Source organism: Eumetopias jubatus, unplaced genomic scaffold (assembly GCF_037043125.1).
Source record: "Eumetopias jubatus isolate StellerSeaLion01/CBP00866 unplaced genomic scaffold, mEumJub1_p1.0 scaffold_8, whole genome shotgun sequence".
Taxonomy (NCBI): domain Eukaryota; kingdom Metazoa; phylum Chordata; class Mammalia; order Carnivora; family Otariidae; genus Eumetopias; species Eumetopias jubatus.
In genome coordinates this window covers 81,253,286-81,322,083 of record NW_028274814.1, presented here as the reverse complement: position 1 = coordinate 81,322,083, position 68,798 = coordinate 81,253,286, and the positions used below count along the sequence as shown (strand labels likewise).

Sequence of the window (68,798 nt, the reverse complement as noted above, 5' to 3'; positions counted from 1 at the left end):
CCTCTGGTGGCATCTTGGAGGAAAAGGATGCCCACACACCATGTTTGAAATACCTTCTCTCCAAACCAGTTAGTGGGAGCCAGTGACGCCCTCTGAGCCCTAGGGAAGACTCTGCGTTGCTTGGCCTTGTACATCCAGCCGTGCCCCCTTTCCTGGCCCCTCCTTGCATTGCCCATTTGGTGGTCCTTCTCCTGATGACTGTTCTGTTGAGGGCCCCATTTCAAAGCCTGCACCTTTCTCGTGGCCCTGTCCCCAGGGAAACATGTTTCTGTGTATATAGCCCACCTTGCTGGCTCTGCATCTAAAGTGCTGTGGTCTTGGTGTCTGCACAATAAACTTCATTTGCAATTTATAACATGCGGTGTGTGTTTAATGTCAAGCTTTGGCAGAAGTGGGTAGCCAGGAGCTATTACTCATTGCCTGTCTGGTTTAAGATACCAGAAAAGGGAGAGATTGGGAAATGATAAAAAAGAAGCTTCCTGGAGCAGGGACATGTTGCCCTGAGGCAGTGTGGCTGTGAGAAGCCAAGGATATATATATATACATATTTTTTTCTGGAAGTCTTTAAGAACAGAAACAGGAGGGGCTAGCCCTGGAGTCAGGATGTGGGCGTGATGTTCTCAGAAAATATTTGCCAGATCTGGGGACTATGATATTGCCAGGAGGGTGACAGTGGGATTTGTGGAAAATTCTCTTTCCCAGAAAAAGCCACTCTTTTTTTTACTTTTTTAATTTTTTATTGTTATGTTAATCACCATACATTACATCATTAGTTCTTGATGTAGTGTTCCATGATTCATTGTTTGTGCATAACACCCAGTGCTCCACACAGAACGTGCCTTCCTTAATACCCATCACCAGGCTAACCCATCCCCCCACCCCCCTCCCCTCTAGAACCCTCAGTTTGTTTTTCAGAGTCCATCGTCTCTCATGGTTCGTCTCCCCCTCCGACTTACTCCCCTTCATTCTTCCCCTCCTGCTATCTTCTTCTGAAAAAGCCACTCTTAACAAGCTTTACCCACAGCTACCGGCCCCCACCCCCTAACCCTCTTCTGACAAGAGCTCTGATCTGAGGTCCCTTCTCCTCAGGGCAAATCAGCTTGAGCCCCTTGAGTTCCATCCAGGCTGTCTGCAGCTCTGAGCTTCCAAGGCCGAATTCCCTTAGCTCAACCTAGGTCATGGACACTCTGTATCCCTGAAGCCCTAAGTCCCCAGCAGGAGTTCTCAATGAAGGCTGAAGAAGAGGATCTGGGGAAGTCTCTGGAGGACTATAAAGTGATCTCCAAAATAAACAACCACTATTTTCACAGAACATTTCTCCACTTCCATCAGAGAAATTCCCCAACACATTCAGCAGATACTGAGGCCCCACATCCAACAGCCCTCTGAGACGCCCTAGCCCTGGACATCCCAATCAGGGCAGCCTTCCCCTGTGGTTGGGATGATTTCAGCCTCTTCCCCACAAAGGCCTGTCACCTCACTGGAGCTTCGTGGAGCTGAGGAAGGACTGGGCTCTTGGGGTTGGGATTAGACTGGCCAGAGTTGCCCAAATGGGAGTTGGTAGCTTTGGTTGGGTCAGGTCAAGCTATATGTATGTGGTATTCGATGCAGCAGACGTGGCTTAAAACAACTCAGAAAAAAAAAAATCCTGGGAGATTCTTTTCTCTTTCATTTTACTTTAGCTTCAAAGCCTTGGTGAGGCCTTAGTTGAGGCTATTGAGGTGACTTTGAGCAATGCAGGGGAGGCATTAATAAGGAATAGATGGTTTCACCTGATCCCAGACCAGCTGGCCCCAGGTCTGAGGCTGTGGGAAGAGAGAGCTCTGAAGGCTGCAGGCCACAGGGTGACAGACAGTAGCTGAGGCTGACCAGTCAAGGGTGCTGTGGCCGACGCAGCCTTGGCTAGGTGGGAGAGTCTGCGGAGGTGAGGGTGCCAGCCAGGAAGGGGAAGAGCAAGGGGCTTGGCTGTTTTAGGGTGTATTTACTATGCAGGCATGAACATAGCCTTAAACAGGGCCTAGTCTCCCAGACATTTAGGGCTGGAACGGAGCCTTAATATCAGTGATTTTGAGCCCCCAATATAGGTAAGGAAACAGATAAGGTCCAGGGTGGGCATAGAAAACGGGCCTCCGCTCCCCAATTCATGTACTGTGTAAAGGCTTCAGGAACAGTGAGCTATTCTGATAATTTTCTGAGGGGAAAGAAGGTGAGGCAGGAAAGGTGGCAGCTTTTATTCCCAACTACCTTAATTGCTGAGACTACTGGTGGTATGAGTCTCTCACTCCACCTATGGTTCACACTCCTCACTTCTACTCTATCTAGGACGAAGCCCTTCTCTTCCGATTTACTCAGACACATGTTACTTTCCTGTTGGGCTCCAATAGCAAAATGAGGCTGCTCAGAGGGACATGGGCCTGAGGCCTGAAAGAAATCTGGCTGTAAACAACTAATGGAGTGAGGGGCCAGCTTTGGAGGATGGAGTCTCCTTTCCTCCTAAGTGTCACAGGAGACTAGTCCAGAATCTGGGACACACCTCTCCTACCTCTGCTCATCTTCCACCTAATCTGGTAACTGACTTGTCAGGTCTTGGGCTTCAAAAGGGAGATGGGCACAGACAGTAGGGTTTTATGAGCTCTATTTCCACTGGGAACTGGGCTAAGTATTTACATCCTGATGATGTGGCAGAGTATTTGGGACACCCTCCCTCCGGTGGTTCCCTCCCTTTTTCTACCTGTGAGTCGTGGTCTGAATTCAAATGAGCTTCTTTCCCCCTTTCCCCCCTTTACCACACTCTTTCTTCACTCTCAACTCAAATGAGAGTCCTTGGACAGCTCACCCCCTCCAGAAAGCCTGCTTGAGTGGGACACTCAAGCTCCTCTTTGCTGTGAGGAAGGGGAGGCCTTTCACCAGGAGTTGGGAGACTTAAATGCTGACCTTCACCTTGGGGGCAATTGCTGTGCAACATCAGACTAGTCATTTCTCTCCCCAAGGAGATAGAATGAGGTTATCTTTACATATCTCTCCAGCTCAGGTGGAAAGAGCCCTGTCTGTGCTGTTGAGTTGGCAGGGCTGGAATGGGGATAGGATTTCAGTCAGGGAGGCCCAGAGGAGGGTGCCCCGAGGTGCACAGGGAGAGGCTAGAGCAGAAGAAGTTTTGGGGACCCACTGTGGCCGGCTCTTTCTTTGCCTTTTTTGACTAGAAACGCCTCGAGGGCCGGGAGAACACTTTCTCCAGCTCATGACCTTCCACAGAGATTGGTCCAGGGTTGAATGGCGTGCCTGGGGTGTGGCACTCAAGAAAATTTTTAAGAAAATGATTTTCAAAATAGTGATGACTTTCACTAGAATCCCAGCCTTACCTAAAAAGGAAGAAGACAATACAGAACGGACTGTACAATCACATTCTGCCTCTCCTTCCACCTCAGACCCCCTCTCTCCCAGTGGGCCTAGGCTGGTCTAGTGGCCAAAGTGCACCACCTCCCAGCAGGGCTCCCAATCCATGGCACCGCAGGTTTTATGCGTTCAATATCTGATTCAATTCGACACCTACGTATGGAGTTCTGGAAGCAGTCTGCCTTGGTCAAAGTCTGCCTCTACCTCTTCACTAGTTGCAGTATTTGGCAAAGCCCTTAATCTTTTGAACCTTAGTTTCTCCTTCTAAAAACTGAAGATAATGGTGATATCTACCTCATAGTGCTGCCGTGAGGATTAAATGAGATTATCTTTGTGAAGCGTGGCACACACCCTGGAACACGGTGATCAGGCAGTAGACGTTAGGGTGTGGGTGCTATTATTGCTGCTGGAGAAAGACATGGACTTAACATTTATCTTTATAAAATGCCAATGGTGAAAATGAGTAGTTTCTCCCATTCTTTTGAGGGGTTTATATAACGCCGTCGTTAAATAGCAAGGACAGATGTCATTATCACCCCATTTGACAGGTGACAAAACGGAGGCTGAAAAGCCCACGGTCACGAAACTGGGAAGTAATGGAGCTGGAATGAAGAATGAAAGGTATACATCTTACATCCCACATCATTTCCACTATACCCCCCCACTCTGTTTTCCTCCTTTGCCTGGATCGGATTAGGGGTGTTTGTACAATGGGTGGGGTCTGGTACTTAGGCCTGGTGGAGCAGGCAGGGTACAGGATTCTAGGGTGAGGGAAACAACTCAGCCTGGGTCTGGAGAAGGAGCCCAACTGGGAGAGATCGCTGAGCCTTGCCAGTGCACGTGTGAATGCTCGGGGGTACCAGGTGACTTCTGGCGGGGGGACAGGGGAGTATGAAGGGCCCGAGATGGGGCCACGGGTCAGTGTGGTAACCTGCATTTTCCTGGCCTGGGTCATAGATGGTGAGAGGAGCCTGAGTCCAGAATATTCCCTCGGGCAGCTGCCCTCATAATTATGGGGTGACCAAAAGAAGGGACCAGTGTCCTTGGCCTGCCTGAGCATTTTCTAAAGGAAGGGCTGTTTCATTTCCCTGCAGAGGGGTTTGGAGCATTACAGGGCTTGATTGCTTATATTATAAAAATAACACCTGCTCATTATTTCAAGCTTGGAAATATAGAAAGGTAAGAAAATTTTAAACCATTACATGAAATAACTATTGTTGACACTTTGATATAGATGCATAATACTTTGAACATATTTTTCTAAGGTATTTAGCTTTAGTCAGTTTTAAAAAATACATAGCTACATTCAGACTCGCTCTCCAATCTTATTCTAGGTCTTCTTTTGCTGTGCCTCAGACTTCATGGTCATACGGATTATTCAGTTTTGATTTCTCCTTTTCTCAGTTAACAAGAAAACGGAAAAAAATTTTGTTTGCATAAAACTTGTAACCATCATTTAAATTATCTTTATAATACTCCTTTTATGGATGCAGTTTATTTAACTATTTCCTATTCTTTTTTGGACATCTGTTTTGGGACACACACACTCACACACCTATTTGGCGGGGGGGTGGGGTGGTTAGAGAAGCAGAAGCAACTCCCACCAACTATAGAAGGCTCAATTGAATAGGTCTCACTGAGTCACCATTCTTTCCAGATCACTTTCTAATTCAACAGTGTCACTGTCTAAAGGCTCTAGAAGATGTCCCTGGAATTTCAATACCGCTCTGATAGAAACTAATAAGGTTGAAATACCAGTGGTTTCAGAAAATGCCTTATCTAAGAGCTTTTGGGATATAATCACACACACTTTGTATTGCCTAGGTCAGCAGATAGTTGATAGATAAATAATAAGAAGAAAACCTTGCTAACTAAGTGATGATTATTTGACATACTGTTCCCAAGTAGATGGTAGTGTTTTTTTTCTTGTCACTTTCAGCTTCAAGGGAGCCAAACCCAAGAACTTATCCTTGGCCAGCTGCCAACTCCAGGAGATATGAGGGGATCCTTCTGCATCCTGGCAGAGGAACATTGAGACAGCCTCTTTCCACCTCTTCAGTATCACTCATGCTCCTTGAGTCACCATGAGCAGGCAGATCTATGCCTTGAGGTGTCAGAACAGGAGCTTTGGAGTGGCTTGGCCATCTTGCCAGGAGGGGGCCAGAGAGGGGCAGAAAACTAACTGTTGGTCTGCAAGAGTGATGGTTGCTGCCAAAACCACACCAGGCCAGGAGGTTACAGTAGTGGGAGTCTTGTTAGTTTTGGTGGGAGCAGGAGCTTCTCCATCAGTAGAGCTGGGGGTCTGGGCCAAGGCAGCAGTCTGGGAGCTATGGGGGTGGGTGTTTTGGGGTGGGCAGCCTCAGTAGGGTGAGCTTTGGCCTTTGTGGTGGTTTTGGGGGGCTGGGGTTTGTATGTCCAGCAGTCTGCCTTGGGGGCACCTAAGAAGTTGTAATGAATCAAAGCTTTCTGGAGCCACTGGATGTGAGGATCAACCCTGAGGTCCAGGAGGTGAAGCAGCTGGAGCGACAGCAGATCAAGGAACCCAATGACAATTACACTTTCTTCACTGACAAGGTGAGTCTTCTTCCAGGTCTTTCTTCCATGATGGAAATAGGCTAGTGGTTACCATATTGGATAGTATAGGTCTAGATTATCTGAGGTCAACTAGCCCAGTCCCTGTCTTTTAAAATTGGCCCTGGTGAAAGGTACCCACTCTATTCTTCCTGTTCTCCAAGCCTCCCTAGGAGATTGGATCTGACCCTCAGCTACCTGTCACCACTGCGTCAAACTATGGCCTCATGTTCTCACCCTTAAATAAAGGCAATCTATTCTGCATGTATAGTAAATCAAAACAGGCTGACAGGTTCATTCTTAAATAAGTCAAAATGGCCAATAGGTATCTTGTAAGTGGACACATTGACTTTGGCAAATGGTTTCTTCCCCATAAGTTGCCACGTGATTCTGAGTCTTGGATTTTCTTTCCAGCAGCCCAGCATTTCCACTCTCAAAGCCAACGAGTGGAGACCACAAAAACCAGACGTCGTCTAGCTGATGGGCTCTGGAAAAAGGAGCATGGGGCCAAAGCAAATGATTTGACCGGGTGGTTTTTAAATTCTGTTGGCCAGGTTGAGAGTGGTGAACTATATTCATAGCCTGGAGAAATCCTGACCTTCAGATCTTATCCAGTCTTAGCACCAAAAGGAGGCCAGACTTCTTATGCTAGCTACACCAAACAGCAATCTTGGATTGAGGTTTACTCTGAGTAGCCCTGGGGAAGATGAGGCGTGCAGGAAGGTTGCATCTTGAGTTTGTGCCAATGGGACGCTCAGGGTTGTCTGGGAGGAATGCTGTAGTTTTGCCCAACCCCACCCTTCTCAAGGTGCTCTTTCTTAGGGAGGGGCAACTATGGGTCAGCACTATTGCATAGACCTGGAGCTGGGAAAAAAATAAGGAGAAGCCAGTAAGAAGTAAAGTAGAATTGGTGAATGTGCCCAGAGCTCTGGATTTAGGGCCATCTTAGCACTATAGATGGTGTACTAAGGAGCTATGTTCTTGGGGCGCCTGGGTGGCTCAGGCAGTTAGGCATCTGCCTTTGGCTCATGTCATGATCCCTGAGTCCTGGATTGAGCCCTACTTTGGGCTCCCTGCTCAGCAGGGAGCCTACTTCTCCCTCTCCCTCTGCCCCTCCTCCCACTTGTGCTTGCTCTCTCTCTCAAGTAGACAAATAAAATCTTTTTAAAAAAGGAAGTATTTTCTTTCCTGATGACTGTAGTTGATAACACTGTACTGTGTAATTGAAATGTGCTAAGAGAGTGGAACTTAAGTCTCTATCTTTCTCTCTATCACACACATACACATACACACACACACAAAAGATAACTTTGTGATGTGATGGATGTGTTCATTAACTCAACTGTGGGAGCCCATTCACAATATATACATAAATCAAATCATTATGTTGTATACTATCAATATGTTACCATTTATTATATCTCAATTATATCTCTATAAGACTGAAAAAAATGTGGGAGATTGTATGGGCCCCTGCTTGATTAAAGCTCCAGCTTGGGAAAAAAAATTAAACTGAACTATACTTTTCCTTCATGGCCTGACAAGGGTTGCTGGGCCAAAAGGTGGGAGCAGAAGTTGAGGGATGAGTAGGGGAGGAGGTTCACTATAGGAGGACAGTGTCTCATGAGCTTTACCAAAAAGGTGCTCAACACATTCAAGGTACCGATTGTCAGTTAATTCTTCTCTTTTGTACTTACTGTCGTTGTCACTTGCAATACCATGAAAACAGAGAAGTAGGGAAAAGGGAATATTTTTGTCCACATCAGGTAACTGGCTATTTGGTAAAAGAATATTCCCAAGAGTGAGTTTTTTGCTGGCTCACTGATAGGTCTCTTTCTGACCTCTTCCCAAATGATGCAGGCCAATAGTCCTCAAACTTTGATGGAACTAATAATCAAGGAGGGAACTTGGTAAACATTCAAAGGCCCAGACCCTATCCTACATTAGGAAACCTGGACCTCTGTATAAACATGCTTAAAATCTCTTCAAATAATAGGGCTAACTAACCTCTATCCATAGCATGTTGGGAATTAACACGAAACTGGAGTCACTTGTCACTCTCTCCAGGCTCAAGCCCACTGTGGTTGTCCCCTGGGCCTAGGCCCTTGGACTTACTAGTACCCGGTGTGGTTCCTGGGGCAGCAGAACCAGGTGCTGGAAACCAGGCGGGAGCTGCTGCAGCTGGGTGTCAGATCCCACACCACTAGCCTGGACCCCAACTTTGAGGGCTATGTCGGCAACCTCGGGAGGCAGATGGACAAGTTCATGGCAGAGAAGATGAGGCAGGCAGCAGAGCTGAAGATCACCCAGGATGCCATGGGGGAATATGAGACGAAGTGAGTGGCGGGGGAGGGTGGGACAGTTGGTGCTGGGCCAAAATATGTGCGGCTCCCAAGTCTGGTGTGAGAGTCATGCTAGGGCATAGAACTGGCCTCTCCAGGAAATGTGGGGTCTTTTTCTGTTTATTTTCTTCTTGTGAATCTGCTTGTGGGTGTACGTTCAGAGTGTAGGACAGCAGAGAAAAGGGAATGTGTCGAGACGTAACAGTCTCCTTATCCACAAACTGCCACCAGCTACAAAGTACAGGTCAAGAGTAGGAAGAGAGTGACTTTGTGGTGCTGAACAAGGGGGGAGGCAGCTGGCTTTGTCCCCCAGGGCTCAGTTCTGGTGCTCTCTCCAGCCTGCTCTGCACTGGGCTCAGTTTCCTCCACTGTGAAGCATCCCCAGCCCCAGCTAACTGCCAAGTTAGCACTGGGTTGTGGGCAAGACTGTGAGAAGTGGTAAGAATGAAGGCTACTCTGATTTCTGTCTCAAAAGTCCTGTTTTCAACTTCTTAAAGATATCAAATTCACCTGGTATTGTCCCCACTCTGTTAGTCTCCCCCAGTGCCCGCCCTATCGATGTCACTCTCCCCCTGGCATCTTGAGGCCACTGGGCCCACTGCCTCCTTTGTTTCAGGATGTGGACAGTGCCTACTTGGTCAGGGTGGACCTCGATGCCCAAGTGGACACTCTGCAGCAGGAAACTGAGTTCCTCTAAGTCTTCCCTGCTGCTGTAAGTTTGGGGTCTAAGCTCCCTGGGAGTCCCTGGGATGGTTGGAGAACTGAGAAAGAGAGAAGTTTCCCTGGGCTGCCCCCAAGCTTCTGCATGGCTGCTGGTGAGGTGGCTCTGGGAACCCCTAAATGTGGGTGCTGAGCATTTCTAGAAGACTGATCCCTGTTCTGCTGTGCAGGAGCTAGCCCAGATGCAGCAGCCAGTCAATGACACCAACATGGTACTTTCCAAGGACAACAACTGGCATCTGGACCGCATCCTCTTTGAGGTCAAGGCCCAGTATGAGGAGATTGCCCAGAGGAGCAAAGCTGAGGCTGAGGCCCTGTACCAGGCTAAGGGGCCCACCTGGAGAAACGTCTTGTGCTGGGGTTATGCCCAGAGGGCATATAGGATCCCCACTCCTGCCAATAGAGATTGATCTGCTCCTTTGGCTTATGGTTGGTAGGGCCATCTGACCTCATATGTCCTGTCCTGGAGATTAGTGAGGAAGCAACCTGTGAAAGTCTCTGGCTCAGCCACCACTGGAAGTGGGTCTTGCCATTCCTATGTTGGGGGAGCTGACCCAACTCTGCAGACCCAGATGCATTTAGAGACACCACAGTAACTTACAAACCTGCACACCCAGCTCTTCAATCCATGCATCATGGTAGCCGGTGTCTCACCCAGGCTAGCTTCCTTCTACCAGCACCTACGCCCACTGCCTTCCCTCCTGCACATCTGTGGGAGCACATCTTCAGGGAGTCTGATCTTCCCAGTACCCACCTGAGTGGAATATGGTTGGGCAGTTCCTTAACAGGAATAATGATTCCAGGTCCACACATGAAATAGTTGCTGCCTTCTTCCTACTGTGGGTTGCCTATTGGCTATCTCTCCTGTCAGGGTCTGGCTGGGAAGGATAGACCAAAGGTGCATTCCTGCCCAAGATTTGGTTCTGTGATCTTTGGTAGTTGCATACTTAGGCTGGGTAGGAATGTTTTCTTTTCTCAGCCAGACCCTGCTTTCCCAGCAGATAGGGATGTGTCTCCTCTATGGGTTGGTTTCAGCCACAATGGCTAGACTGTGCAGGGCACATGAGTCCTGGTTGAGTGAAGCTTAGAGGTCTGGGGTGAGTTGTTCTGGGTTTGGCTCTCTCTGTGCCACTTTTCCCTCCTGCCTTTTCCTGATTCTAGTGCCAGGGGCTCCAGGCCACTGCATGAAGAAGAGTGATGACCTTAAAGTGATTAAGATGGAGGTCAGTGAGCTGAACCCAGCCTTCCAGAGACTTTAAGTGGAAATCACCAATCTCAAGAAACAGGTAGGGCACCAACTTGGCAGTGGAAGCTTTTGAGGGGGTGGAGTTAAGAAAGATGATTTTATTTCTTTATTTTTCTATATTTGTACATCTTCCATAATAAATTATGAAGGTGGGCAAAAGAAAAGCACAGCAAGGGGGTTGGTATATGGTCTTCCATGCCCCACTTACTGTCTGCTGACGGCTTTTGGCAGAGCACTGCCCCCTGCAAGGCACCATCCTGGAGGCAGAGCAGAAGGGTTAGGTGAGCCTCAAAGATGTCCAGGATAAGCTGGCTGAGGTGGAGGCCACCCTGCAGCAGGCCAAGGAGGACAGGGCCTGGCTGCTGTGTGACTACTGGGAGCTGCTGGGAGCCGAGCTGGTCTTGGATATGGAGATCACCACCTACCACAAGCTGCTGGAGGGTGATGAGAACAGGTAGGTGACCCAGGGGGCAGAGAATGTGTGAATGTCCATCAGTAGTGACCCTGTGTCAACCTTCCCATCTGTATCATGGACAGTTAATTAACTCACTTATTCCTGAAACATCACCTGAGCTTTGTCAGTGGTGGGAAAGGAGGCGTCTGGTCAGGGCCTTTGTTCAGAGTGCACATGAATAGTGCAGGTCCTGGCCCTATATGCTGGAGTCCCTAACTCCTCCAAACTTCCCCTCTGAGCTTCTGGACCAAAGGACAAAGTGGGGAGATTTCCCTGTCATTGAGAAAGACAGAGGAGAAAGAGTTTTCCTTAGCTTTGTTCAGTCTAGGTATGGCTGGCCTGAGCCATAGCTGGGGAAAGGGTAGAGAAAGACTCTTGGGAGGAGGAGGCTGAGGAGAGAGTGTCAGTTGTGGGAGTCCAGGAATAATGGCAATGAGCCTACCGAGAGTCAAGACTGTGGGCAGGGGAAACTGAGGATAGCTGCCCTTGTGACTCCAGGTGGGAACAGATGAAGTTCAGGAACCCAAGTATTTTCCAGAGTGAGACTAAATTACACATTTTATGGATCACACCTAGGGTATCCTTCCTTCTGGAAATTGTCCTCCTCTGAGCCCCTGTCAGAGGATTTACTGATTATTCTGATTGTTTTCATGCCAACAGGCTGTCTGGAGAAGTCACGGACAATGTGAGCTACTGTGAGTAATGAAGAGTTCTCCTTTGCTGGTGAGTCAGGGGTCACCCTGACCTGTCCTGAGATAAGGAGGGAGGGTCTCTCAGCTAAGAGGCTGGGGACCTGCAGCCATGACCTTACTCTGTGGGCACTGGCTGTGTAGTCTTGCACTGGTTGCTTCTTATCTCATGGGCCACAAGACCAGGAGGGGATTTGAGTAGAGGAGGTCAAATTTTCTTTTGCATCAAGGATCTCATGCTTGTCTCCAGGTGGAGGAAGCAGAGATCCTGCTGTTAGGAACCCCTGAGTCTGGTGTGGAGAGAAGGCCCAGAAGGAGGTGGGACAGGAGCACTGGCTTTGGTGGCCATTGTTCCTTTCTGGAACACTTCAGGAAGAAGCCCCTCAATGCTGTGTGAGAGATGGGTGTTCAGGGATGTAGAAGCTGTGTAGGGATGCCCAGAGCTATCCCGAAGCCTTCCTCTCTGTCTCCCGCGGCCATGGTGTCAAGCACAGTCTCCGCTCCTGATGTGGTTGCATCTGGCCTCAGCTCATGGGGCAGAGTCTCTGCAAGGGGAGGCAATATCTTCAGAGGATCTGGTATAGCATCTGGGGCTGTGCCCAGGGTTTCAGGGTGTGCAGGGGGCAGTGGGAGCTCCAGAGTGTCCAGACCTCCAGTTGGGGATTCTGGAGACACAGGTTTTGGTGTGGAAAATGAGTCTAGTTCAATGATTAACCAGGGCTCCAGCTGAGGGCACAGAAACCTGAAGATTTCCCTCCCAGAGGCAAAATAAAATCTGGCCCTGATCTCATGGTGTCCATCAACCCGAGTATTTCACAGTGTACATACCTGCTCTGGTGGTACCCCACATTTTAATTTTTTCATTTTTTTGCAATTTGGAGGCAGGCTTCTGGGTGAAAACAAATTCTTTTTTTCCCGTACACCCGAAGGTGGGGGGCCCATAGGAAACCCCTTCCATGCAATCTCAGTGGGTCTACGGGGCCATCGGTCTCCTTGCCCATCTTACCCGGCATCCCCATAGTGCTTAGTCCACATCGTCCCCTTCTGTGGTACAAAAATCTCTTCTTTCATCTCAGTCCTGAAGTACAGGCATACACATACCCCCTCTTCTACTATCACTACCAGTTCTCAGTTATCCACCTTAATGGGTGTCGGTCATTATACTGATAATCGGCAACCTAGGTTTATCGAGGATTTGTTTTGATTTGATGATTTTCTAAAGCCCCATTCTGGGACATTAGGACACTCTGCCTCCTATAGATTCACAGACCCTGGGTACTTACCAAAGGGAGGAGTTGAGAGGAAGATCTATGGGGACCTGGAGGGTGTGGGCATGCCAGCCCAGACCCACCCCTTTCCCTGAGAAAGCCTGTGCGCATTATCACCTGGAGATAAATGTGACAGCAGCTGAGTTCATGTGTTTCCTCTTGCCCAGGGATGGGTATAAAAATATAACAGAAGCAAATATGTCTTAGGACCATACTCCAGGTAGAGTCCAGTTTAAAATACATACCCAGTGTGACCTGCTAGGCTAGAAGGGTGTGCGAGCCCTGGGCCCTACTATCTAAGGAGAAGATCTTGTAATCTATTTTTCCTTTTGAAGAGCTGCCTCCTTCTACCTTCCTATTCTTTGTCCCCCCACCCCCCCGCCCCCACCATATTTTCCAATAAACTTCATCAAAAACTCATTCATTTGGGAACTTTCAAAAATATGCACTACTCAGATGGGCCCTGAGTGTTGCTCTTCCCCAATCACCACCCTGCAACACACACATACACACATGCATGCTCACTCTCTCTCTTCCCCACACCCACCTACCTGTGCGGACTGAAGGGCATGTTATTTCTACTTCACTTTGGAAGGTGGGCAAAAATGACCCTTCTTTCCCCTCCTTATTGAAGAAGCTTCCGTTTTTAAGATAATTAACTGCAGGTCCTCCAACCTTGCTTGGCAGCCAAGCTGGTGTCATTACTGCCTAATTAAGGGATAATAGTCTTATCATTCTCGTTACAAGAATTATTATCAGGTAATGGCCAGCAGGTGTGAAGTGGGAAGCAGCAGCCTGGGGGCTCAGGTCACAAGGGCAACTCCACTGTTTTGTCTCCTGCTTTCCTCAGAAAGTAGTTCCCAGTGTAGCACCCCATGGAGTCCAGCAGTGTGAGATTGGGAGTACGGTCTCATTAGGTCCCTGTCTTGACTGCTGTTGGGAGTGCCGAAAGGAGAGACCATGGCCAGCCAGGGAGAGGATGGGCATAGCTTCTCATCTGAGCAAGCCCTGGGTTTCTAGAGAGGCGTTCATTCATCTGACAATCATTTATTGAGCACCTACTATGTGCTAGATTCTGTCCTTGACACTAATACAAAAAGATGGCCAAGACCTATATCTACAAGGCAAGAGAATGCACAGAGGACAGTATATAAGTGCTATCTAGGGGAAGTGCCTACTGGGGCAAGGGGCCGGACTAGCAGGAGGGGGAAAGTTTCCTTGAGGAAGAGCCCTCAAACTGAACCCTAAAACCTAAACGTTGAGGAGGAGTTAGCCAGGGGAGAGGGTTAGAAGTTCTATCTCCTGGTGATGGGAGCAGTGGCTTGGCACACGGTACGTCATCAATAAAAATTTGTTGAAGGACTGAAAAAGAGCTTGACAAGAGCTTGGCGCTTCAGGCTCTTTCCCGGAAGTGCAGTCTGGTGCAGCTGAGAGAGAGGTGTGGCAGGGAGAGGTTGATGAGGACCTCTGGGTAGAGTGACTAATTTGTTCTGTTTTCCCAGGACATTCCTGCTTTTTAAAACGGAGCATCCCATGTTCTGAGAACACACTTGGTCCCAGGAAACTGGGTCCTGCCGTTTCATTACCTCAAGCGATTTGGACTCCATCCCAACGTGTTTAACAGTAAAGTGATGCAGGGGCAAGAGTGTTTATCTACCAGACAGAGTGTGGCCTGAGCCTGCCAGTTGCCCTCCAATATCTTTTCTCCTCTTCTCCTACAGAAGTAGAAATTACCTATGAGCACACGGCCACCCACCGATGGGCAACATTTTCAAGGCTTCTTTACAAATAACTGTGGCTCAAACAAAATTCTGGACAACGGAATGTGAGTTGAAATCATAGCATGCTCCTGACTATGCCCTTAAAAGGCGGAGCCCCCGAGAGTGGGGTCGGTCTCTGAAGAAAAAAATGGTGAGGAAGTTTCAGAAACTATAAACTCAGGCCCTACCCCAAACCTTTTGAATAAGAATTGCAGGGTTGAGTTGTTTTAAAAAGATTTAAGGCAGTAGTAGTTAAGAGCATGGGCTCTACAGCAGGCTGCTTGACTTCCATTCCCAGTTTCCCGCTGTGTGCTCTTGTCCAGGTAACTTAACCTCTCTGTGTCTCAGTTTCTGTAAAAAGTGTCTGTTGATCTTGCAACATTTACCCAGCACTTAATTTGTGTCAGGTACTGTTCTGAGCACATTAACATGAAAAGAATATTTATTTGGCTTTTGTTGGGTATTTTATAAATGCCAATTAGATCCTGTTGGGTGAGAGTGTCAGTGAGATCTTTTACATCTTTGATGATTTTTTTCTCTAGTGGTTTTATCAATTATTGAGGGAGGAATATTGAAGTCGCTAACTTTAATTGTGGATTTGTCTATTTCTTCTTTTGATTCTATCAACTTTTGCTTCACGTATTTTGCAGGGCTTCCTAAGGTGACAAAGATGTTAGAATTGTCTGATGAATATTTTTTAAAGATTTTATGTATTTATTTGAGACAGAGCGTGAGTGAGAGCAAGAAAGAGAGAGATAATGTGGCATATACACATTAGCATTGTTATGTCTTCTTGGTGGATTGACCCTTTTACATTATATAATGTCTCTCTCTGTTTCATATATATACATATATTTTGCTCTGAAGGCTACTTTATCTGATGTTAATATAGCGAGTCCTATTTTCTTTTGATTAATATTTGCATGATATTATCTTTCTCTAACCTTTTACTTTCAACTTGCATATATTATTATATTTGAGGTGAGGTTTTTTTTTTGTAGATAGCATATAGTTGGCTAATGTTTTTTAATAAGCTCTGACAATCTCTGCCTTTTAACGGATGTATTTAGACTATATTTAATGTAATTATTAATATGTTAAGCCTTAAGTCTGTCATTTTATTTTTTTTTTGTTTCTCTTTGTTCTCTGTTTCTCATTTCTCTTTGTTTTCCTGCCTTCCTGTGGTTGCTTGAACATTTTTAAGAGTCCATTTTGATATATGTATAGTATCTTTGTATAGCATTTTTAGTGGTTGCTGTGGGTATGACCCATACACAACTCACAACAGTTTACTGTTGTCACCATTTGACCAGTGCAAGTGAAGAAACCCTAACTCTCTACATCCCTTTACCCCTCCTTCATGATATAATTTCTTAAATATTTCCCCTACATACATTTAGAATCACCCCAGTGTTATAATTTTTGCTTCGACAATTAAACATCATTTAGAAAATTCAGGAGGAGAGGGAAAGTCTATTATATTTACCCATATTTTTTTTATTACCATGTTCTTTCCTTCTTCCCAATGTTTCAAGATTTCTTCTTTTATCATGTCCTTTTGGTTTAGAGAACTTCTCACCATTCTTTTAAGGTAGGTCTGCTGGCAACAAATCCTTCCAATAGTTTTCATTCATCTAAGAGTGTTAGGGTTTCCCCTTCATTGCTGAAGGATCTTTTTGCTGGGTATAGGAAACCATGTTGACAGTTTTTGCTTTCAAACACTTGAAAAATACTGTGCCAGTCCCTTCTAACTTCCATGGTTTCTGATGAGGCTTTGGCTGCCCTTTGAAATCCTTTCCTTTATAGGTAGGGTATTGTTTCTCTTTTGCTGTTTTCACAATTTTAATTTATTCTTAGTTTTCAGAATTCTGACTGGGCTATATCTTGGTGTGGATTTTTTGGGGTTTATTCTGTTTGGATTTGTCGGCTTCTTGAATCTTTAGATTTATGTCCTTTGGGGAATTTTCAGTTCTTAGTTCTTTGAGTGCTTTTTCAGCCAGTCCTCTTTCTTCTCTCATGAAACTCCAATAACATGAATATAAGATTTTTTGTTATAGTTCCACAGGTCCCTGATGCTCAGGTCCTTCCTTCCTTCCCTCCTTCCCTCCCTCCCTCCCTCCTTCCCTTGCTTTCCTTTCTTTTCCTTTCCTTTCCTTTTCTTTTCTTTTTTCTTTTCTCTCCCTTCCTTCCTTCCTTCCTTCCTTCCTCCCTCCCTCCCTCCCTCCCTCCCTCTCTCTCTTTTTCTTTCTTTCTTTCTTTCTTTCTTTCTTTCTTTCTTTCTTTCTTTCTTTCTTTCTTTCTTTTCTTTCTTTCTTTCTTTCTTTCTTTCTTTCTTTCTTTCTTTCTTTCTTTCTTTCTTTCTTTCTTTCTTTCTTTCTTTCTTTTCGTTTTTCTCTCTGTTGTTCAGGCTGGGTAATTTCTGTTGTTCTATCTTATAGTTCAGAGTCTTTTCTCTGGCCCCTGTATTCTGCTGTTAACCTCATCCTTCGAGTTTTTTTACTTTGATTATTGTATTTATCAACTCTAAAACTTCCACTTGGTTCTTGATATTTTATTTCTTTGTTGAGATTTCTATTTTTCCATCTGCTTTGCATATTCTTATTACTGAAGCATTTTTATCATGGCTGCTTCAAAATATTCATAACGGGGTCCCTGGGTGGCTCAGTCAGTTAAGCATCTGCCTTTGTCTCAGGTCATGATCCCAGAGTCCTGGGATCGAGCCCTATGTCAGACTCCCTGCTCAGTCGGGAGCTTCTCCCTTCTTCTTCCTCTCCCTTTTGCCCCCCACCCTCCTTCCCCTGCTTGTGCTCTCTCTCTCTTTCTTGCTCTCACTCACTCTCTGTCTCAAATAAATACATAAAATCTTTAAAAAATATTCATCAGATAATTCTAACATCTTTGTCACCTTAGTGTTGGTGTCTGTTGATTGTCTTTTTTTCATTCAGTTTGAGATATTCCTTGTTCTTGATGTGACAAGTGATTTTTGATCAAAATCTTGACATTTTTGGTATTATGTTGTAAGACCTGGGTCTTATTAAGTCTTCTGTTTTAGCTTTCTTCTTCGGACATTGCCCCAACAGGGAAAAGGATTGGGTGACACCCTATTACTGCCAGGTGGGGGTGGAAGTCAGAGCTCCCCATGTGGTCCACTGGTGTTTGATGGATCTGAGACAATTGCCTGGTGGGGATGAAAGTCCCAGCTTCTGCCTTGGCCTTCCCTGGCATCACCCAGGGTGCCTCATTATAGTCTGGTGGGTCTAGGCCTCCTGCTCATCTTTTGCTGGAGTAGGTGGGGATGGGACCTCAGTGTTTTTTGTAATGTTTGGCTAGAGTGGTTACTGTCTATACGTTTTCTGTCTTTCTAGGCTTCCCCATTCCTGGATATTTGGCTAGAAAGTTTAGACTTCTGTAGGGCTTCTGAAAAATCTGTACCCTTCCAGGCTATTGCTTTCTTCTGTTCCAAGTCTGGGATATATGAAACAAATAGGAAACCCAAGGAACTCACCACCATGTTGTTCCTTGTCTTCAAAGATCCCTAGGCAGTTTGACTTTTTCTCTCCACCTTTCAGAGTCTTCTTATGTTTGCTTTATATATAATACGTGGGTTCTTAGTTGCAGTAAGTAGAATAGTGTTCACGCTATTTCTTCTGCTAAAGCAGCGTCAGAAGAAGGGGAAAATATGTCTCCTCCATCTTCCTGGATGACAAGTACTAAATATTCTTTTACAACATGATTTTATTGTCTTTGCGGGTGGTGGGAGGTTGGTTTTCTGCCTCCTGTGTGCTGAACCCATCAGAGATGCTTGCCTAGAGGCCTGAGCAAAGGCTAATGGCAGCACTGGCCCTCTGTGGGAAATGGGGCTGACTTAGCAACTGGGTGAAGATCAGATAAGGTTTCAGCTGGCATTGAGTTTCCCCTGGCAATAGCAGTGGCAGGATGTGAAATATAAGTGGCCCACTTAGGGGAATTTTTAAAGACAGATACTAAGGATCTTGTCCTTCGAGGGAATGATTTCAAGGGACATCAAAGAATCTTTTGTCCCTCCATGATTTCCTGAGAGTCCCTCCCTCCTGTGGTTCTGGGCAGTGAAGAGGGAGGATAGGGTGTGGGTCTTGTCCTTAGGAGCCTTTCTGGCTGTTGGGAAAGATTGGCACACACCTGAAACACATGTGGAAACACTGAGTTAGAGCAAAAAATAGGTACACTTTGAGGAGGCTGGCCAAAGAGGAGAGTTGGATTGAGATGTGACCAGAGATGTTTCCCTGGGGTGCCCATTATGGCAAGTTCACAAGGAAGAAGGGCCAGGGTGGGAGAAGGGTAGTGAAGGCCATGCTGAATGAGGGCTGGCTATGCATTAGCACTCATACAACCGCACTGCAGAGTCAGCATTCACAGTGTGACCACTGGCTGTCAGCCCCTAGGGAGTGATCTCAAGGCCTGTGACAACAGTCTGTAGTTTTGCTGAGACATGGGTCTGAATCATGTCTACCCTGACACTGGTGTGCTGAAAGGAGTCAATTAGGGAGTGATTCTGGCTGGAACACTCTGCATCCTCATCACAACACAGTGTTGTGGGTCTTCACTCATCATGCCTTATGAAGAAATTGCAAAGGGCTAAAACCTTTGTGCCCAGTGAAAAAAAAATGGAAAAGATTGCCAAATGCTATTGCTGGTGGTGAAATTGAGACCATCTAAGAAAATGATTATTCTTAACTAGAAAATAGCTGTTTGTATAAAAAGAACAGGGGAGGTTGAATTTGGCAATTGCTTGGTTTTACAGTAGAGGCATAATACTGGTGTATTATAATACCTAATACAGAACAGGGCTATAATCTCTGGACATAAATAGAAAAGTGGGATTGGCAAATTTCATTCAAGCACTCTGGTGAAAAAATTGCATTTTTGTGAAGGCTATTATATACTGTGTATATATTTGGGATTTGGGAACTGTGAAGTGCTTGGGTCACATACTTTGGTGTTGATAAGGCTCTAATGAAATACAAGTGTCTGTTCTCCCTCCTAGAATTGTGAGCTAGGCTTCTATCTTATTAATTTATGACCTCAGAGCCTAGCACACTTCCTGGGAGAGTCCGCCTTTAGCAGAAGACTATTAAGATGAATGAATGGGTAGGTCAGTGGACAGATGGGCAGACAGATGGACAAATACGGCCTTCATAGCTATGTATGTGGGGTCAGAAGACCAGCCCAGAGAACCTCAAAGCTAAGGCCTTCGTTTTGTTAGGTGTTTGCATCCTCTGGGATTCAAACAAAAAAAGGGCTCATGAAATGTTTGCTATCCTCAGCTATCTGAGCCTGTTTTCTCATTTGTGAAATGTGGATTAGCATACTCCTCCCCAGGCTGACTGAGTGGATGAAGCGAGCTTTAGTGTGCAAGGAGATCTTTTAATGCTGTAAAGTGCTGTACTAGTGTCAGCTACCATGAATGGTGGCAATGCCATTATTTCAAGGTCAAGGGTGAGGTGGGGTGTGAGAGTACAGGAACAAAGAAGTTGGTGTGTGCAGGGCAGCCTGGCTGCATAGGGGAGCAGAAGATCTGCCTGGAAGGGCACAACAGAGGCCCTGGATTCCTGTCTCTAGCAGCCCTGGGAAGCCAGGCCACAGAGTCTTTCCCTAACCACATAAAAGCAGTTCAGCCAAGGTCCCTGATCTGATGCTGGTAGAGTCCTGAGATCTCTCACAGATGAGACTGTCAATTAAAGGTCTTCCTCTGCACCCCTGCAATCCAGCCTCCCCCCTCCCTGAGGAAGGGCAATTGAGGCTGTGACAAACCTCTCCGCCAAGATCTTTCTAGGGATAATTTGGTCAGGCTAATTATCCCATGTTAATTAGATAAGACTCAAATTACATGAGCAAGCCTTGCAAGCCCAGCACTTTGGGAGTTTTCAAGTTATTTACCTCGTGTCTCTGATTTTGCTGGGAGAAAATGATTTCTTGCTCCTGGGCAAACTAAACCCACAAATTAGGGCAGTGGCTCCCTCCTGAGCCCTATAAAGGGGGAGCCTGAGATTGTAGGCTGGTGAATTGCATCTCAGCCAAGGGTTAGCATCTTATTCCATCTCTCTGGCCTTTCCAGCATGAGCCGCCAATTCACCTACAAGTCGGGAGCTGCCACCAAGGGGGGCTTCAGCGGCTGCTCAGCAGTGTTCTCAGGGGGCAGCTCGTCCTCCTACCGGGCAGGGGGCAAAGGGTTCAGTGGTGGCTTTGGAAGCCGGAGTCTCTACAGCCTGGGGGGAACCCGGAGCATCTCCCTCAACATGGCCAGTGGCAGCGGGCGGGCAGGGGGCTATGGGTTTGGTCGAGGCCGGGCCAGTGGCTTTGCTGGCAGCATGTTTGGCAGTGTGGCCCTGGGGCCCGTGTGTCCGTCTGTGTGCCCTCCAGGGGGCATCCACCAGGTCACCATCAACAAGAACCTCCTGGCCCCCCTCAACGTGGAGCTGGACCCGGAGATCCAGAAAGTGCGCACCCAGGAGCGGGAGCAGATCAAGGCGCTGAACAATAAATTTGCCTCCTTCATTGACAAGGTGGGACTTTTTGGAGCAAGCCAAGCATAGAGCCCTTTCCTTCCTCTACCTTCACTGCCCTCAGGGGGCTCCCTGTCTGAACCAGAGGAAGGCAGGACACTCACTCCCCAGGATGCAGACGCAGTGAGGACAGAGCAGGGAAGAACTGGACAAACCTGAAATCAGTGCTGAGGGGTTGGGGGTGTGGGGGGTCAGAGGGGCAGGAGGAGCCAGGGAGTTTGGTTTGGGAAGGTTTCCAGGAGGTCGGGGAAGTGGCCTCAAAGTTGAGAAGTAGGAGAGTAACAGTTTATGAAACTAGGAAGCCGGACAAAGGAGAGCTCCATGGCAGCCTGGAATATCTATAAAGCCATGGAGACCCAGTTTCTCCTCTCATGGGACCCAGACCAGCTCAGATTCTGGTTGAAAGACAAACTCATAGCCTATAATACACCCAATGTATAAGGTGAGGCAGATGGGGATCAGCGATGCACTAGAGCTGTGGTCCTCAAAAGAGCTCCCTGAACCAGCAGCATTAGGATCACCTGGGCACTTGTAGAAATGCACATTTTCAGACCCCGCCTCATACTGAATTGTAAGCTCTGACAGTGAGACCCAGGAGCCCCCAGGTGATGCTGATACCCACTTGAGTTTGAGAACCTCAAGGAAAAAAAGGGTAGCAGGGCCTTGGGAAATAGAAACTTCCTGAACGCAGGGGAGCAGGGGAAGCTCACCGGGGTGACAGTGAGTAGGGTGGCAGCACATGAATAGGAGTTCACTGGATGGAGGTGGGGAAAGGAAGCCTAGGGAGAGGGAGTCATCCCATGTATCATGGTAGACTTGTCCAGAGAATGGGGAGAACTTGGCTTTGCGAGAGAGTCAGGTGAGTGGTAGAGGAGGGGAAGGAAGGGGTGGGCACATTTCGAAGAGCACAGGAGGAATTTGGATTCGATCCCGCCGGGGATGGGGAGCCACCAGAGCACTTTGAGCAAGGGAATGGTATGGTATTTGCAGGCTGCAACTTGAGACTGCTGGTTCTTCCCCTGGAGAAATGCTCCGAGATCAGAGAATTGGACATGAATGCAACAGAGGAAGGCCCAAGATCCCCAGTCAGCTGAGTGCTTGCCTCTGGTGGGGCTGAGAGCTGACATGATGGAGGAGACAGAGAGGAGGCAGAGCATAGGCCAGGCCACCAGGCCCTGAGCAGGGGCGCCCAAGAGTGTGAAGGCCAGAGCAGGCCAGCTTACGTGTCTAAGGACTTGCCTTAAAGAGGTGGCCCGTGCTGCCCGTGGATACTGGTTCAGGCAGATTTAGACAGGTACAGAGGAGACAGGCCTGGCTAGTGGGAAATGAAGATGATGAGGCCCTGCCCGATCTTTGGGGCTGCCTCCAGAAAGAGAACCTCAGTCAGACAAAGGGCCCTGGGTGGGGCAAGGCTGTGAGGGACATTTCCTAAGGGCTGAGGCTTACCCTTTAAGCTAATGTAGCACAGGACCACACTGCCACTGTCCAGGAAAGGAAACCACACAGTTTCTCTATTGATTTGGGTCCCAGGTGCGGTTCCTGGAGCAGCAGAACCAGGTGCTGGAGACCAAGTGGGAGCTGCTGCAGCAGCTGGACCTGAACAACTGCAAGAACAACCTGGAGCCCATCCTCGAGGGCTACATCAGCAACCTGCGGAAGCAGCTGGAGACGCTGTCCGGGGACAGGGTGCGGCTGGACTCGGAGCTGAGGAGCATGCGGGACGTGGTGGAGGACTACAAGAGGAGGTGAGCGGGACCCCACACCTACAGGCTGGCTGGCCTGCCAGCGCTGGGCTTTCCCTGCAGGCCATGGGACACTTGCCTCTGGCCTCAGGGGCACTGAGCTCGGGTGAGAGTGGCCCATCCCGAGTTCCCCTAGCCGGGCAAGATGAGGGCCCTCTCTGGGTGGCCAGGCAGTCCGGACAGTGGAGAGTCAGCCTCTCAGGCAGTGACAGGGCTGTCCTGGCAAGTGGCCACCTCCTTGGCGTGCTCCCTCCTGCTCCCCACTGGAGAGAGCCTCCCAGCAACTAAGCTTGCTCAGTGGGTCCCCAAGTTCCAAGGAACCACCGTCCCCCTGCCTCAACCCATCAGGGCAGGGAGTTGGAGTTTCTCTCATCTCCCTCAGGTCATGGACATTTGGGCCATGCCCCCTCTTCCTGTCCCAGGGGATAGTTCTGACTTCCTTAAGACTCATGCTTCGAGATGGGGTGAAGTTATTAACAGGGGTGTCAGGCAGCTGGAGTCACACAAGGATCAGGGCTAAAAGGGGAAGCAGCATGTTCCTGTGATTTGGATACTTAACGGGAGGAGGAAGAACCTACTTACTCTCCAGGTATTGGGGAAATCCAGACCCCAAATCTTCTGGTCCCTTGGCCCGGGAGGGAGTTGCTTGCAAACCCTGTCTATAGCACTGGCTAAGTAGTCCTTGTGAGTTGGACAGATCTGCAAAGATATAGAATAATACCTGCTATATGAGACATAGTGCGGGCACCTCTTTTTCTGCTTTCATGATGAGCCTGCACACACACACACACACACACACACCCCTTGCTCACTGCAACGCTTCCCCTGCAGGTATGAGGAGGAAATTAACAGGCGCACAACTGCCGAGAATGAATTTGTGGTGCTCAAGAAGGTGAGGAGGGGGTGAATATCCCTCAGTCACCCAGACGCTGGAGTGTGGAGGGCAGAGAGGAGACTGAGGTCTGTGCTTCTTGTAGAATGACCCAGAGCTGAAGTGCCCAAGGAAAATGGAGGGATGTACTGCTTGGGACATCTTGGGACACCTTGATGTTTACCTAGAATATATCACCTTGTCCACTTTGTATATTTGGTGTGAGTGGCAGGAGCCCATGTTGTGTCCGCTTTGGCTTGGGAAACAGGACATGCTTTGAGAGGGGCTGCAGGTTTACCTTCCAACTCTGCCCGTCTCTGACAAAGCTATGTGGCTGTCCTGGGCTCCGACTGCTGAATGACCCCCGTGTGGGAGATAGCACTCCCTCCTAAGCCCTCTCTTTGAGAAGTAGAGGCAGTAACAAGATTCCATTTTGGATGGGGTGCAGAGGAGTTCCAGAGGCTCACAGCAAGTCTTGGGTGGAAGTCATGTTCCTGCTCTCTGGGTCTTGACTCCATTCCCTGGGGGCAGCTCACGAGTGTTGGTGCTCGGATGCCAGTTCCTGGGAGAGCCCCTGTCTGAGCTTGAAGAATGGCGATGTCAGGGGGTGTCTGGATTCCTTTAGGATGTGGATGCAGCTTACATGAGCAAGGTGGAACTGCAGGCCAAGGTGGATGCCCTGGATGGAGAAATCAAGTTCTTCAAATGCCTGTATGAAGGGGTAAGGCTCCATCCCCTAGTCCTATCCCCAGCTCTGTCTTCTGGAAGGACAGACATATGAATGAGTAGTTGGTTATTCATTCCTTAGTAACTTTAGGAGCCCAGGGGATCTCCAGCATTTGGATGCTGGGGGCCATGTTGATCAAAGGAAAGGGTGACATCTATCCTGGTGCGTCCAAATGATGTGTGCCATCAGTCCCAGCCTGGCCTCCAGATGTCCTGGTCTCACTTCCTTCAGGAAGCCATGGGTCCTTACGGGGTTCCCACTGGTCTTCAGCCAAGGATATTCTCATTTCTGCCTGTCTTCTCCCTGCCACTTGGGTGTCTCCCTGGGTCTTGAGCAGGAATCTCCAGGGACAGAAGTAGGGAGTCTTCCAACCCTTTCTACTGCCTCTGACCATCTGGCTTCAAGCCGGAACCTGTTGGCTAAGCATATGTGGGCTCCTGTGTCCTTAGTGTCTCTTGTGTGGCGGCCAGGCTGTTTTCCCACTACTACTACTACTTCCTCTACTCCTGTCTCAAGTGACAGACAGCTTGGCTGTTTTCTTCCTGAGCTGCTTCAAACTCATTCAACAGTTTTCAGATGTGGTATTGAAACATCAGTGGGTGACTTTGGGGAATGAAGCTTGCATCTATTTAGGAGGGCCTAAGGGATCTCCTGCTAGGAAAGGGCCATCACCTTGGCATCTTCTTCTGCCCACAAAAGGCATTTCATGTTTCTTTTTTTCCCGTGTAGGAGATTGCTCAGATCCAGTCCCACATCAGTGACACGTCTGTCATCCTATCCATGGACAACAACCGGAACCTAGACCTGGACAGCATCATTGCTGAGGTCCGTGCCCAGTATGAGGATATCGCCCTGAAGAGCAAGGCCGAGGCCGAGGCGCTGTACCAGACCAAGGTGGGCTGCACACCTCCCCTGAGCCCATGGCCCACCATGTCCCACACATTTGATGGGAACACAGAACTGTCCCGGGTGCTGGGGAAAGCCCAAAAGGAGGAGAAGATGAAGCTCTTAGACTGATCCACTTAGACTGGGGCAGCCATGGAAGGACACTTACAGCCAAGTGCAAATGAATGTGGCATAGACAGAGTCCTGGATGCTGAGGAGAAAAAGGTTAGGGGACCAGGTGGGGCAGGTCAGGGCTGACTTCCTGGAGGCAGAGGGTTTTGAACTGAGTCTGAGAGGGAGAGAAACATGGGTGGTTAGCATCTCAACTCCCTCATTAATTGCAATAAATTAGGGGGTCTCTTGAGTGTGATCTGAGATCAGGTAATTCCTACCTTTCATTCAAGTCCAACTGCAAGGATAAAGGGGGAGTATGAGTCCCTTAGATCTTAACTCCTCTAATGGGTCATGGGTGGGGAAGTGATTCTTTAGATAATTTGGTTTCTCAGATCAAGATGGCAACTTCCTAATTGTTTCATGCTGTTTATCGGGTTCCTTCTCAGTGGAGAGTCACACACTTGAGGACTTATCTTGTCCCTCCCTCTGCCTCCTTGCCACCATAGGGACAGAAAGATGTGGCCAGCAGGGGTGAGAGGAAGGAGGCTTTCAAGGCCCAGATAACAACACAAGCCAGGGCTCCTTGATAAAAGTTTAAACCCAAGTCTCTAGTCCCCACAGCCCTACACGTGATTGCTGCAAGCCAGTGTCAGGGACGGCCATGTGGCCCAGCCACTCTGGATTGTCTGTGGCCAGTGCTTAACCCCAGGTTCCTTCCAGAAGGGTTAGGCAGGTCTGCACAGACATGGTTTTTGGATCATTTGCTGTTTGGGGTTATCCACACCTGCACTTCTCCATCTGGAGGTAAGCACTGATTGACCAGAGTTTCATTAGTGTAGTTCTAACAACAGAATTATGAGGTCTTATTATTATCCCGTTCCCCTTTCAAAGATGAAGAAACCAGGGCTCAGGGAGTGTTAGTAACTTGCCAAGATCACTTAGTTGGTAAGTGATGGAGCTGGATTTGAATCTAGATCACTGACTGCCAATTCCAGTGTTTAGACAGAAGATCAGGACACGACTCTGGTAAGAAGTGTTTAATAGTGAGGATTTGGGGTGGGCTGGGAGTGGAATGGAGAAGGATGCTCACCTGTTTGCCTCAAAAGGAGACTGCTTGGTGTCAGAACTGGGGAAGTTAGTGCCTCCTTCTCTGTCAGTGTGTAGGGAGAGCCATCCTGCACACACAGCTTTGCAAAGGAGCAGAAAAAGACTACCAGTCCCGCCCCCCGTGTTTATCGTCCCAAGATTAGCACCAAAGATAAAACACAGGAGCATAGTGAGAATCCACTGCCTTCCAGGGGACCTGGCACCTTTAAGAGGAATCTTGAACCTAGGGCCTTGTTAGGGTCAGATATGACAGCTTGCACCAGGGACAGAGAGAGGCAGTGCACAGCCACCAGAGTTCTGAATGTCACACTTTTCCAAGTTCCTCTTAAGACAGATTCTGGGGTAGAACTAAAATATTCTCTTTGACTATTCACTGGATGGCATCAAAGGCAGGAGTGATCCTGAAACTAGCAGATGATCTCAAATTCATGGCTAGCAGTGTTGGGGAATAGCAGAACCTGCCACCACATCACACACACACACACACACACACACACACACACACACACACACAATGTTCCTCATGCTGGGAAAGACTTCCAGTAGCCTGGAGCCCAGCTGAGCTGTGAAGGAGAGGAAGTCACAGAGAAGACAGGTCCCTGCCATCCAGTCATGCTAAGTCTGATGGGGAAAACACAGAAAGGTGTGCTTGTAATACAGTGTGGTAAGATCTATGGACTGGAGTGCCAGGAGCTATGGAAATAGAAGTACACCCAACTGGGAGATCAAGGCAGGCCTCCTGGAGGAAGTGACTCTGCCCTGGCTGAGTTGGAACTAGCTAAGGAAAAAGGTGAAATGGGTGGGGAAGGGTTTACCAGGGGGAGGTAGCGGTTGGTGCAAAGACTCAGAGACTTGAGAGCACAGGGACGTTTAGGGAACATGGAACTGTTTGGCACAGGTGTAGAGACAAGTAGATGAAGGTGAGGCAGTGAAAAAGGAGTCTGGGGAGACTGGTGGATGCCAAACCTCAAAGCACCTTGATGCCATGCTCGTAGTTTGATTTTGACCTTGACTTTGAAGGGCTATGGGTAGAGGAGCATCATAATCGGAGCTGAGTATTATAAAGTTGGAGCGAGGAGAGTAGAAGGCTTTGAACAGTTCTTATGGCCAAATCTAGCCATCAGTGAGATGACTGTGCTTAAGGCAAACAAATAAATCCAGTGAGCAGATGGTTGAGTGGGAGGCTGTTGGTAGGCCTGGTGAGGTTGGGGACCCCCATCCACCTGTCACACTCTGAATACAAAGGCACAGTCTGCCAGTTTGAACTCAGCCAGGCCCTGAGTCAAGGTCTCTGCTTTGCTCCCTCTTCCCCTAGTTCCAGGAGCTCCAGCTAGTGGCCGGCAGGCATGGAGATGACCTCAAACACACCAAGAACGAGATCTCTGAACTGACTCGGCTTATCCAAAGGCTACGCTCAGAGATTGAGAGTGTGAAGAAGCAGGTAAGGGAGGCTTGGGTGGTCCTGGCTCATTTCCCAAGGGAAGAGTGAACTGCTTATCACATATAACTCCCCTGGGCTCCTCTCTTATTCTTGGTTCTCCATCTCAGAACCCACTTTCTCAATTGGACCCCCTGGTCTCATCCCCCACACTCACCTCCCATCTAAAGTCTGGAACAATTGGAAGGGTCTTTTCAGAAAGCCAAGCAGCTGAGAATAACAAGCCTCCCTGACCCATGTTGACAGGACTCCTTCACCATGGATGTGGCTTTGCTGTAGGAAGTGGGGCCAGACAGAGGAGGGTCCGACCATAGTGAGCTCATTGGGGTGAGGGGTGAAGGGAGGCCCAGAGGGCCCTAGAGCTCAGGGGAAAATGCTACCTTCTGACCCTCAGTGCTCCAACCTGGAGACGGCCATCGCCGATGCCGAGCAGCGGGGCGACTGTGCCCTGAAGGACGCCCGGGCCAAGCTGGACGAGCTGGAGGCTGCCCTGCACCAGGCCAAGGAGGAGCTGGCTCGGATGCTGCGCGAGTACCAGGAGCTCATGAGCACGAAGCTGGCCCTAGACGTGGAGATCGCCACCTACCGCAAGCTGCTGGAGGGCGAGGAGTGCAGGTGAGTGGTGGGAAGGCTCTTAGAATGTTAGAACTGGAAGAACTTTTGGAATCTTCTGACTCAGTTTTTCAAAGTGTGGGAGAGGTTGCTGGACAGTCTGGAGATACTTTTCAGGTCACAAACAAACATAGCTTTAAACAGCATCTGGTCAGTTAGTGAGACAGCGATATCCTTTACAGTTCTCCTGTGACTTCCCAGACTACGACAGGGAGAAAGTCTCAGTGTGGTGCTGTTGTGTCTTTAACATCGCCCGGACCCTTGCAAATATCCCTATTAATAAAGAGACAGTAGATCCCAGGTTCAGAGCCTCTGGCAGACAATAATATCTAGCCAAAAATTTTCAAATTGCTTTATTTTCATTATATTTATTTTTATTGCTGCTTTTTTTTTTTCTTTTTTTGTCAGGTAGTGTTGGCTATTTACCCTGGTGATATAAAACTTCTTTTTAGGAAAAATGCATTTTTTGTTATAAAAGACATAGCCAATGAAAAGTACTAAATATATAACAGTGTGAGTTGTACATGTTCATAGCAATAATCAGACAGGTGTACTTGAAGCACTGGTGTGTGAAAAACCTTGATCTGCTTGAGCATCCCTGTATCACTGAGACTCACAGGGGAGAAGTTACTGGTCCTAAAATCAGACAGTTCCTTAATGGCAACCGATGCTAATATTTCCACACTTGTATTTATTCCGGTACTAACCTCGCAGGAATGAAGAAATGGGATAAAGAGAAACCCAGAGGAGGGACCCTGAGGGGTGTTGTTGTTGGGGGCCCCCGGTTTGCAAGTTGGCACATCTCTGAAGTGGGAAGAGTAGCCTTGGGGGCGAGTGGTACCGAGCCTGCAGGTACACCGAGGCCGGCTGGCCGGCTGGAGGGGCTTGTGGGGGCTGGGCTAGGCTGGCTGCTGACTTCAAGCTGTGGTGTGGGGAACTCGGATTCCACGCACTGGAGATTCACCTACACTTTTCTCTCCGTACAGGATGTCTGGAGAATACACCAACTCCGTGAGCATCTGTGAGTATTTCACACCTCTGAGGGTATATTTGTAGTCCATCAGTGGATATGAAGTAAGTGGGTGCCTACCGCCAGGCCCCCATGGAACAGCCTGGGCTCTGCCTGGTAGATCACTATGGTCACCATCGCCTTACTTCTGAGACCTCTTCCTCTGTAGCGTTCCTGCTGCCAACTTCCCATCATATTCTGATATTTCACAGGGGCCCCTTCCCCAGAAATCTCACCCATGCTGGGATGAAATTCCCAGTCCACCCTCTTCTGTCTCCCTGACGCTGGCTTTCCTGCATGACGGAGGCCGTGAGCTTCCTGAGTCCATCTCCGCACTGAGAGTGGAGACCTGCACCCAGACCCGCGGCGCAGCACCTGTGCTAATGTTGGCCAGATCCTGTGGGATCTGGGCTATTTTTTCTAGAGCTTGAGCTGCTCAGGCATTGAGCATATGCCACTAGAGTCCATAGTTGATGTGAAGTGTTTGCTTAAGAGGGAGACATCTATGCTAGTTGCAGCTGGGACACTGGAGGGGACTTGGGGTTACCCCTGTCCGGGGACATACACTTATCACTCCTCCCTGCATCCCCCACAGCGGTCATCAGCAGCACCATGGCGGGGACCACGGGCACCGGGGCCAGCTTTGGTTTCAGCGGCGCTGGCACCTACAGTTACCGGCCCAGCTCTGTCTTGGGGGGCTACGGCATGCTGTCGGGGGGCTGTGTCACTGGCAGTGGGAACTGCAGTCCCCACGGGGAGGCCAAAACCAGGCTGGGGAGTGTAAGTGAGTTCAAGGACCCCCAGGGGAAGGCCTCCGCTCTGAGCTCCACTGCCAAGAAAACCACAAGATAAAGGGAAAGTCCATTTCTCTGCCGTCCACCTCACCCGGCTCTTCCTCCGGACTCCTTCTCCAGGAAACTCCTGTCTCACATTTCTCCTGGTCTCCTTCTTGCTTTCCTTTGCCACTGACATTTCCTCTCTTCCACTCTTGCCTTAGTCTTTCTGAATCTAGAATCAGGATTCTAGCCCATCCTTCTGCCTCCGTACTAAGAGACCCCCTAACTCAGCACCCCCTTCCTGAAGCATTGCCAACAATGATGGCCCGGACCTTGCCCTGGCCTGCACTCTTCCCCCAGAGGAAGGTTTCTCTCAGCCGTGACCCCCTCCATGCCCTGGCTTACGTCATTTGGCCACACACTCCGTGAGCTCATGAGATTACAGGTCCACCGACAGACACACAAGGACTGTCTCCTGTTACAGCAAGCCCGAGTCAGGCGAAACACCAGGTTATAGCTTATATCTTGTGCAGCCCCTGCATGTATAGAGAGTTGGGAATAGCCCTGGGGATGGTCCCACCCGTGAAGGGATTTATGCCCTCAATCTCTGAGTTCTTGTCCTTGTTTAGGCCCTCCCTCCCTGCTCCCCACGTCTCACCAATAAACTTTATAAAACTCATGCAGGACCAGGCTGCTCCTCTCTCCCAAGGGAATCCCCATCTCAGGACACATCTCTTCCATATGTGGAGGTCAATGTCCTGGAGCCTGGAGCGTCGAGGTCCGGCGTGTTCCACAGAGCCCCAAAGTGTCTTTTAATCTGAGGGCAAGAGATCCTTACATGGACCGCAGGATCCCACTGGGTTTTTTGAGACTCGGGATTCATCTCTGACTGCTATCTCCTGCAGATGCACCTTTGAGTCATGCTTTACTCAGGCCAATGCTCCAATGAGCGGGCGGTCTTTAACAGCGTGCAGATTATGGGCAGGGAGAGCGAGGCAACACTTGTCTGTGGCAGGATTTAAAACTGGTCCAGAGGCAGCAGAGAGCCAGCTCTGAAAGCCTGGGGCTCAAGTTACAGCTAGTCCCTATTCTCTGGGAAAAGGCCAAAGTAGCGTCTCTTTAAAGTAATGAGCCATTGCCCCTTGGTCTTTGGTGAAGTGAATGTCTATGAGCGTGGGTTGTGTTGAAGCGTGGCTGTCTCTGCAACACACACCGCCCAGCCTCCAAAACACTCTCGTGCTGAGAGATGTCTACCAGGTGCCAAGGCCGTGGTGATGCAGTCAGGACGCAAAGAGCCAGGGAGAGTCCAGCACCCATTCAGGCTGGGACTCACAGGTGCTTCTGAACAGGGTCACTGTGGAGCCAGGGCATCTTAGAGTTCAAGTCAATGGCTTTGAATTCAGGTTCAGGCTCTGCAACCAACTGGGGGTCAAGAGCAAAGCAAAGCTCTCAAGACGTTCGCGTCTCATTTCTTCAGCTATAAATAGGCAGACTAATCACCTGTGGATTATCATTAGGCCAACATGAGGTGACACAAACACGTCTTGTACAATTCCTGGCACAAAGTTCATACTTAATAAATGTCAGTGGAAACAGAATCTTGTCCTCAAATCTCTTCAAAAACTTGACTAAATCTGTTCACTTAAAAGAGGTGTTTAGTCATGAAAAGTTGCTCAACATCGTCCGGCATCAGGGAAATCCAAATCAAAACCTCAATAAGATACCACCTCACACCAGTCAGAATGGCTAAAATTAACAGTCAGGAAACGACAGATGATGGCAGGGATGTGGAGGAAGGGGAACCCTCCTACACTGTTGGTGGGAATGCAAGCTGGTGCAACCACTCTGGAAAACAGTATGGAGGTTCCTCAGAAAGTTGAAAATAGAGCTACCTGATGACCCAGCAATTGCACTACTGGGTATTTACCCCAAAGATATAAATGTAGGGATCTGAAGGGGTACATGCACCCCAATATTTATAGCAACAATGTCCACAATAGCCAAACTGTGGAAAGAGCCAAGATGTCCATCGACAGATGAATGGATAAAGAAGATGTGGTATATATACACAATGGAATATTATGCAACCATCAAAAGGGATGAGATCTTGCCATTTGCAACAACGTGGATGGAACTGGAGGGTGTTATGCTGATAACAATAAGTCAATCAGAGAAAGACATGTATCATATGACCTCACTGATATGAGGAATTCTTAATCTCAGGAAACAAACTGAGGGTTGCCAGAGTGGGCGTGGGGTGGGAGGGATGGGGTGGCTGGGTGATAGACATTGGGGAGGGTATGTGATATGGTGAGTGCTGTGAATTGTGCAAGACTGTTGAATCACAAATCTGTACCTCTGAAACAAATAATGCAATATATGTTAAGGAGAAAAAGAAGAAGAAGAAGATAGCAGGAGGGGAAGAATAAAGGGGAGTAAATCGGAGGGGGAGACGAACCATGAGAGACGATGGGCTCTGAAAAACAAACTGAGGGTTCTAGAGGGGAGGGGGGTGGGGGGATGGGCTAGCCTGGTGATGGGTATTAAAGAGGGCACATTCTGCGTGGAGCACTGGGTGTTATGCACAAACAATGAATCATGGAACACTACATCAAAAACTAATGATGTAATGTATGGTGATTAACATAACAATAAAAAATTTAAAGTAAGGAAAAAAAAAAGAGGTGTTTAGTGCTGGTAAAGCAATTCACAAGCTCCAAACTTTAAGGACACCATCTCATAAACTATTTGCCAGTTTATTTATTGCCCAAAGGAGAATTGGCTGGCAGAATAACTCGTTTTAGGGAATATATTCTCAGGGTCAGTAAAGAAATTGTGGTCAGGTCGCTGAATACTTACTGAATATCTAGCATGTGTCTGGCATGCATTAGTGTTTGGCATACAGGGATATGCAAACCTGATTCATGCCCAGTTGGTTATGCATCTGACTCTTGATCTCAGCTCGTCTTTTTTTTTTTTAAAGATTTTTTTATTTATTTGACGGAGAGAGATACAGTGAGAGAGGGAACACAAGAAGGGGGAGCGGCAGACAGAGGGAGAAGCAGGCTCCCCGCTGAGCAGGGAGCCCGATGTGGGGCTCGATCCCAGGACCCTGGGATCATGACCTGAGCTGAAGGCAGACGCTTAATGACTGAGCCACCCAGGTGCCCTCAGCTCGTCTTGATCTCAGGGTCTTGATCTCAGCGTCGTAAGTTCAAGCCCCGAGTTGGGCTCCATGCTGGGTGTGGAGCCTATTTAAAAAAATAATCTGCTATGGAGCTGGGATTTTATGCTGTAGTGTTCACGGGAGAAGCCAACACCTTGGGTGTCAGATGGACCCAGGCTGGAGTCTTCCTCTGCCACTCACTAACTTCTCGACTTCAGCAAAATACTTCTGCTTCATGAGCCTCAGATTCTTCATCTGTAAAAAGTTAATAATAGAAGTTCCTTCATAAAGTTGTCATGAGAATTAAATTTAACAAAAGAATGCGTGCGAATTATTTAATTCAGTACCTGCTGTGTAGTATGTGCTCAAGATAGTTGCTATTATATCATTGTTACTATTAACTCTCTTAGTATTACTAGGATAGACTATTCTTTCAAAAAGCCTAAGTGAGACGTGAAATAGAGGTTTAATAGCCATCAGATTATTTGACGAACAGGAACTCAAGAGAAAAAGCATTGGCTATTAAGAGATACTTCTACCATCCGACTTCTGTGCTTGGATCCAGAATATTAACACTGACGGCCTCAAAGGACAAACCCTGAAGTCTGAGTGGCTTAACTTAACACAACAGAGGTTCACTTCTCACTCACAGTCCACGGTGGATCTGGGCAGCTCTCCCATGTGGCTCTCCCAGCGGGTGTCTCACAGACCTACGTGCTTCTGGCTCGTAGCCCTGCCACATGGGACATATGGCCTTCAAGGTTACTGGGACAGGGGAAAAGAGAGATGAAGGAGACACATGGGCTGCTAACTGCCTCATCCCACACATCACATCCCACACTGCCTCACACACATCAATGCCACTCACATTTAACTGGCCGACATGACCCCAAGTCCCAACCAATCCTCACAGGAGGTTGGGAAATAAGGAGGAGAGTGGGGATGCTTGATAGGCACTGGAAGTCTCTGGCACAACCTTCCTCAGTGTAGATTCCCAGCATCGGTCACCAGCCCAAGAATTCTTTCCCCTTGAGCAGTGCTGGGATGGATGGTGCTGGCACAGGTGCACCAGCCCGAGCAAACAACCTGCCTTTGGCTTTGACAATGTAACGCTGGGCACATTGCCATAAGCCAGATCTGGCCGTACACCACAGTAATTATATTTTGTGCACCTTCATGTTTTTAAGGAGATATTGTAAATCTGTTTGGATTTTGGAAATGTTAATCTATCTAATGGTGAAATAGAAAGAACTTGTTCTGTGTCTCTTAAAGCACATTCCTTGAAACCCTGGTTCTTATAAGATATTTGGCCAAAAAGAGGGCTCTATGGTCAAACAAAGATTTGGGAAACCCTGGATTTTTTTTTTTTTACAAGAACAACACTTTATTTCTGATTCTAGAATCAGCCTACCTCCCCTTGCTTCTCTAGTTGTTTTTTAAATAACTCACCTATAGAAACACTATATGCTCATATGAGAAAATTCAGAAATATTAAAAAGTAGAAAAAAACCCTTATTTTTTAATAATCTCACTCCCCAGTCACTGTCTTTTGGAAAGCACTGAGTTTTGTAGCATCCTTTGGTGCAGCTTTCCTAAGTGATCCAAAAGTGATGGATTTAAAAAGTCCTGCAGTATGATGCCTGCTTCATCTTTTTTTTTTTTTTAACCTAACAGGGAATCCATCGCCACACTTTTTTCTTACATGATACCTATTAATCTCCTAAGAAGCAGTGTTCAGGGCAAATGAAAGCCAGTTTCAGCACAACATGTTTGCAAATCCTTGCTTAGAGGAGCCATCCGTCCATCCTTTGTTGTTGAGTTCTGGTTTCAAAGGGTGATGTTTGTAGCTTTGTCTCCTAATCCAGGGGTTGCTTTCACCCAGAACTAATGGCGGAGGTAGTCACGGAGCCCAAAATGACACAGTAAGCTGCTGTCAGAAGCAGTTGCCAGGAGAAGCCCTCCTCCCAGGCCTCAGCCACCTTTTGATCTGCCCACATCCCCACACATCCGATGCCTCTGAAACCTGGACGTGCCACTTTGGTCTCTCCATAATCTGTAAGAAAGGTGAGCCTGGCGGTTCAGGAATTCCTGATTCATCCAGCCAGTCAACCCCTCACAGGAAGATAAGAAAATGTCATCCTCCCTGTTCCCTGACCCTGGGCAGAAGTGGCTTGGTTCCAGAGGCAAATTCTTAAGAACTTTCCAGAAAAAAGGAGACTTCAAAGCCTCTCTTTGAAAGGCAATCCTATATAAGCTTCTCCTGCTTCAATTTAAATACTTGCCCACTTTTCTCTTCTCAATGACCAGAGTTAATAAACTCTCTCTCGTGCTTGTGGAAAAAAAAACTGGCTAAATTTATGGGGTGTAGGAAGCAATCTCATGAAATAATGGGAAGCATAACCTTGAGCTTCTTGAGGAGCCCGCTGGTCACCCAGCTTCACTTACATTGCCTCTCCCCTCTCCAGAGGGAATGGACCTCAGTGTCTCCCCTGAAGCAGCGTAGAGAGCCCACCCTCTTTCCCACCCAGGACATTCCAGACTCTTCTATCTGTTCATCTGTGGCTGGCGCCATCTCTATCACTCACCAGTGCCCCCACAGCCTCGTTCCCTGTAGGGTAAACACCTTGGCTGTTATTATGCTCTGTGATTGGTTCCAGCGGAGACTGTGTCACTCAATTACCCCCAGGTGCCATCTGGCCACCCCAGGAGGGCTCCAAGGGGAGCCCAGGCCCTAGGGTATAACTGAGGGACAGCGATGAGCCTCGTTCTAAGCACCAGTCTGTTTCACACTCATCCTGAATGTCCCTAGTGCCGAGGCTGGGGCTGAGCAGGGGAGGGAAGGGTTAATCCAGGCACCTATTAATCTGATGGTGGAAATGGGACACACACCCAGGACTCAGACAGACTGAGAAATAAGAGTGATGAAATAGAATGCTGCCTGGGTACCAGAAGAGCAGTATGGGATGGAGCTCTTCTGAAAGAAGAGGAGAATTAAACCAACTTAAGTTGGAAAAGGAAATTGGGTTAGATCGGAAAAGATACTCTTGAGCTTATTTGGAAGGAAGTTCGAGAATCTAGTTCTTGATTTTTCAGGTTGGAGGCGTCTTCCTTGGCCCTTCTCAACTCGTTCTTAATACTCAGTCACATCTTGATCCGGAATCAGAAATGCCAGGGCAGCAAATGTCCTGATCAGGTGTTCCTTGGATGGGATGAATGATCCTCTTCTGCAATTAAAGAAAAAGAAAAAAACTCAAACCTCATGAAAGGCCATCTTCCTACACCATCTCCTCAGGCCCCCTTCCCTTCTTCTCAGTTAGTATCTCTCTAACTTTTATTCCAGAAATGTTTTTCTGGAGAACTCTTTTAGCTCTGGCCCAAAGAACACCGGCCCACCCCCCCACCCCCAGCACCGCCCCCGCCCGGGCTCTCATTGGCCTTAACTCTCTCACTGTGTCTGGTCTTCTTCAACAGATTGAGAATTCCCTGCAGATAGGCCAGAAGTCTCTAACGTCTGGGACTTCCTTCCGGTACTCAGGACAGAGCCGCCCTCATCCAGAAGTCTGGGGAAGCAGCAGCCACAGGCTAAAGATGATTCTCTGGAATATTTTTGAAACCGTTCCTGTCCTTCGGAAACAGAACTGGCCTGGACATTTGCTCCCCTGTACCACGCCCCTCCACCTCATCGGGGTGTCTCCCCCTACCCTCAGCCAGACCCACTGGAAGTTTCTACCACAGCTCTTGGCCCTGATAACCCCAGTAATTGGAGGGCAGCAAGTGGAGATAAGGTAGCCAAATTATTATAATGCAGGAGGTAAGCAAAGCAAATAAATGCAGGGTTCAGGGCCATTTTATAGGGGATTCATGGGGCGTTCGGGGTGGGAGAGACAAAAATCTCAGGGATGGGTGATAATTTCCTAAACGGAGACCCCGAGAGGCCCCGTGTGGCTAATAGATGTGCGCGACCTACAAATTAGGCTGCGCGCAGCCGGCTATTTAAGGGGTTAGGGGCGAGCAAGGCAGGCCAGCAGAGCCGCCCTCTGCACCCCCATCCCGCCTCCGGTCGCGCCCCGCAGCCCGTCCCCGCAGCATGAGCCGCCAGCTGCACCACCGCCCCGCCGGCGAGCGCCCGGGCTTCAGCGGCTGCTCCGCCGTCATCTCGGGCCGGGTCAGCGCCAGCGCCGCCTCGTTCCGTTCCAAGGGCACGGCCGCCGTCAAGGGCACGGCCGCCTTCGGCAGCAGGAGCCTCTTCAGCCTAGGGGGCGGCCGGCGCCTGGCCCTGTGCGCCGCTGCCGGGCGGGGCGGCGCCTACGCGCTGGGCCACTGCTCGGGCTCCGGCGGCGGCGGCCGGCTGGGCGGCTTCGTGGGCACCGTCTTCGGCAGCGCCGGGCTGGGGCCCGCGTGTCCGTCCGTGTGCCCGCCCGGCGGCATCCCTCAGGTCACGGTCAACAAGAGCCTCCTGGCCCCCCTCAATGTGGAGCTGGACCCTGAGATCCAGAAGGTGCGCGCCCAGGAACGGGAGCAGATCAAGGCGCTGAACAACAAATTCGCCTCCTTCATCGACAAGGTGGGTCCTCAGGCATCCGTTTGGCCCTGAATGGGCCAGGGTGCCCAGGGGTACTCGCTCTGCTACTGACAGCTGCGCGAGAACTTGGGCGAGCTGGTTATCTTTTCTGAGCTTCCCTTTGCTCATCTGTAAGACGGGCACAACAGTGGCTTTTACCCCACATGAGGATGTGAGGATGAATTGGATGTTTATAAAGGGCTGGAATAGTGCTTCAGTTTTCCTTTGGGGACAAGACCCTGGGATGGAAAGGGGTGCTCCAGAAGGAGGAGACATGTGGAATGGCCCTCTGAGAGTTCTCAATATCAGACAAGGAGATGAGGACACATATCCAAGACAGGAGCACCAGAGGGACACTGACCAGGGAGTATCACAAGACATGATGCTTGGTGAAGGGGAAGGACTTAAAAGGTAGGAAGTGGGCTGGGGGTATAAGTCAGGAAGGTTTCTACAGGAGATGAGAGAAAAGGACCAGAAAATTGAAGGGCGGGGCTGAGGGGAGAAGATTGAGAAGGAGGGCCTGTCGAGGAGTTCCGTGTGTGCGTTTTGTTGTGTCTGTGGGGAGGGGGACATGCAGGGGTTAAAAGGGAAGATGTCCCTGGTAACTCAGAGGCAGTGACCCAGAGGATGGAGAGGAGAGAAGGAATAGGCTTCTGTATCCAAGCCGGGGCAGAAGATCTGGACCCATGAGTCATGGGGGACATAACCCGGACAATAGCTGACATTACTCAGTGCCTGGTGCTGTCCTAAGGGGTTCTCATATATCAACACATGACCCACGATTCTGTTATCATTCTGCCTTGCAGATGAGGAAACCAGGACAGAGGGAGGCTAAGAAACATGCCCCCAAATTGATAGAACAGCAACAGCAAACTGTGTGCCTCAACACTGTGCTCAGGAAGAGGAAGGGAGGTAGTTGGAGGCGAGGGGGCAGGAGTGGAAGAAACAGAGTTGCTATCCCAGGAGACAGGGCTCATTTTCCTCTTCAGAATCTGTTCTTCCCCCTCATGTTCCCTTCTCTCCCTCAAGCCAGAGAAAAGGAAGAAGAGGAAGGCTAGTGTGTAGCAGAGGCTTGAAGTTTTTGAGTCCAAACGTGTGAGACCTTTGGTCAAGGAGGCAGGAACCTTGTAAGGATGTGATAACCAACCCACTTTGAAATGAAAACCAAACCAACCAACCAAGAGCAATGGAGGTTGCACATAAGAGAGGACAGGTTAACCACCAGAGTGACTTTCCATGCCATTCCCCCATTACTGTTTCTCCCTTGCTTCCCATCTTCCTTCACTCTGAAAACACCAGCATTTCCGGCAAAAGAAACTACCTCCATCACGTGATAACTCAGGGTGGCATTTATAGCATTGCTTAAACCTACTTCCTTAATTTCTTTTAGACTGAATCTTATTTCTTGTCTTGGAGACCCAGATAGGCATGTCCCCCTGGCTGAATCCATTCTCTGATGAGGCTTGCTGTTTCCTGCCTCCCACCGCAGGATGACTGTGTCTGATTTTTGGGGCCCACTCCCCACTGTTGAGAGGCAACAGCATGGGGATTCTGGGCTATGACCACCTTCGGATCCCAGGTGCGGTTCCTGGAGCAGCAGAACCAGGTGCTGGAGACCAAGTGGAACCTGCTACAGCAGCTGGACCTGAACAACTGCAGGAAGAACCTGGAGCCCATTTACGAGGGCTACATCAGCAACCTGCAGAAGCAGCTGGAGACACAGACAGGCGACAGGGTGAGGCTGGACTCAGAGCTGAGGAACATGCAGGATTTAGTGGAGGACTATAAGAAGAGGTGAGTGGAGAGGCAGAGAATCTGCCCCTGGAGGGTCTTGATTACAGATGAGGTTTTGATTTAGAGTCAGCATTTTTGCCTTTTTCCATCCTTTGCTGATAACATTAGTTATTTCTTTTTCCATAGGGGAGGGAGGGAGATCCAGACAGGATGAGACTTAGGAAGAGAAAAGCTTTATCCAGAGTGGTGCCCTGAATTGTCTGGGAAAAGGTGTGCCCAACTTTTAACATTGGAAATGGAGAAATGGGGACAGGAGAGTTGTCTCAAAACCAGATGGACAACCCAAATGGCTTTGTAGCTCTTCCTGCGTGAGGTCTTCCATGGGAGTACCTGGAACATGAGCCATGACACCAATCCCAGAACAAATCCTAAAGCTAAGCAAAGAAGAGTTTTAAAAATGTTTTTCATGTTGAGGTGTATCTGTGCTGCTGAATCCCACCATTAAAGAGAATGATTGAAAATGTACTTGGAACCAGAAATAATTTCTCCCAAGTTTGAGCCAGCAAGGAGAGTATGACACATCCTGGCTCCGTGTGATCTGATATTTTGGAAGTTTGCTTCCACGTGCCAGGATTTCTAGGGAAAGATAATTTCTTCCACAATTCAAGGGGGTAGAGAGATGGTCAGAGCTGAGCGATTTCTCTTGCTCCACGTTCAATCTGCCTGGCCACCCCTATTCTGAACTACCCCCAAGTGGAACTCTGCCCTGAGTCCTGCATGGAGTCCTGAGGGAGGAGGTGGCATGGTCTCTGACCTCTGAAAGCACCCAGATTGTGGGGACAGGCTTGAAGACGACTTTCAGAGAGCCCCCAGGAAGTGAAATGAATACAGTGTGAATTGAGATTGAGTGGCATTAAGATGGAAATTGCAGCCCAGTGGAGATTTGAGCAGAATTCTAGGAAGAAAAGAGGGGTTTCCAGGCACAGCCCAGATGTCCAGGTCAGAGGCCTCCAAAGGCCGTGCTGCCTCTGGAAGGCCAGGTATTCTGGAATTACCACTCAGTTGAGTTGACGACGGGTGAGCCTCCTGATCCTCTGTGGACTTCAGTTTTAATATTTATAAAATTCAGATACTGACACCTGCCTTGCCACCTAAAAGAGCTGTTGAGAGGGTAATGCTGATAGTAATGTATTAACAGCTCTTCAAAGAACCAAAGTGCTAGGCAAATCTAAGGCATTGTTTCCCTGATGTCATTGGGATCCCAGCTTTACTAGCTTTGTGACCTTGGAAAAGTCTTTGCCTCGCTTATAAAATTGAGAGATGCTAATGATAGCATCTACTCGATAGGGTTGCTGTGGGATGAAATGAAATAAGGAAATGAATTAGGAACTGTTATAAAATCCACCTAGCAACAAACTAGAGGTGACATCTTGTACAATAGGTTATTGGAAGCATTCAAGATTAAAGTGATATAGATTTTATATAATTAATACATCTATGTTCTAAGATAAAAATTAACATGCACTTTGTTATGGTCTAACTTTTAATTGTGCATCCTAATGTATTTTGGAAGTCATGAGTTATTGATAAAGCCAATAGTACTAAAAATGCATTGTTTTTCTTTATAAATGTGTGTGTATGTGTGCTCTGGTGTTCGGTCTCTAGAAGTAAATGATGAAAAATTATGACACATGAATGTCATTAATTTGATAGCCATCGTGACCAAACTTTTTCTCTGTGTTTTATGAAATAGAAAATGTAGGCTAAAAACTAGTCTGCAACTAGCATATGCTCTGATTTGTTAACAGGAGGAAGAAATATGGAATCTTTTCTGAGATAATTAGAGATAATGATAATTGTAATAGAAACAACTCTATCATAATATAATTTGATACAAGGAAGTATTCAATTATCTTTTAAATAACACACCTGGAATCTGAGATAAATCATACCAACTGTTTTCTGTGTGTTCTATCCAGTATAACTAACACAATCCGACAGTCTCAGAAACTGTTCCAGTCGCATTTTTAAAATAACCCATTTCACTAACCTATACTGTCATCTGACAAGGCTTTTCTCCCCTTGGCAGCCAGTGGCATGCCTTAGGAAGCAGTAAGAAGCTGAAAAGGATAGCTCACATTAAAGGATGAGGAAGAAAACCATTTGCTAGCACTAATTATTTCTTTCCAGGGCTCTCTTCCATTTCCCAACACAAATGTCCTGTAATACATTCCTTGACAATAATAAGAGATGGAACAGTGAGGTCTGTAAGTGATCAGTACTCCATCTCCTTAGTCTACAATGTATCTTCGTGAAGAACATCCCAGCCCCATCCAGACATCCTGTTTCTAAGACCTTGCTTCACCTGGAACAGAAATATATATAAAAAACAAGTAGAACATACAACTTGAAGATGGGGATAGTATTTGTTTGGTGCCTGGGAGGTTTTGCACCCTGGGCTAATGCACTGTACTAATGTTGCTGTCACAAGGGAGGGGTAGTTGTGAAAGGGAGGAGGGATGTGGAAGCCCATCACAGGTGCATTCCCGGGCAGATGCATTGTAGGGTAGGTTACATGGGAACTAAGGAGCTGCACATTGATTCCTTTAAACCTATTCTTGTCAAGTCCCTTTTGGAAGGCTGTGCATACCCCAGGGGTACCGGAATCCCAGGGTGTAGGCCACTGCCATGCAGCTCTTGGCACGGAGGTGCTCACTGACTGCTCAGTGAGCCTTTGCAGAACTGAATTATCCCAATGGCAATGCCACCTCCTCTCTTTTGCCGCACACAGGTACGAGGTGGAGATCAACAGACGCACAGCTGCTGAGAATGAGTTTGTGATGCTCAAGAAGGTGAGAGGGGAGCAGGAAGGGCTGGAAGAAGCCTTGAGGGCTCCCCGAGTGCCTGACACCGTGATGTTGGTAGGCTGTGGGTCGCTCAGTCCCTTGGGCAGGGGTTACTGGGGTTCTAATTTCCCAGCTCCTCTGTCTAAGTCCCCTTGCCTGGGATGCACGCTGCTCCCAGAATCAGCCAGCTTGGAATCCAGACATTCGGCACACTTCTGGCACGGCCTTTGCCCTGCCCGTTGGTTGGTTTACTCTCAGCAAGTGGACTTCCCTGGGAAGCACAGGGTGAGGAGAGTGGTGAGAGCAGGGTACCCAAGGCTCCTTATGGCAGGGAGGGAGGGCAGGGGAAGGCAGCCAACTCCTCTCCGGATTCCCCAGGACGTGGACACCGCCTACATGAACAAGGTGGAGCTCCAGGCCAAGGTGGACTCCCTGACAGAGGAGATCAAATTCTTCAAGTGCCTCTATGAAGGGGTAAGGATTTCACTGAGCTCTCCTATGTGATCTGCTCCTCCAATGAGTGGCTTCTGGCCCTCAGACTGCATGGACGTGTAGACCAAAGGTTGGTAGCTCCATGTCGGCTTTGAGGAGGCCATGGCGGAGAAGGGTTGATTTCTGTCCTCCAGGGAGTCACAGTCTGGTAGGGAAAACAACCTGTGGTTGAGAACAGAGGGAGGTGTAGTGAATTCTGCCTGAGCTGCCGGGGAAGGTTCCTGGGGGAGGATGAGGAAGATCTTGGGGGATGCTGAGAATGGCCCAGGTGCAGCATGAAGGCGCGGGACGAGCAGTCTGAGCTGGGTCACGTATGAGGGGCCTGGAGAAGGGAAGGGGGTCAGCGACTCCGGAAAGGCTCTGTAGGCCACCTGAGGAGTTCAGAATTAATTCTACGGATGAAGGGTGGCCATTGCTGTCGAGCATGGGGCAGGGATGGAAGCAGTCCTGAGTGCAGGACGGAGAGGGCAGTCCCATGCTGGGGCGGAAAGCCCGATGCATTCACCTCACTCCCGGCGGGCACTGGTGGGCTCTGCGGAAGGTGGAGTTCAAACACTGCGGAAGGGCAGCGAGGGATTTTCCAGGGCTCCCCTTGTGGAGGCCCGCTAACTGGCTCCACCTCCCTAACTGTTCTCCAGGAGATCGCTCAGATGCAGTCCCACATCAGCGACACCTCCGTCATCCTGTCCATGGACAACAACCGGGACCTGGACCTGGACAGCATCATCGACGAGGTCCGCACCCAGTACGAGGAGACCGCCCTGAAGAGCAAGGCCGAGGCCGAGGCGCTGTACCAGACCAAGGTGGGCCGCATGCCAGGTGTGCCGAGGCCCAGTGACCTCAACCGCCTCTCTCTCCCCGTGCATGCGTGCATGTGTGTGTGCTGTGTGTGCACGCGTGTGTGTGGATATGGGGGTATCAGGCTGGGTTGAGACCTCCTTTGTCTTGGAGTTGGGCCTTGTGGAAATGCCTCCGTGTGGTGCTGGGGGGTCATCCACAGTCTTGGCGTGTGTTGGGGGCATATATGGGCTTAGCCCTTGCCCTGCGGTGGCCCTTGCTGACAGCAGAGGCCACACTAGCCACAACCCTGGGAAGACTCTGACACCGTTTCTGTGGGTAATCCATCCATCCATCTTGGCTTTTCTTCATGTTTCCTGCTTTGTCAAAATGAGGACAGGAAATTCCGACTCCACTGAGGCTTTCACATTTGTGGGCCTGAGGATCCTGTTGAGCTGGGTCAGGACCTTCCAGTCCAGAAAGAAAGGGTGGTCTTCCCCCCCCCTTTCCCCTCCCTCTGCCTTTGTTGCTCAGGCAATGAAAACAGCGTGTCAACCCCCTGGCTCCCTTCCATTCAACACCCTTATGAGGTGAATTCCTAACTGTCCTGTGCTCTTCTCTCATCCCCAACCTCAGATCCAAGAGCTGCAGGTCACCGCGGGCCGGCATGGGGATGACCTCAAACTCACCAAGGCTGAGATCTCAGAGCTCAACCGCCTGATCCAGAGAATCCGCTCAGAGATAGGGAATGTGAAGAAGCAGGTGGGTTCCATGAAATGAGTCAGCTAGCAGGGTTTATTGAGCACCAGAGGTATGAGACTAAATATGGAACAAGAACAAGACACAGCCCCTCTTTAGGGCATGTATAATCCATGAGGAGAGAATAGCCTGAACCCACATAGAAAGACTAAACATTGCACCCACTGTGCAGCCTGCTCCCTAAGGAGTCCCGAGTGGCCAGAGCAGAATGAAGACCCCAGTGAAGGCTTCCTGTAGGAGGTGGGGCGGGAAAGAGAGGGGGACAGGTCCTGGTGAGGGAGCCAGCAGGAGCAGGGCGTCCAAGGTGGGCACTGCGTGGCGTGTGTACAGGGAGGAGATGCACCTACCCTAAGCAGAAGTTCCGTGATGACTGGGGTGGCAGGCAGCAGGACACCACCGTGTAGGATGGGCAAGTTAGGGGCACCTTTGAAGTGGGGCAGTGGAGTTTAGACCCGATGCAGTAGGTTAAAAGGAGCCGTTTGGAGGTTTCACGTGATGGATCCGTGCTGGAGGAAGGAGAGCCCAGCCGTGGAACTTAGAAGAGGGGAGGAGAGAGAGCTTCCCACCCTCGGCTTGGCCCAGGGCTCTGCTCTGTGTCTGTCCATCCCCATGGCTGTGCGGTGCGTGGTGGCCCGGCACTGAGTGACCCCATGACTCTGGGTGCACTATGGGCCACACTGGTGTTCTTGAAGCAAACAAGCCCATGAGTTTCCCAGAGTTTGTGGAGGCTGGCACAAAGGCTCTGAGCTTCCCGGACAAGTCAAGTGGCCCTGTCGCTTCGTCCTCTTCTTCAGTGGCCCCTCGCTGCCCTGCACACACACACACACACACACACACACACACACACACACACCACGTACACGCATACACATGCACACACATCCTCTCCTCTGTGCACCCGGCTCATGGTAGTGGAAAGAAAAAAAAAAGACCACTTAAATAAGAACTCATGGTGTTTTCATTTAATCAAGTTTTGCATAAATGAAAGAAAAACACAAGATATTTGAGGCTGCCCTCAGTATCTGATTATAATATTTATCTGATAAAATGCTGTGTTCATGGTTGGGTGAGCTTATTACCAGAAAGTGACTTTGTGATCAGAATGCCACCAGGGACTTCAAGGAAGATGTCCTCCAGGAGCCATTGAGGGTCACTCTCAATGCTTGGTCCCCATTGCAGCTCCTCTTGAGGGCCCCAAGCCAAGGTGCTTTCCTGCCCTCTGGCCTTTCCACCAAAGAAGCTCATGGTTTCACCTGCAGACTCTCTTGGCTTTCAGTGATCCCAGGATCCACGTGATAATTGTTTCCAAGGACGCTCAAATTTCATGCCCTTTCACCTCACGCCACATTCACAAGACCCAGGAGTCTCCCCGGCTCACCCTGCAGGACCTCGATCAGTGAAAAGGAGCAGAGCACAGTTTGATAGAATTCAGGTCACCGAGTGTCTGGCCACCCCCTGAATGATTAGACCTCCACAGTCCCTAGGATGGGACATGGTCTTCCGTGGCCAGACAGCTGGGTACTAGGTGTCTCCATGGAGGCTGTGAGCCACTCACCCCAAACACTGTGGGTGTTTGCATGGCTAGGGGTCTGCCTGGCAGAGGGAGTGGCACTGGCTGGACAATAGTGTAGAATTCTATCTGGCCTCGGGATCAGCTGCTCTCCTTGGGCTGAAGCAAATTTCACTCCAGAGGAAGGGGACACACCAGAAAAGAGAAGCCAGATATTAAGACCCACCAAGACCTTGGCCAAGTGATGGGAACACATCCCGAAGACTAAAAGACTCAAGAAGCCCCTGGCAGCTTCTCCTGTTTGCGGCACAGAGCCCCACCCACAGCTTTGTACTGCAAGTTGCCTTCCCAACTCACAGCAGGTATCTGTAAGCTAGTGGGACCTGCTGTTCACAAAAGTATCTTTTGAGGGTGTTGCCCTGTAGCATGATTCTCCATGGCATTTTGGAGGCCAGACTCCGTGTGGCAGGTTTATTGGACAGAAATTTTCTTAATAGGAACTTTATTAGTACTCTCCTCCTTTCTCTCTCTCTCTCTTTTTTGGTTTTTGTTTTGTGTACGATTTACAGGATCTCTCAAGACAACCTCTACACTGTGGGGCATAATTAAGCCAGTCACCCCAAGACTTTTCGGGGGTGGCATTAGAATCTTGCAGCAAGTGTTACAGACCAGGAGGGAGAGGACAGGGGCCACATGCCCAGGAGGCTCCCTTCTTGGTGCCCTTCGTCCTCTCTCCCAAGGGAGGGAAATGCCATCTTCATGTGCCCATGCACAAACGGAGGTGAACCGTGCCTGGAGTTAGAAGAAGGACAGATTCATCGCTAGTGATGTCCAGAGGTGGAGAAACTAGGAGGACCTCAAAGCATTTACAATCAGTCAGGACCAAATGAGAGGAGGTAGTCTGAGCAGGATCTCAGAACTCTGTTCTGACTCAAAGCACTGAATGCATTTGCCCCTTAGTGCTCCAACCTGGAGACGGCTATCGCCGACGCTGAGCAGCGGGGCGACTGTGCCCTGAAGGACGCCCGGGCCAAGCTGGACGAGCTGGAGGCCGCCCTGCACCAGGCCAAGGAGGAGCTGGCCCGGATGCTGCGCGAGTACCAGGAGCTCATGAGCACGAAGCTGGCCCTGGACATGGAGATCGCCACCTACCGCAAGCTGCTGGAGGGCGAGGAGTGCAGGTGCGGGGCCAGATTATCTTTTATCTGAAGCAGTTATCTCTCTGCTTTAGTAGGAAGACTGAATGCAAACAGTTTGGTTCTGTTCAGGTCCTACTGGGTAAAACCTTACAGGGAATGGGTTTGGCATAGTGCAGTAGGAAAGACCAAAGTTAGACTGCAGGAAGGACTGAGTTGTAAAAATCTCAGAGGAGGCGGGAGAGGAAATATTGACATCAGCAGCTTTTGAGAAACAGAGCCTCCCTGGCCCTTTGTGCTGCATGCTTAAGGGTGTGAGGCGGGGAGGGGCAAGATGGCTTCCAGGAGTCAGCTAAGTGCCAGGTCACTCTGGCAAGGACCCAGTGGGCAGGTGAACTTGTTCGTCTTAATTGTGTGAGACCACTGGCATAACTGAGGCGAGCAGGGCCACAGTGACCCCACCCATCAGATCAGCTGGAGCCCCTCTGAGGGATGGAGAAGTGAGCCTTCCCAGCAGAGGTCCCGCTGGGGTGTGTGGGAGGAAGGGAGGCTGGGATGGGGTGGACGGTGTGCGTCCTGAGGGGCACCTCTGTGAGCCCCCAGAGAGATGCAGAGATGCAGAGATGCAGAGATGCAGGGCTGCTTTACAGGTTTACCTGCTTTTCCTCTCTCTCTCTCCAGGATGTCTGGTGAACATCCCAGTTCCGTGAGCATCTGTAAGTACCTGCAGGCCTGGGTTCTGTGTGTGGTCACCTATCAGAAGTCTGAGCCTCCAATTCCATGACACTAGAGACGGTTCAGGAGAGACTTAGGGGCAGCAAGAGAGGGCTGGCTTTAGTCACCGATGAGAAGCAGTGATGGGAGAAAAATAATACCATGAAATACCAACGTACAGCCTATAGAAAGATCAAAGGATACCTAACAGTGTATAATCCAAAAGCCTCTTATAAGAATGAGGCCTACTGGCCATGTTGTATTTCTCTTGAGGCCAGACCAAAACCAAGGCTTCAGCTTGCAGTAAGGGGGACTGGGGGGTGGGGGGTCGGAGGGACTGAGGGCGGGGCGCTGGAAGGGCTTTAACGACCTTCTGCAGATTGAAAAGCTAGAGATGGTGCAGGTGCAGGTGAGGTGCTGCTCCAGGAGAGGGGGGGCTAGGCCTGCAGCCCCTTCCGTGGGGTCAGCACCAGGGACCTCCGTAAAGGGCCTTTGGTCATGTGGCCCATCCTGTGGGGGAAGTTCACGGGCAGAGCCTGCTAAGGCTCCAAGTCTGATGCTGGTGGAGGGACACAGACTAATGGGAAAAGGTCAAATACACGGGGCCAGATCCTTGAGAAACGATCCGTGCTGCAGAAAACCTCCGAGGACACTGGGAGTACCCAGTGCGGGACTCTGTCCCGACGGGGGAGGGCATCGAGGGAGTGTCCAGGATGCCCCAGGAAGGCCCGCAGCCCCGCATCTTCTCTCGCCCCCTGCAGCTATCATCAGCAACACTGGCGCGGCAGCAGCAGGGGCTGGCTTCAGCGTGGGCTTTGGTGCCCCGAGCAGTTACAGCTTCAAGCCTGTGGGCGTGGACGTCAAAACCAAAGGCAGCTGTGGCAGCGAGTTCAAGGATCCCCTGCCCAGGAGCTCAGGGGGCAGCTGTGCAGCCAGGAAGGCCTCGAGGTGAAGGGCTGGTGGGGCGGGCAGTTGGCTCTGTGAGCGGAAAGCTGCAGGGCCCAGCTGCTCCCCCTGCACCCCCCGCCCCGCCCCGTCCAGACCAGGAAGCCCTTCCTCTGTGGCCATGATCCCCGCACCATCCCCTCGCCTTGTGGTCCTCGGCGGTGCCCGCTGTGAGATGGGAAGTCCACTCAGGGGTGCTCCCGGTGACCTCCTCCTTGGCCGGTTTTCACTGGCTCACTGCCCCCAGTGCAGAGATTACACACCTACGTGGATGTCTCCCTGCGGCCAGGTGTGAACCCCTCTGTCCCCATGCCGTTCTGGGGCCTTTGCAGCCCAGGGACTCTGTCTTCTGCTTTGGGTCTTGTCCAATTCTCTGCTTCTCCTGCAATAAACGAGCAGTGCCATGGGATTCTCAGTGTCGAATGTGTTGCCCGGGATGTTGGCATCCACAGTGCCCCTCTAACTTTTCTCCATCTAATTCTTGCTTCCCTCTGGGTCTCTGGCTGGACACGAGTCTCTGCCGTCCGGTTCTGGCCCAGTAGGGACAGTTGAGATTTGTTACTGACATACCTCTGGGCAGGCTCGGGGCTTCCCGGGCACTGGGCCACCAGTCCACACAGTGCGAGGCAGGCATTATCACATTGCAGTGAGCAAGGAGCCCGGGCATGCCGGGATGGGCAGGCATGGGAGCTTCGGGGTATCTTTCCCCTTTGCTTCCCCAAAGTGCCCATGGCCCCACACTAAGTGCCTCTTATTTCCAGAGCGGTCAGTCTCTCTTTTTCCTTACCCTCCTCGCTCTCCTGCCAACCCACTTAAACCTGCTCCCCCACAAAGGCCCTGCTTTCTTCTTCCAGCCAATTCTTTTCCACCCCAAAGTCTGAGGCTTGCATGCATATATGCTTCTGGATGCGTCCGTGTCTGCTGTGCGTATAGAGTAGTGGCGCACCGAACCAATCCAGGCACTAGGAATAGCAGAGTAAACAAACAGGCACAGATGTTGTTCTCATAGAACTTACAGTCCATGGGGAGAGGGAAAATAAGCAACTAACGAAGATAATCCATAACACGTGGTCAAGCGGCGATTCCAGCTCTGAAGAGAAATTACGGGAAGAAGGGTTCTCTCTGAGGTGCGCATGGGTTTTCGCAAGGGTGTTTGTGTTCTCAGAATCCGTTCCCATAGTTGGCTTGAGCAAGGTGCTGAAGAGGAGAATCCTCAAGGGCGAGACCACCTTCCGAGGATGAGCCTCATTGGAGGGGGGCATTCCGGGTGCCCGTGACACTTTCTCCTCCCATGGCATCCCTAGCCTCATCCTCCATTCTTTTTTCCAGCAGGCCAGGACTTTCCACGCCCAAGGACCTTTGCAAATAGGATTTTTCACTTGCACGTGCCCAGGCCCCATTTACTGCAAGCCGGCTCATCCTTTGTGGCCCGGCTCAAAGGCCACCTCCCCTGCTCATGCTTTCTCTGGTCCCTCCAGGTGGACTCCAGCAAAGTTATCGAGCATTAAATGAAAGGAAACATTAGAGCTGCTGGCCTGACAGTTCTCCCCCGTCCCTCACTTTATAGGCCAGCAAGCAGAGGCCTGGATAGTTCAGAGCCCTGCTCAAGTTCACAGCCCCACACACCCCTGGCACGGGTCCCAAATCTGCATTACCATTGGTGCTTTATTTACCTGGTATCGACATAGTGGCACACACATCTGTCCCCTCATCTCACTCCCTCCCAACCCCTTGTCCCAGCTCCCCAGTCTGGCTCACAGCACTCAATATGCATTTGCATTCAATATGCATTTGCTGCAAGAATGCATGGTTTAGTCTAGCCCACCTTGGCTGGGAAGAAGGAGCTTAGGGTATATACATGTGTCCTGATAACTTGGCTTGTGAGTGATGAAACACCTTTGTGTTAATAAATTTGAGTTTTATACACATCCATGTATATGCAGTGTATATAAACTGGAACACTGGTTCTGGACACATGCTAAACTGGATCCTCAGATGACAGGCATAAGCCAGGACTGTCTCAGGCAAATGGCCCGCCTGCTCGCATACTGGCTGAGTGTCATATGCTTGGCCTCCAATCCTGGCTCTTCTGATGGCTAGTTGTGGCCTAGCACAAGATCCTGCCCTTGCAAAATAGGGTTGATGCAAGCTGGCTCACGCACTGTTCTAGGCCACCGACTCTTCTGAGCACTTTATGCCTGGCAACTCAATTCTTCCAGCAATCTGATGGCTATTATTGTTATAAGGTGCAATTATAATAATGCACATCTCACTAATGAGAATATTGAGGCTCAGAGGGGTAAAATAAACCACCCGAGGTCACCTAGTAAATGACAGGGTTAGGAGCTGAATCCCAGTCCAATTGCAGAGCCCATACTTCCAGACAGGACACCTCGTTACCGACAAGGTTCTCATCGTAGAGGAGTGTTGAGAATATGGAAAGGGAGAATGGGAGTACTACAGTGTCTGGAATACAGTTTATAGCCAATAGATATTAGTTGTTACTATTTTATTTTTATTTTTTTAAGATTTTATTTATTTATTTGACAGAGAGAGACAGCGAGAGCAGGAACACAAGCAGGGGGAGGGGGAGAGGGAGAAGCAGGCTTCCTGCTGAGCAAGGAGCCCGATGCGGGGCTCGATTCCAGGACCCTGGGATCATGACCTGAGCCGAAGGCAGACGCTTAACAACTGAGCCACCCAGGCGCCCGGTATTAGTTGTTATTATAATAATTATTATTAACTTGTGTTCAGGGGCCTTCTTTGCCGGCTGTGCACTGGTTCAGGACCCATTGATCCACAACAGGACTGTGCCCAGGGACCTGGCTGGGAGGGGCTGAGTGCAGGAAGGAGGGCACTGGGTCTTCTCACAGAAACCCATTCCCATGTAGTAGTCACCAATCGCTAACTTCTAACCAGGAGCAAGAACGCCGCGTTCGTGTAACTTGTGCACACACTGCCCTCTGCCATCAGCCCGAGGTACTGCACCTTCCCTCCCCGTGGCCCTGGAGGAAAGACTTCCCTGCAGTGCAGAGGGTTTGGGATGATCTTGGACAGGCTCGGTGCCCACCGCAGGGCTGTCAGCTGGAGGAGATGCCGTTTCTCTCCCTAGCATGCCCAGGCTGGCTTCAGCTTCCGTGTTGCCCAGGCCCTGGCTTCTGTCCCCTCCCTCTCCTTTCTGACCTCTCCTCTCACAGGGGGTGGGGGATAAGGGTGCTGCCACTGCCTGAACCTCCTCACCTCTACTCAGAGAATTTGGGGCTTTCAGACAGCTCTTCCTTAATGGGCACTGGAGAATCTTGGTGCTGATTCAGAGGTCCTGGGACTGAGACCCTCATCCCTCAGCAATACCCTCCCGAACCCCACCTGCACTGTGTGCAAATCTCTGCCTACTACAAGAGGGCCCCCTCTGAGATCTCTCTCTCTCTCTTTCTCTCTCTCTCTCTCTCTCTCTCTCTCTCTCTCTCTCTGTCTCGGTAGATGATACAGGCATGGAGGCACTGGCAAGGCACAGCCAAGGGGTAACAGAGGAAAGAAGGGATCTGAGCTAAACACAATCTGGGAAGGCTTCCAGGAGGAGGTGAAAAAGGCATGAATTGTTAGAAACAGGGAGCATCTTAAAGACCTTTTACATCACATTTGGCAGTGGCTCTGAAATTTCAGCTGCCCTTTGCTGGCTGTCTCCCATCTTTGTTCCAGTGCCTCCCCCACTTCTGCCACCTTCGGGATGACAACTGCTCGTAGGACAATCACTTTGCTTATGTGCCCTCCTTCAGTTCTTGCATTCATATTTGGCAAATGCTGTCAGAACCACCAGAGACAATGAGAGTCTCTCCTCTCCTGTAAACCACTTTCCATGGCCTTGCCCCTCCCTGCCCCCTGGTGTACATCCACACCACACCCCTGCGTAGCTGTCGTCCCTCTTAGAGGCTTATTGCTGGAATCCTTCCTTCTTGCTTCCAACCCATCCATCCATCTCCAGGAGGGTTTTCAGGGGGTCTAAATCCTTCTTACTGAAACGCAAGACACAGCACCAAGTTCCAGATTAAAGCTGCTCCCAACTCATGACCTAAAACCATAGCACAGTGGATCTGGGCTAGAGGGGACTTTCCTGCAGGAAGTCACCCTGTGTGTAAGGATGCAATTTGCAGTTGTCCAGTTGAGAATTTGTTTCTTTTGCCACTTATCACTGTGACCTGCGCAACTCAGTTTTCCTGCTCCTTTGTTTTCTCATTCATAGAGTGGGAAAAATAAGAGTATTTACCTCGCAGGATTGGCGTGAGGATGAAGTGAGTGAAAATGTACCAAGCAAGCCCCCAAGTGAGCACTTCATGTTTACACCTGCGGCGCGGCTGCCAGGCTAGCTTCCCGCTGGATTCCAATCCCAGGCCAGCAGTCCTTCCCCATCTCATCCCCCTCGGCCCTCCCAGCCCACATCCATTTCTAGAAGGTTCTCTCTCCCATGGCTGCTGGTCCCGCTCAACCCTCTCCTTGGCCTCAGTTATGACGTGCAGCCCCCACTTGATCCATACTGCCCAACTGTTCCTATTCCTGAATTGGGGGCCAGTGTGCCCCAGTCTCCTGTGTTTACTGGCTTCTACATCCAGACTGCTTGGGTCCACGTCCAGACAGTGTGTGCCACTGTCCCCCACTCTCTGATCTGCAGGCTTATTTCACAACCAGTCTTGTGAACCCACAGCTGCGTGTCATACCTAGTAGCCTGGCCATAAAGTCTCACATGCCTCATGGGGGCCCGTGACACTGGAGAGTTGGGGACTTGGCCTCCGGACCTCCTGCTTTAGAAGGGAGGGTTGACAGCATCTTACAAAGGGGCTCCACTTGGGTCTCAGCTGTGACTAGAGCCCTGACCCCAACCTCAGGTGCCAGCGCTGGGCATCACCTAAGCCCCACCTGCCTGAGCCTCTATGTCCCTGGCAGGCTGGCATCCTGGAGGGCGGGGCTTAGGGCCCCTCGGCACGGTAGCCAGTAGGTAACTCTCCCCTTGCACCCAGGCTGGGGCGGGCTGGAAATGCCTTCCCTGGAATGGTGGAGGGCTCAGTTCAAGCCCCTGGCTGCAGCCTCTTCCTGCACACTGTCTATGCCTTGGCCCCCTGCCCTCAGGACACACCTATTCCTCTCCACTGACCCAATCTTTTCCAGCTTCCTTTTCCTAAAACACCCACTTCTTATTTCTTGTATTTCTTTCTGAACATCCCGCTTTTACACTTTTCCTCCCACCTCCTACCTTGCCTGTGGTCACCCAGGCCCCTTAGTGCTTCGGTCCTGTCCGGATTCTTCTCCCCTTCTCCTGTCCCTTTCCCAACTCCCTTCCCCAGGACCCTGCAGGCTCAGCTATGATGCGGACACAGGGAAGGGGGATGGCCATCCCCCCCATATCCGAGGCAGGTGCCGCCCCCAGGCCCAGCCCACCCTTCCTGATGGGGGTGGGGATGGGCACCCCTCCTCCCCGTTTGGACAGGGCTGAGCCGTGCTCCGATGGGAGATAGAGAGCCTGTCATTAGTGATGACTGGCTTAATTACAGCCCACTGCACAGCCCGGCTTGTTTGCTTTGGAAATGGGCAAAGGAAGAGGCGGATCAAGCACCCAACTTCACAGTCATGATCAAAAGATTAAGGCATTTCATTTTCCCCCAGCCTCTCCATTGTCTTTCAAAAAAAAAAAAAAAAAAAAAGAATCAGGCAATAAGGGGGGGGCAGGAAATACTTTCTAAACTTCTTCCAGAAGGGGCTGGGGTGGAGGGTTCTGAGGTTAGGAGATGGAAGTAGTACAGGAATGGGGGCCTGGTGGTATTTTGAAACAAGCAGATGGAAGAAAATGTGTCCTTCCCAGAGCAAGACTGCACTTGTCTGCGCATACCTCTGTGCATTGGCGCCGAGAGGAAAGTTCCTTGGGATGACTAGGTAGGTGGTTGGGTGGAGCTGTTGAGAGTTCAGAGAGCTTTCCTTTTTAAAAAGAGGGGAAACAAGAGCTACGGAGTACTTGATCCACACTAAAGGGCTGGGGGTCTGTCCAGCTATCGAAGCCTTAGGGGCCAGAGCACAGGGAGAAAGAAAGCGACGAGAATGGTGGAGTTCAGTGAGGCACGGCCCCGGGATGTGCTGAAGGCAAAAGGATCCTCAGGCTGTGAACATTGAACACCAGTCTTCAGGTCCCTCAGTCAGAGGGAAGCAGGGCAGGACAGAGTTCCCAGGGAACAGAGCCCAGAGTGGACAGAGGTGGGAGCTGGGACACCACCCCCCTCCCCCAAGGGCTCAGAGAGGAAGAGACTCAGGGCACTGGAAGATAGACAAAGTTTAGCCAGCGCTGGAGGAGCAAGGGAGAGCTCACAGGGGAGCCAGGACACACCGAAGACCCTCCCCTTGGAAGGAGGGGAACTTCTGGCCACAGGCTCCAACTCACCTATAAAACATGGGCCCATCCTTGAGATTCAGGCAAGCCACCCCTTGCTGTCCTGAGGGCCGTGAGGGTTGTGCCCAGCACTAGGGTCTGGTGAGGGGGCAAATGGGGTTGGAATCCAGCTGTGCACCCAGGTGACGGGCTGCATCTGCCCAGAGGAAGTGGTTCCTGGAAGGTTAAACCACTCTGATGCTTTCCTCTTGAGGAAGGAAGGCTGAGTCATGCCCTTGCTGAGCTGGACTACCTCGGAGAGAAGGAAGGAGATGCTAGATGCTAGAGGAGTGGACGCAGGGAAGACCCTTGACTCAGAGAGGGGTGTTTGTGGAGAGATACCGAGGAGTGCCTGTAGAAAGTTCTATGAGACTAGCAGTGGTAAGCGAACCACCACCAGGTTTCAGGTCATTAAACATCATCTGTTAAGTTTCAGTGAATAGAAGCTTACTACCCAATGTCTTCTATACTAATGTGGCACCAAGAAATAAGAGTTTGACCATGGTGATGGTCTGTCTGGGATTTCACTCCACGCAGCACCTTGCAACAGAGCAAGCATTTAATAAGTGAGTGTGGAATAGAATTTAAACTGATGCCATCCAGGTCCCTGTTCCCTTACTAATCTGGGGGAATTCATACTAACATGTGTGTGGGGGTGGGGTGGGGAGGGGAGGGGGCCTAGCAGAGACAGAGACCAGAGCATTGCTTGGGTATTGAAGTTTTACAGACTGGGGGAGATGTCACGTCAGTAACCCCTACAAACCACCGGAGAACTTGTGATATGGAGGATGTTAGCATGGTCCACTGTCCAGGTGTTCCAGAGCTGTCCAGGAAATAGCACTTAAGGGAAACCTCTCAGTCCCAGGCAAACAGGATAGTTGATCCCCCTACAAAATGGTCTTGAGCTACTCCCAATCATCCTGTCTGTGGTGCTCTCCCTCATGTTCTGGGCCCCTCCTCACTAACACAGAACTTTCTGCCTCACTCCTTCCGCAGCACCTGCCCCTCTGCCTCCAGTCCTGCGTCTAGAGCCCCAGATTGCCACAGCGGGCTGTGCCCCACCTCACAGGTGCATGTCCCATCTGCTGTCGGACTTGATACTCCAGGATGCAGAGCATTTCATGTCAGGGAGGGGAAGGATGTCGGGAGGGGATGTGGTGAGCATGGGAGAAAAGCAGATGAACTCTGTTGTTTGAGCTAGCTGAATGTAGATGAGGATGGAAGAACAGCTTCCTTTCCAACTGGTTCAGAGAGGCCGAGAGTATTAGGTTTCTGCACTGAGCTCACTTTCAAAGGGAAATCAGAGAATTCAGTTTCAAGTCCTTCCCATTTCTAAGGTGCTGTGGTTTGTCCCCAAGTCTTGTCACCCCAAAGTTAGCTCAAGGATCCTTCAGGTATCTTCTTCTATTAATGATCTTTATCTACAGAATGCTGCCTCCCTGGACTGTGTTGAGGGTAGTCAAAAGGCCAATAGACTAGAGAAAAATGGCCTTTGGTATCCATTCTCAAACCAAGCACACAAGCACACATGACTTTGGTTATGTCCATTTGGGATTATTCAAGACCCTGTTCTAAATTTACCGCCAGTGTGGCGTGCCCTGCCGAGTGATGCTCTTACCCTCCAGGAGCATCCTTAGCCAAGATGGCAGGAGATGGTGGTGCTCACAGGCTCAGCTCCCTTGGGGCTCCCTGGGATACCTGTCTCCTTGACCTGATCTCACGCAACACAGAACCTGTTCATTAACCTAAAGTGTGAAGTTTCTTCTCCTCTTTACCCTCACATGATTCTGCACTGTCTGCAGGGAGGAGGTGTCTCAACCTCCTCCACCATCTTTCTCTCATGCCCCTGTGCAGCCCGGCCCGCCTCCCAGTTCCTGACCCCACCCCAGAAAGTCCCATGTATTTTATTCTGATTTTTTAAAATCAGAATTCCAGTAACTGCTTGTCTGGGTCACTCAGGATCCAGTACAAGCATGTGGAGTGAAACCTGCAATAAGAACAACAACAAAACAACTTTCACATGCTTATATTTTGTCTCCACTTCAATTTCAATTTCTTAGGGGAGGAGAGTGTCTTAGATGTTTCCCTCTCACTGTCCGGCATAGAGCAGTACACACAGTAGGCGCTCGATTTTACAGCTATTGAATGACTGATCTCTTCAGGCCTTGGGACACCCATTAGTCCAACAAACCCAAAGACTGGGGTGTGGAGTGTGGTGACTGATTAGAAGGTAGCCAACACAGCGAAGGTTGGGACTGCTGGAGATGCCACGGGGTGGGCAGAGACAATGCCCTGCAGTTACGTCCTCTAGCATCAGCTAGGAGGGGCACCCATGCGTGGCCGCCATGATGACACTTGTCAGGAAATCCCCCTCTGCCTGATCCCCTTCCTTCTGTATCACAGTTACCACCATGACACTATCATCACCACCTTCACCACCACTGCCCCCCTTAATCCCCAACCCCTGGCACGGAAAGCCCCGTGTTTTCACTCTAGCTGTCATCCTATCACACAACATGCTGTTTAGGAACATGACCTTGAGACCAGACACCCTCAAATTCCAGTCCCAGCTCTGATGAACTGGCTGAGTGACCTTGGGCAAGTTCTTTAACATCTCTAAGTCTCCAGTTCTTCACCTGTCAAGTGAAGTTAGTAGCATCAGGGTTGAAATAGAAATCATTGTAGTCCTCAGCACGATGCCTGGCACATGCAGCATGAACAACGGATGTGAACCCTTTTTGTTATTACTGTCACGGTCACTACGGTGGGTACTGTCGCTGCCACCATTGCTGCTACTACAAGTAGTACGTCAGTCCCCACTGCCTGGGAGCAGCTGCTCCGAAGCAGCCCCTGCCATGAGTGCTGGGGTGGGGAGGGGGTACAAGCCCGGCTTTCCGGACGTTCCTAAAAACCCCCAATCAAAATTAGCCTGCTTTCCCCATCATACCTCCAAGTTCTTCTTTCACAATGCTCTTCTGTCAGTCTGGAGCGTGGGACCCAGATTCAGTTCTTTATGTAGATTCCTCTCATTGGTCCTCAGCCTCCTTGGGCTCTGGGGCCATATGTTGGTCGAAGGACTTACACCGTTTGTTGACCTGCACACACCAGCCCTTGCAGTCTGGTTTAGAAAACCACAAGAAACCATTTAAATTATGCCCTCCCATGCCTGAGGCTAGGTTCTGCCAGGAAGGTGGGGAGACAGGGTTCCTAGAGAAGGAGCTCCCACTGCTGCCTTCTGGGATGCAAGAATAACGCCATGTGAAGGGAAAACCCTCTGAGGGGCATTCCCGGCTCCATCCCGCTGGCCAGCTCACCATCTCCACGCTCCTCCCCTGCAGCAGGAGCACTGGTCTACCACTCTCTAGCTGATCCAAATGGGTTGAAGCGGCTCAGTTTACTTACAAGAAGTGGTCAGTGTCCGGCATTAGGGTAGCTACCAGATGCCTGTTTTTGAAGTTATTTTATAACATTTCACCCTGCCAGGACTACCTGAGCTAATAAAAGGCTGCTCTCTTCTGTCCCCAACTTGAGTGACTTCCTGAAGTGATCTGGAAACTGGCAGAACAGCCCACCCCGAACCAATGAGTGGAACTCAGGAACTCCTGTTGCTTGGTCCCTGGGCATGGAATGTTTCCACAGAGAGCCCAAGGGTTGGGGAGACATTCTCCCCAAGAAGAGAAGAACTAATGTCTGAGCTCCTAGGTTGGGGCGGACAACTTTGGGAGCAAAAACGTGGCTGCAGGAACTGCCCACTGCCTGAAAAGGTTCTCACTGTTGAAAAGGCAACCTCAAGGTCACCACTACCCGGTTCTTGCCCACGGAAAGCCCCAGACAATACCCCTGCTGAGGACCATGCAGACTCTGTGGGGTCATTTCCACTATCTTCCTGGGGTGTGTTCCACCACTGGACAGCTGGAGTTCTTAGCGACCCAAAGAGTGATGCCTGGAAATTCTGCTTGGATCTAGATCTTTGAAGACACCCCTCATGTTCTTTCTGAGTCTCCTCTTCTCTGGCGTGCACACTTCGGCTCCTCAACAAGACCAGATACTAGGAGATGGATTCTCTTGGGAGGAAACCTTGGGTTTTTGGATGAGCCCTTTCTGGATAAAGCCAGACATTTCCCCTGCTCCTTGCTGATAGATAAGCAAGAAGGAGGCAGCCCGGAAAAAAAGAAAGCTAGGAGATCTCAGAAGGGGATAAATCCCCAGGTCCCTAATTAAGAGCACAGATAAATGCCCGATTAGACCAATCCAGTCTGCAAGGGCAGCATATTCTGCTGGCTATCAGAAACACTTTGTTGCTGCAAAGGGCTTGGAGATCTCTGTTCTACAAATTACCCATGGCTCCTGGCCCTTCAGCACAAAGAAAGGAGATAGTGGAGAGACGCCCTTTTCCGGTGTCCTGGGCTCAACAGGATAAAAGGAGGCAGCACTCTGGGCGCCTCATCAGAGTGTTCTCTATCCGTTGCTGCTCCTTTCTCTAACTCTGTTAACTCCATCTTTCCCAGCATGAATCGGCAACTGAACATCAAGCCTGGTGGTGACAAGGGTGGCTTCAGTGGGCACTCAGCAGTGGTGCTGAGGCAGGCTCTGGGCAGTGCTGCTTCTTACCGTGCAGTTGGCAAAGGACCTGGGGCTGGCTTTGGCAGTCGGAGCCTCTACAGTCTTGGAGGGAATCGGTGTATTTCCCTCAACATGGCTGCTGGTGGTGTTCGGACTGGAGGTTATAATTTTGGAGCTGGCTCTGGGTATGGAGCGGGGAGGGCCACTGGCTTTGCTGGCAGCATGTTTGGCAGTGTGGCCTCAGGGCCTGTGTGCCCATCCATGTGCCCACCTGGGGGCATCTACCGGGTCACCATCAACAAGAGTCTCCTGGCCCCCCTCAACATGGAGCTGGACCCGGAGATCCAGAGAGTGCGTATCCAGGAGCGGGAGCAGATCAAGGCTCTGAATGACAAGTTTGCCTCCTTCATTGATAAGGTGGGTTTCATGGGAGGAGGATGAGACAGTTCAGTGAGATGTGAGCAATTCCTTGCTGCCTGGGAGCGGACAGGGCACTGCGGATAGAAAGGTGGCAACTGGGCCTCAGGAAGGGCTCCCTCATCATAACGTCCTGTAAGCTGGGTAGCACAAAGGAATAAATGAATGTGTTGCTTCCCTGGGGGATTTTGCAGAGATGGGTGGAAAATTGAGTAAAGGGTACCCCCGCCTTGAGAAAGAAGTGCTGGGTTTCTGGAGGACAGCTGGACGAATCTCCAGCCCTTTAAAGAAGATGATGAGCCAGTAGAATCAACACCATTGGGAGGGGAGGGCTCACAGTACAGAAGAAACACTTGGCTGAGTCATCAGGAAGAGCATCTCCTGGGTGCTGAGTCAGGCAATGAAAGAAAGTTACGGCATTTCCTTCTTCCGTGAGTGTTCAGGGATTGGTTTTGTCTAGAAAGCTATGGGATGAGCACTTGCACAGGGTCTAGTTTGCATGGAATTCCCCGAGTGGAGAGTCAACATCTGAGCCTAATGACTTTAGAAAAATCTATATAACCTGAGAGTCAATAGTCTATGTCCGTGGACATGATCACTTCCATTGTGGTCCCAGGTGCGGTTCCTGGAGCAGCAGAACCAGGTGCTGGAGACCAAGTGGGAGCTGCTGCAGCAGCTGGACCTGAACAACTGCAGGAAGAACCTGGAGCCCATCCTCGAGGGCTACATCAGCAACCTGCGGAAGCAGCTGGAGATGCTGTCCGGGGACAGGGTGCGGCTGGACTCGGAGCTGAGGAGCGTGCGGGACGTGGTGGAGGACTACAAGAGGAGGTGAGCGGGACCCCACACCTACAGGCTGGCTGGCCTGCCAGCGCTGGGCTTTCCCGGCAGGCCATGGGACACTTGCCTCTGGCCTCAGGGGCACTGAGCTCGGGTGAGAGTGGCCCATCCCGAGTTCCCCAAGCCGGGCAGGATGAGGGCCCTCTCTGGGTGGCCAGGTAGTCCAGGGACAGTGTACGGCTGGACTCAGAACTGAGGAGGGTGTGGGACGTTGTGGAGGACTATAAGAAGAGGTGGGCAGGTCCCACCAAGGTCATGGGTCATGTTTCCAGAGGCTCCTGGGCAAACCCAATCTCTGTGCCACTTTTTAGGAGGGGAGAGAGCAAGCACCAGGGCCAGGGGCTCACACCCCTCCCTTGGTTGTGGGGGAACAGCCTGCCCTGTTTGATGAGAACTTCCTACCTAGTTGATAGGAAGGAGTTCCATGCTCATTGATCCAGTGACTTGTTCAATGCCAGTTTGGGGAATCTAATAGGCACTTGGATATTTTCCTAGCATCCAGCGAGTGGAATATTAATGAGATACCTCAGGGACATAGTCCTGCCACTCCCAGCCTGTGCAGTGCTCACCTCTAGGAGATCCTGCAGGGACTCTGCATTCTGAGCACTTGCCCACCAGTGAGAACAGGAGGTTACTTGGCCCAGGGGACTGAGGCCCCTGCTATCTTCTCTTTTTGCCCACAGGTATGAGGTGGAGATTAGTCGGCGCACAGCAGCTGAGAACGATTTTGTGGTGCTCAAGAAGGTAAGGGAGTGAAGAGCCTTTGCTCTCTTTTGCATCCCCATCCTAACCAGCTCTGCTCAGGACTCCAGCCCAGGCCTCCTGGGGAGGGGCTGATGCCTGAGTGGGGATGGAGTCATTGTTCTGGCCTCTAGCAAGCTGAAGAGGCAGGATACACAGCCAGGCAAAGGACAGAGACAGACAGGAGAGAATTCTGGTCTGGGAAAAGGGAAACTCTGGTCCAGCTTGGCCCTCCTATGTGACTTGGGGAAACTCATTCTGCCTCTCTGGGCTTTGTTTTCTCCAGTGTAACAGAGCAATATTCCTCTTTCTCTATTTTCAAAGAGTCGTTGAGTATGAGAAAAAATTTTATTCATCCATATGCTTCCCTTTGCGGGCAAACAATAGGAAATCAGATGGCTCTGGGAGCAGGGACAGGGAAAGCTCATGAGATGAAGGTTGTATTGACTGAATGTTCTGGGCGCTTTTGGCAGGATGCAGATGCAGCCTACACAGTGAAGGTGGAGCTCCAGGCCAAAGTAGATTCTCTGGACAAAGACATCAAGTTCCTCAAGTGTTTGTATGAAATGGTGAGGATGCTCCTGTCTTTCTCCCACCCCAGCCAAGTGAGGGCCTCACTTGGCTCTTCTGGAAAGATGTCAATAAGAGGGATTTAGGATAAACAGAATTAAAGACGTTTTGATAGAAAGGTGCAAAACTCTGCACTGGGAGGCCATGGAAGTGTAGGATCTTGGTCCCCAGAAGCCATATACACAAGAGATAATCCCACCTGGGCTATGAATAGTGATCTTGCACTCAGGCAGAAAAAAAATGACCCCATGAGGTCCTACTCAAGCACAGGTTCTTGACTCTGTGAACTATAGAAAATGTCTCTCACTGCCCACTGCCCATGAGGGGTGCATCCTGCTGCTGTGAGCCTTCTCCCTTGGCTCCAACATTCAGACCTAGAGCAGGCACTTCTTCCCACCACTTCAGCCCAGGAGACGAATAGGCAACAAAGGGAGGCTAGGGGACCCTGACTCTGTCCTCACCTCTCAACACAGGAGATGGCCCAGATTCAGACTCATGCCAGTGAAACCTCTGTCATCCTGTCCATGGACAACAACCGGGACCTGGACCTGGACAGCATCATTGCCAAGGTCCGAGCTCAGTATGAGGAGATCGCCCTGAAGAGCAAGGCTGAAGCCGAGGCCCTATACCAGAGCAAGGTGGGCACCAAGGGGATCTCTGTCTTCCACCAGCCTCTCCTTTCCTGGGAAGGGACACCTCCACCAGTGAATGAAAGAGCTACCTTTGTAGATGTGCTGAATGAAAGAATGGTTATAACCAATGCTTTAACGATATTCTATTCAAAAAGAATTCTCAGTAGAGACTGTTATCAAAGATAAATGGATGGGCATATTCAGTAGAGAGGGACAGGTAATCTTCTGACAGAAGAAAGAAGAGAGGTGTTTCTGCTGTAGAACAAATGTGTTTCCAGGGATTAGGTCATGTCATCATGGGGCAGAAGGAGAGAGAATAACAAATATGGTGGAGAGTAGTTATGGGAGACCCAGCGTGGGGCAGGGAGTGAAGAGGAAGCCATGAGCTCTTTTCTGGACTTCCAAGAATAGGAAGTGGAAGTCTAGGTGGATTCTGGGTAACGGGAGTTATGCTTAGAGAAGACCCTTTACCTGTGTGCTCTCCAGGGCTTCATACCTGCCCTGCTCTGGCACTCCTCACATTGTTAAATCCCATCAACAGCAAAGATCACAGGTTCCTCATCCCCTGTCCTTGGATACATCATCCCTTCTTCTCTGGAGGACTGGGCGAGGGAAGAGGGAAAGATATGAGCTACAAGCCCCGACCCAACAATCCCAACCACCCCAATGGTACACATTGTCTTCAGTGTGCCCCCCCGCCCCGGCCCTCCACTTGTCACTGAGAAAGGGCTGCGGGAGAATGTACGTCCCGTGAAGGAAGGGACCTCACCGATCCTGTTCACTGCTGCATCCTTAGCACCTGGAGTAGAATCTGGCCTTTAACAGAGGCCTCTGTAAAGAGGTGCTTAATGAGTGGAGAGCTCTTCTTACATTTCAGAAGTGCTTAATAAATGTGACCTGCACCTTTCGAAATTTCATCCAGCTCAGGAAAGATTACAGGCAGGGCAATGAGAAAGGATGGGTCCAGCACACAGTTTCCGCTTAGAGAAGTGGGTGGACTTCGTGGTCGGAACCACCACCACACAGCTGGAAGGATGTCCAGGCCCCGGCTCCATCACATCCTGTTCTGGAGCCATCTCCCCTGGCTGGCCCCAACCACGGAATTGCTTGCTCAGGACCCTTCCTCTACTTCGAATCGGGGGCGGGGGTCGCAGTCCTGTCTCATAACCAACTTTCTGTCTCTGGGAAACCAGATCCAAGAGCTGCAGCTGACAGCAGGCCGGCATGGTGATGACCTCAAACACACCAAGAACGAGATGTCAGAGCTGAACCGGCTTATCCAGAGGATCCGGTGTGAGATTGCAAATGTAAAGAAGCAGGTGGGCAGCAACCTCACAGAGAATGTCAAGTTCTTTGTGAAGTTCAGTCTCATCCTCTGCAATGGAGAAACTGGAGCCCACCCTTTAGTAAAAAGCATATCTCCCAGTTTGGGTTTGGGAGCCCCTCAGCCATCCACTGTCCCTCTTTCCCACCTGCCTCTGTACCCGTGGTCGGAGCTGACACTCTACTAAGAGCTGGGAAGTGCCTTGAGCTTACTTCATCCAACTCCCAGTTTGCAGATAAAGAAGATGGGCAGATAAGGAGAGGGAAGTGACTTGCCCAAGGTCTCCAGCTGGTTATCAACAGAGTCAGGATGGAAATCAGTTTTCCTCCTTCTTTCCCCCTCTTTCTCAGACCTTTTCCGTGTGCAACAAACCTGCTCTACATCCCCTTCAGATGTGCCCTCTGACAGCAGGCCCCATACCTCCTCCTCCCACTGGACACGCAAAACACGTGGCCACATTAAGTTCTTGCCCTCGGGGTGGGGGCATCATCCTGGTGACCAAGGGAGGACAGCAGCAGATGAAGCCCTCCTGGGTGTCCCTGCCCTGTACCACAGTACCATGTCCACTTCAGCTAGGGGATCCTGTCTTCCCTGAAAGCAGCAGAGCTTAAACACCATGTCAGCGGGGAGATGATATTAAGCGGGTGGGGAATCCTTCCTGTGTCCTCCCCAAAGAACCAAGTCAACTCTACTAGTGATAGAACACCAACATGAAAGAACAGTGCCCACTCTCCTCCCTGAGTCCCTACAACCTCCACGCCCTATTCAAGCTGAGAAAGGGTGCATTTAGCCAGACCCTCCCTGCAGAGTGCTGGAGTGTTACAGAAACACTCACTCTTGGTGCTTACAGGTAGCAAGGGTCCCCACTGGGAGCTGTCCTGCAGACAGGAATCTGACAAGAGTGGTGCCTTGGCATGCTGTCTGATCCCTAGAGGCATCCTGGCTGGGGTCTCAGCATGATTCTCCTGGCCCTGCTGTCTTTTCAACCTGGAGCCATTGATGGCCTCCAACCGCAGGGACTAGACAACTTTGCAAACATTGCGAGTTTCTTCCTATATTCATGAAGTGCAACTGCTTCAGCAGCTTCTCACAGAATACCCATCTGCAACAGAAAATAGAGGAGGCCTGGCTCTAGCTCTGCCTCTGCAGCCTTACTCGCTGTCACCTCGGGCCTCATCTGGGAAGTGAGGGGGTTGTGCTACCTAACCCGGAAGATCTAAAAACTATTTTGCATTCTGATGATCTCCCTGTTCTTTGGCTTTCAGTGTGCCAACCTGGAGACAGCCATCGCCGATGCTGAGCAGCGGGGCGACTGTGCCCTGAAGGATGCCCGGGCCAAGCTGGACGAGCTGGAGGCTGCCCTGCACCAGGCCAAGGAGGAGCTGGCCCGGATGCTGCGCGAGTACCAGGAGCTCATGAGCCTGAAGCTGGCCCTGGACGTGGAGATCGCCACCTACCGCAAGCTGCTGGAGGGCGAGGAGTGCAGGTGTGGGGTAGAGGGGAATGCTGGGGAGAAGGGGCTGTGGGTGGCTGCCTGCTGGGCTGGGGACATTTGGGAAGTGGAAGATGAAAGACATGCACACAGGGTGGTGGTTTGACTGGGGAGCTCAGTTGCTGCTCCCTGCGAGGGGAGCTCAGACAGGAAGCAGGCAGAAGAACAAGTAGTATCAGACAGACCAGATTTCCTCACTGGCTTTGGCACATATAAGCTGTGGTCTTGGCAGATCATTTAGTATCTCTGCATCTCTATTTCATCACCTGTAAAACGGGATTATAATCTCCATCTCACACAGTGTTTTAAGGATGAATTAAAATAGTATACATGGTAAAGCAGGTGCCCACCAAGGTTTAGCTGAGGGTAGACACTCGCTGAGGTTTCATCCTTCTCTAACTTTCTGTCTTACAGGATGTCTGGTGAAAACCCATCCTCCGTGAGCATCTGTAAGTATCCCTGAGAGATGGGTCAGGTGGGGATTCTGGCTGGATGGGAAAGTTGGGGACCCCAGGGTAGGACGATGCCCCCTCCACTCATGGTCTCCCCCAATCTGGGAGTTTCTGTTACTGTCTTTTGAAACTTCTCTGTCTTCAAAGAAAACCTACTTCCTTTTGTCCCATGGCCACAGTGTTGAAGTCATGCCCACCCCATTTCCTCCCTGTCTCTCCCCGGGGCATTGTCATCGAGAGAGAGAGAGAGAGCGAGAGAGAGCGAGAGAGTTGAAAATGTGCATTTGGGGGCCAAACGGTCCAGGAAGCTCCAGGAGGGCAGAGATCACGTCTGTGTCGCGTGGTCCCCACCTTACTCAGAGCCCGGCACATCACAGGGCGCTCATTCATCTTGGTGATATTCCCTGGCTGCTGAGGGTTGCCGGGGACAAGGAGGGATGGCTCCTTTTCTGACTGACCCTTGCTGCCTTTCCTCTCTGCTCTTGGCCCTTCCTCCTCAGCCATCATCAGCAGCAGGGGAAGCAGCTACTACCACCCCAACTCTTCGTCCAGTGCCGATGACGGGGCCAGCAGTGTGGTGGGCAGCTCCGGCAGCGCTCGGGCCGGGCAGACCAGGGCCAAGGGGGCACGCGGGGGAGACCTCAAGGACTGCCAAGACCTCAAGGGCAAGAGCTCCTCTGCCAGCGCCCCAGCCAGGAAAGCCGCCCGATAAGCCCTGAGAGCCCCCTCCCCCCAGCACCGGGGAGAAGGGATGCCCCTGCTGCCTCCACCCAGCCCAGAGATGTCTACTGTCCCCCATCCTCCCCGCCAAGTCCTGGGACCGTCTGTAGTGCACTCAGCCACCCGTGCTGTGGTTCCCCTCACTGTCCAGCTCTGACTGGCACCATCGCCTCTCTGTCTCCTCAGGTCGGTCCCGTGTGGACTCTGTGACTTTTTGCTTTCCCTACCGCCTTCAGCTGACAGGAGGCTTTGGGACACAGCCTATAATTACCTTCTTGGCCCCGGGAACCTCTGGTCCTCCCCGGGGGCCGGATTGGGGGGGGCGGAGGAATAGTCATGTTCTGCGCTTAGGCTGAATCCGCAGCTGTCTGGGGGGTCCTGCCCCCAACCCCAGCTTTGGGGTGAGGATGGAGATGTGTGCCCAGGAGGCGAACGGTCAGCCAGGCTTTGCCTGTCCCCTCCAAAAGCTCTTTGCGGAATGACCCCCTTATTCAGGAGAAAAGGTGTACATGCTCAGCACCAGCTGTACCCATCTTTGCAAAGCCAAGTGACAGAGAACTCGGGGTTTCCTGCCACCTTGTGTCACCCACCCACTCCTCTGTTACTGGTAAGAGCTACTACCCTATGTGGGTAGTGGCTGCTACGTGCCAGGCTCCCGGCATGCGTTGCCTCTCGTGCTGGCCCAGTCTGCAAGGTGGGTGCAATCGGCATCCTTGGGACAGAGGAGAAGCCCCAGCCTCTGAGAGGCTGTAGAACCCGCCCCCCCATTACCCACTAAGTTCCCTGGGCCAGGAGTGGAGCCCAGGTCTGGCTGACTCCACGGTCTATATTCTTTCCATGGCATATCACTGCCTCTGTAACAAAGGGAATTTTTTCAAACACTCGGTTCTTTTGATGAGGGCAGTGTGATCATGTTGCCTTTTGGTCAAGGACTGTGGGTACGTGATTTATCTTTAGTCCTCTCACTAGGATTGTACCCTGCAGTGCTTGTGATTCTCGATTCCTGTTGCTATGAGCTGTGTTCAGTGAGGGGAGCTTGATCTATCTCTGGTGGTACTGCCCAGCCCAGAAGTCATGGCTCTTGATGTAAATATTCCTAAGAATATTCCTCCTTTGCTCTAGTTAAAGACTCTGGATTTCTGCTGTATATTCAATAAATTGCCCTTGGGTGATATCAGTGTGCGTGTCTTGTCAGTGTGTCAATTTCACCAAATAACCCACCCCCTAACGATAATGGGCCCCGCCCCACACACGTGTGCAAGCCTTTAGGGAGTCTGGAGGCGGATCAGAGCAGGCTGCTCTGGAGGTGATCTCAAGGCTGATGGGAGAGATGGACATACATGCAAAGCCATGTCCTGGTACAAATCAGGGAAAGGAAGACCCATGTAGCATTACTGAGAAGGGACCAGAATGTAGAAGCTAAACAAGGAAGGCCTCCTGGAGGAGGAGGAAGTTAAAGCAAATAACTAGAAAGATGAGCACATAAATTCCTGGAGAGAGAACTTAAATCACACCATCACAGTAGGTTTGGGGACAAGTTTTGTGTGCTTATTTTGGTGAGGGTTGGGAGGTCTTAGATTTTCTGAAGTGGGTAGTGGAGCTGGGTGGGGTTCTGATAGCTTTGGCCTGCAGAATTCAGCCCTCTGATGGGCTTTCTGATCCATCTAGTAGCATGGGTGGCCTGAGCAGTTTGCCCCTCCAGCCCTCAGGGTAACAGGGGCAGGCCTTCTGA

At 50.2% G+C, this 68,798-nt stretch overlaps 3 protein-coding genes across 5 annotated transcripts; all 3 read left to right on the top strand.

Moving 5' to 3' along the window:
* The first annotated feature begins 20,538 nt into the window (after nucleotides 1–20,538).
* Nucleotides 20,539–30,342, top strand: LOC114225771 (keratin, type II cytoskeletal 73). The gene is made up of 9 exons (XM_028125523.2): nucleotides 20,539–20,985; nucleotides 22,516–22,730; nucleotides 23,559–23,619; nucleotides 24,224–24,319; nucleotides 25,055–25,219; nucleotides 27,747–27,872; nucleotides 28,264–28,484; nucleotides 29,468–29,502; nucleotides 30,086–30,342. The coding sequence occupies exons 1-9, from the start codon at nucleotides 20,539–20,541 to the stop codon at nucleotides 30,340–30,342; spliced, it is 1,623 nt and encodes a 540-aa protein (XP_027981324.2).
* Nucleotides 30,343–37,519: 7,177 nt separating this feature from the next.
* KRT72 (keratin 72) lies at nucleotides 37,520–48,913 on the top strand. Of its 3 annotated transcripts, none has more exons than XM_028125644.1 (9): nucleotides 37,520–37,996; nucleotides 39,573–39,787; nucleotides 42,519–42,579; nucleotides 42,952–43,047; nucleotides 43,704–43,868; nucleotides 44,479–44,604; nucleotides 47,072–47,292; nucleotides 47,929–47,963; nucleotides 48,723–48,913. In XM_028125644.1, the coding sequence occupies exons 1-9, from the start codon at nucleotides 37,520–37,522 to the stop codon at nucleotides 48,911–48,913; spliced, it is 1,587 nt and encodes a 528-aa protein (XP_027981445.1). The 3 variants fall into 3 exon arrangements, with proteins under 3 accessions (XP_027981445.1, XP_087881726.1, XP_027981446.1); XM_088025600.1 differs by having other exon boundaries at nucleotides 47,929–48,014; nucleotides 48,726–48,913; XM_028125645.1 differs by lacking the exon at nucleotides 44,479–44,604.
* Nucleotides 48,914–59,824: 10,911 nt separating this feature from the next.
* KRT74 (keratin 74) lies at nucleotides 59,825–68,238 on the top strand. The gene is made up of 9 exons (XM_028125643.1): nucleotides 59,825–60,295; nucleotides 60,912–61,126; nucleotides 61,819–61,879; nucleotides 62,350–62,445; nucleotides 62,920–63,084; nucleotides 64,272–64,397; nucleotides 65,668–65,888; nucleotides 66,309–66,343; nucleotides 66,847–68,238. Exons 1-9 carry the CDS (start codon nucleotides 59,825–59,827, stop codon nucleotides 67,056–67,058), a joined length of 1,602 nt encoding a protein of 533 aa, XP_027981444.1. The 3' UTR covers nucleotides 67,059–68,238.
* The last annotated feature ends 560 nt before the right edge of the window (nucleotides 68,239–68,798 follow it).

Excerpts from the sequence above, each read along its gene's own strand:
- LOC114225771 (XM_028125523.2), top strand. The coding sequence starts at position 20,539 with ATGAGCCGCCAATTCACCTACAAGTCGGGAGCTGCCACCAAGGGGGGC. Across the intron at positions 20,986-22,515 it reads TTGCCTCCTTCATTGACAAG|GTGCGGTTCCTGGAGCAGCA; the intron begins GTGGGACTTTTT and ends TTTGGGTCCCAG. Across the intron at positions 25,220-27,746 it reads AGGCGCTGTACCAGACCAAG|TTCCAGGAGCTCCAGCTAGT; the intron begins GTGGGCTGCACA and ends CTCTTCCCCTAG.
- KRT72 (XM_088025600.1), top strand. The coding sequence starts at position 37,520 with ATGAGCCGCCAGCTGCACCACCGCCCCGCCGGCGAGCGCCCGGGCTTC. Across the intron at positions 39,788-42,518 it reads GTGGAGGACTATAAGAAGAG|GTACGAGGTGGAGATCAACA; the intron begins GTGAGTGGAGAG and ends TGCCGCACACAG. Across the intron at positions 44,605-47,071 it reads TAGGGAATGTGAAGAAGCAG|TGCTCCAACCTGGAGACGGC; the intron begins GTGGGTTCCATG and ends TTTGCCCCTTAG.
- KRT74 (XM_028125643.1), top strand. The coding sequence starts at position 59,825 with ATGAATCGGCAACTGAACATCAAGCCTGGTGGTGACAAGGGTGGCTTC. Across the intron at positions 60,296-60,911 it reads TTGCCTCCTTCATTGATAAG|GTGCGGTTCCTGGAGCAGCA; the intron begins GTGGGTTTCATG and ends TTGTGGTCCCAG. Across the intron at positions 63,085-64,271 it reads AGGCCCTATACCAGAGCAAG|ATCCAAGAGCTGCAGCTGAC; the intron begins GTGGGCACCAAG and ends CTGGGAAACCAG.